The sequence below is a fragment of the Stenella coeruleoalba genome, assembly GCF_951394435.1.
Source record: "Stenella coeruleoalba genome assembly, chromosome: 4".
In the NCBI taxonomy this organism is placed as follows: domain Eukaryota; kingdom Metazoa; phylum Chordata; class Mammalia; order Artiodactyla; family Delphinidae; genus Stenella; species Stenella coeruleoalba.
The window spans coordinates 65,850,527-65,922,615 of NC_137149.1; the positions used below are offsets into that span (position 1 = coordinate 65,850,527).

Sequence of the window (72,089 nt, forward strand, 5' to 3'; positions counted from 1 at the left end):
TGGCTACAAGTTTCTTATCAGATATATAATCTGCAAATATTTTCTCCCATTCTGTGGGTTATCGTTTTGTTCTTCATGTTGTTCTTGGAAGCACAAAAGTTTTTCATTTTGAAGTACAATTTATCTTTTCTTTTTGTTGTCACTTATGCTTTCCGGTGTCATATTGAAAAAAACATGGCTTAACCCAAGAAGATTCACTCCTGTGTTTTCTTCTAAGAGTTTTATAATTTTAGCTCTTCCATTTAGGTCTATGATCTATTTTCAATTATTTTTTGCACATGGTATAAAAGTAGGGGTCCAATTTCATTCTTTTGGATGCGGATATCCTGTTGTCTCAGGATCATTTGTTGAAATGACTATTCTTTCCCCAATGAATTATCTTGGCACCCTTGTTAAAAATCAACTGACTGCAAATGTAAGGATTTTTGTTGGCTATCTGGATTCCTTGCATTTCCATCAGAACTTTAGGATAAGCTTGTCAATTTCTGCAGAGAAGTCACCTGAGATTTGGATAGAAATTGCAATGGACCAGTAGATCAATTTGGGGAGTATTGCCATTTTAACAATATCGATTCTTCCACTCCATTATCGTGGGATGTCTTCCCGCTATTTAGATCTTTTAAAATTTCTTCCAATAATGTGTTGTAGTTTGCAGTGTACAAGTCTGGCATTTGTTTTTTAAAATTTATTCCTAAGTATTTTGTTCTTTCTGATGTTATTGAAAATAAAACTGTTTTCTAAGTTTCATTTTCAGAGTGTTTATTGTTAGTGTATAGAAATACAGTTGATTTTCCTATATCGATCTTGTATCCTGCAACCTTGCTGAATCTGTTCCTAATACTTTTTTGATCTGTAGCTTTTACTCTGTGTGACCTGCTACAAAATATTAAAAAACCAAAGTTACTTAATAATCCTCTTTTAATGCTTTAGAATAATAAAATAATTTAAATTTCATTTTAATTGATATCCCAATTCAAACTCAAATTATTTGGACTAAATTATTATTTTTTCATCCAAAACTACTGTTCAGAACATTGCATCTTGTAGTGCAAAAATAAAACATCTCTTTTCCCTAAGATGAAAAATGTGTTTTGTCTTAGTTTTTACTTATGAATGACACTTAATTCAGTTTCGCTGTTCAGTAATGGTTGATACATCAGATTTATATTTTACGTAATAACTAAAAGTGGGAAGCCACCACTATGCCACCTTATTTAGCCATAGCTACTTTGCTTTTGTAGTCAGGTCACTGTTCAAAAACCATAAACAAGCAGCGTCTGTTTATTGTTAAAGGTCAAGAGTAGCAGCTGTGGGGTTTCCTCCTCTCCCTGATAGAATGGAACTATAGAAGCATGTATGTTTAAAATGTGAATGTACAAAATACTGTACAGAAATCTTGGATTACATGTCCCTGGATCATCGTTGGTTGTCCCATTCATTCACTAGATCAAATGAATTTTTGGGTGAGTTCTGGTCAGTTCCCTGACATAACCATCTTTTCTGTTTAAAAACAAACAAACGAACAAACCAAGCAGAAAAGCGTCTGGTTGAATTGGAGAAAGATGCAAAAAGCAAGTTAAAACACTTAACAGAGACTTGACATTTATTGTGCAATTTCATCTCCAACAGAACATGTGGCATTCTAGAGGTATATGAGGTAATAAAATCAATACTCCAGTTAGAACACCTGAAATAATTGGCTCTAGTAACAAATGTTTCTTATAATTAAAAATATTGAATGTTTAGAAAACTCTTATAACATTTTAAGTTCCTAAAAGGAAAGTGCTAACACTTAAAAAACAACTTACTCTTCTATATAAATTGTTCACAGAAAATCTTGCTATTCTATATTACACTATGCATTTATAGTTTTATTAACATACCTCTGGTGGGTTTTAACTCTACACAGTACAATCAAATAGAAATTATTCATAGAGAATCAACAAGACTTCAACAATAAAAATATTAGGATCAATGGATTTGTCACAGTTTCTCCACAAGTGTTCATCATAGAAAATAGAGTAAAGGCAAGTTGGCCCCAGTGTTAGGCTGCTACATGAAGTTCCAGAGAGGAGAGACACACAAGGGCAATGCTTAAATGGGGCAGGGTCGGACTAGACCAGGGACCTTGAAGGTTTCAGGACCCCTCTCATGGACTGGCATGCCCTATTCCTTAGAAGCCAGGCCCTGGTGGCCACGGCAAGCTCTTGAACTTAAACACAGCCAGAGATGTTAAAGCCACAACTACAGGAAAGAACAGATTGTTGTATTTTCCTACAAAAACTTCACGACAGTTCTCACAGTGACATCATAGATTGAAACCCTCCCTTCCAAACCAGACTCATCAATTCTAAGGCTATGAATACAACAAACGTGAAAAGTGAATGGACATTGGCTCTGATGTCCAGTGCCATTTCTACCATCTAGCCATTCCCAAAGACCATCACGTCACTGAGTTCAAAGTTTTGCTTTTATATCCCTGCGTTTTTGTACTGGGAACCTATGACAGAAATGTGAACAAATTTTAATTTATTCACTACCTCAATTAAACAACAAATCCATTCCAAAGTGTTTAAGGGGTTTGAGAACCTTAACTACTAGGGAAAACTGAACTAGTCATTCTGCTTACTAAACCCAAAGATTTCCTCTTATTAGCTGAGTACCTTGGGCAGTGTCCTTATCAATAAAATGGGGTGGTAACAATAACACCCTAGAGGGTGGTTGTGAGGATTAAAATGAGAGGATGCATTAAAGTGCTTACCAAAGTACCTGGCGCACAAGGGCTCAACGTATATAAGCTATAGCTATTGTTATTGTTGGGGGTTTTGAATGGGCCAATGTGCACAAGACCCATCTGGCTACTTGTAGTGGGGCAATTATTCTGAGAATGAACAGGCTTTTGAATAAGTCATCTTAGCAGATGAATTTTCACTGTAATTTGGGGAATTGTGATTCGGTGAAAACCTAGCCTGTATATTAGCCAGCTATGGATGGTCAGGAGGAAATTTAATCTGGTTATTTTTACCACAAAGATTTGGTAATTTAGTGCTTTCAAGAGCCAAGCTTACCGAGCTGGTCATTAGATGAGTGAAGTCCAGACCTCTCAATGTTTCTTGCAACTGAATACACTGTGGAGGGTAAAAGTGGTCTCTAACGTGTAAACATATCCGTTATAGTTTTGAATGTTAATTAGGAGGCAAGTTTTGGTGAGTTATTATTTTTGCACTCCATGCTGTCTGGTATCAATTCTTCACTCTCCTCTAAATAATAACACAAATAGAAGTGATGCCACTGGCTCATAAAATGTAAGTAACTGCGGAGGGCCATCAACTGGGTGACATTTTTCTACATTATTCAAGTGAAGTGGTTATTTTTATCCAGTACTTACACGACTGAAAGAAGCCATCACTATGTTTACAAAAATATATCATAATGATACATACCGCTGTTTAGACACATTTACACTAGAGTTCTGACTCAAGCATCCTATTTGACATGTTTTGCCAAGCAGTTTTGGCAAGTGTCACCACATTAAACACGCACCAGCAAGGCTTGCACCATATGTGCAAAATCACTTTCTATTACATTTCTAAAAACTGGTATATAAGAGCTGTCAAAAATTACAAACAGCTGTACTGTGAAATGAGAAAAGTTTAAATCTTTTTTAAAACGAAGTTATCCAAGAATGAGACTTTTTAAAATGATAGAAATCGAAGAAAAACTAAGGAGGTAGTCAGTGGGTATCAGGTTTAGGTTCTAGAGTACACACTGAATGACAGAATTCACATGAGGGCAACGTACGTTTGCTTTCCGGAAAACAGTGCATGCTTCATCCTACTTCATGCTCCATCCGTTTTCTGATAGCAACAGGAGGTCAAGCCATTAAAGGTGGCGGGAAAATGTAGACATCACGAACTTGTAGATTCCCAAGTTTGTATTATTGTCTAGATTTTTGGAAAACATCTGATATTACAAGAATATACTGGACTTAACCATTCTTTCGCTATCTGACACACGGAGGAGCTGGATCAAATAAGATATTGAGTAATTTATATCGCCTTATAATCCTGGTGAACAATTCTCTCGGGTCAATGTGTTTATGACTGATGAAGGGCTAAGGAAGATCCAGGATATAAAATGACCCACTTGCCCTACAGCTATGAAGTAGCCACATGTATAACATATCTTCCAATTCCCCTACCAAAGGAGATGATGGCTATTTCCAGCAAATGCTCTAATACTATCCTCTCCGTTCCTAGTGAAGCCTTATGAAACATAAATGGTGACAGTAGCCTCAGTGCTCTGGTGGAAATTCTCAACCAAGAGAGTGGAGCCTGGGTTCAGGGCTGAATATTTTCAATTGACAGTTTTTCTCCAAAGCATTTAATACTGAGGTTAAACCATGAGATTGTGAATGGTGGACCTTCAAAAGAGACCGTGAGAAGTGGGAGCTTAGTAACTGCTCGCAGAATATGACGCAACCCCCCACCCCAACTCCCGGTTCCTGGCCTACATCCCCCAAACAGATCACTGAAGGGTTATGCTGGGCCAAGCGGAACTGCACTTGGCGTTCCATTCACTGGGAAAGCAGGCATGCTCTTTGTGATATGACTTTAATTTGGGAAATCTCAGGACACATCAAGACACTGTCAACTGAGAGTAGGTATGGTTCCCTTGATAGATGGGATTATGAACCATGCCCAGTCACTGACAAAATACCAAATTTGGTCTGTGGTGTCAGGCCAGACCTATGACCTTTTCTCTCACCAATGAGGTGGAGCAAAGCGGCATCCTGAGCTGTTTTAATTCAATCTATGTCATTCCAATGCTAAAATGACTCACGGAAGCTGCTAAAAGCTGACACGAGTATGAATGTCTCCTCAAGAGAGCAATTTGTCCAACTGCCAGACAAAGATGTAGAAGATCAAATCAAGAAAATATACAGGTCTCCAGGTCTCCAAAGAGATCAACGGAAAGGCTGACAGAGCAGTGACAGCATCCAATCTTCTCACTGGTGAGCTTTTAACCTTGCTACAGAGGCTGCGATGGCCTTACCAAAAAAATAAGTGAACGATCCTTGCAAACCCTGATGTGAAAATCAGGTGACCATGCAGGCAACCACCACAAGCCAGGTAATACACCAGCCTTAAAGGGGAAGTGCAAATAGCAGCATGTGACATGGACTAAGGAGAGGACAAAGCAGAACAGCCGAGCAGATACTGTGTCACAGCCCAAGGGCCATTGGTGCCCGGGTCAGGCGGTGGGTTCGGCTAAAGGAATACAGCAACGACATCAACGGTGAAGAGTGGAATGGAACGTCTGACTGGGGACAGGGGATCGTAGGTCCTAGACCCAGGAGAGGCGTTAGAACTGGCCGTGTGATGCTAAGTCAGTCATCTTTCTGGGCCTGGATCGCTCACGTGCGTAAGAGATGACCAGTGTGCAGCTCTGAACATTTTAGAATTTGTGAAGTATTGGAAAACAGCTGATAGAGAGATAATTCACCTGAAAATCGGGGTGGGAGGGAGAGACCAGGTGTACCTTCGAGCAAAGGCTGGTGCGACCACGGGCCTTGAGGGGCAGAGCCTCCTGACCCCAGGAGCCTTCTCAGGGGATGATAACAGGAGTGGAGCAAGCACTTGTCTTAAGGATGCCGACCTGTAAGGCTATGGAGACTGAATGCAGAAATGCTCCGTCACCAGCTTCCGTGAAGATCAGCCCAACACTCGGCTCCATGATGACGCGTAGATGTGAACATGTGTGGAATTTGCAAGCTTTCAGGGAAACGATAAGAATTGGAAGTTCTTTTGTTTTTTTTTAAGGCGGTCAAATATTGCTGCTATAGAACAAAAAAGGACAGTGAACTCAGCAGTAAGGATAACTAAAGTCCAATGCAAAGAAAGGAAAAGTAAGATGGAAAGACGGGTGAGATTATGGTGGTATTTTTCTCCTGGCAAAGATTTCATGTCACCAAAGATTCTTATAAGATATTGACTTCTAGACCTTGAAAACGCCTCAGGGAGTATCTTTCTTCCTCGGATAGCCAAAGATACTAGTCTCATCGTTCCCAGAAGCACCGCATTTGCCCTTATCTTTTCCTTTACCTGCAAATTTTAGCTAAGTTGCTCCAAAACAGGATTGAAATATTAGTTCTCCCCATACCATTTAACAGATCTGACAAATGACCATCTCTATAAACAAACTTTTCAGTGGGCGAAACTAATAATCGTAACAAAAGCTAAACAAGGACCTATTGCTAGGGTCATGCACAGAGTTGATGCTAATTATAGAAGATAAAGGGTAATTTATTATTTTACTTTGTCAAAAGGTGGCAAAAAACCCTCTTTATGCATGGATGCTCATAAACTTGAAATGAATTTCCAACCCATTCTCAAAACCCTTAGTCATGTTTGTAGATGACATTAGCAGCCTTCACTAACAGCTGCCCATTTAGCCCTCGACTCTAGAAAGAATGCAGACATCTGGATTAGGCTGATAAAGGAAGCCTCCCCTCCCACCCAAACCCGAAGCACTCAGAAAGATTCTAGCATCTCTAGAGCATCTGCGGATAAGAAATGGTTCCAAAGACATTACTACTAACTTCGCAGATGATGCTCAACATATTAAACCGGGGAAAGTGGGTGGGAGTGGTCACCGCTAACTCAGCCAGAGCCAGTAGTTCAGGGGGATACTGGCGGGAAGGAGGCACACAGCAGTTGGGATGAAACATTTCCATCGGTGACAACAAGAAACAAGATTTATGCAAATTCTGAAGATCAACTCAGCACAAAAAGACCCTCAAATTTCTGAGAAATTACAGACAAGCCCATTGCATAGTTGTCAGAATGGCCTTGAAGCTGTGTGTATACAATTCCAGAACATCTGGTCAATTCAGTGAATCCCATCAGTCACATCACTTTGTCTGGTCCTCAGTGCACCAAACAACTAGCTGACTGAGATGCTCATTGTTCAACCCAGCGCTTTGGCATCGTGTCAACAAAGCCCGATTTAAGGCTATGGAAACTGCGAACTTACAAAATCGAGCATCTGAAAATGGTTTTGAATCTTTGGATGTTTCCTGACTGATACGGTGAAAACTATTACTGTTTGTTAACTTCAGAGATCATATAGTGCCTTCCTGATCAACACAGGAGAAATTCTTTTGTGTGGTAAACATAACAGCTGACTTCCAATTAATCACTGTCTAGAGGTGGCTTCTGATCTCCGGTTTCTTTTTAGTAACAGGCTCTGTCAATGTTAGACACAGCATGCAATGTCACCTATCCTATGTCTTTGCTGAGAAGTATAAATTCAAGTCTTTGGAAAACATAAAGACAACTTATTTGAATTAAATAAAGAGAATGCTTGTTCCTTGTCCCTTAGGATAACGCCATGTCTCTACCTTCCCCCATGGGCAGGGACACTAACCCAATCTCTGTGGGGACCAGCTCTGCTCAGGAAACAGAGCTCACTTGAAGATTTCGGACAGGTGACCAGGAGCTCACCTCTCTTTTTTCACCCTCACCGTCTAACTAGTCATCATTTAAAATCAATTGTCATTTTTTTCTTTGTATAATGTAATACTGTGAAAATCTCTGTAGGCTCCATAGACTTCCCAAACAACCCTAAAATGGGTTTGTACTAGGAACTGTGGCAGTAGGTCAAGAGTTAAGGTTCAGGATGTGTAAACCTTTAACTCCGTTAGGATGTGACAGAGTGACATGCTCTGGATTCTAAAGTGATGGTAACAGAACATTCACAACTGGAACTCTCGAGAGGACCGGCTGCTAGTGTGGAAACATTCTGTCCACTAATCACCAGACCCGTCCTGGGAATTTTTACTGAAGACTTCATCCTGGGAAGCCTGGTGATCGATCCCTTCATAAAAGGAGCCTCCGTTGTGCAGGAAAGTCCCCACTGCCCGCCCCTGCCGAGCGTGACCCACAGCGTCACTGAACACTTTGTTTATCTGCTCCTCCGAGGGCATCCACCAGTCGGGGTTGGAGGTACAGTGCATCCTAATGAATTCTGTAGGGATACACACAACAGTAAAAAAAAAAAGAGAGAGGAAAAACAGCTGGTTTTTGCAGCGAATGATAGGAAGGCTGCTTAAACTTTAACAGAAGCTCTATAAGAAAAGCTTTATGGGACATCCGATGTAATGCCATGATGATGTCACTTATTAGACCCAACTTACGCCATACATATTTTCTACTCAGGTGCAAAAGTAAAAATTACATAAGTGAGAGTGATCCCTTTAAGGCACAATTGCTATGAAAGGTAAATTTGAGTTGCGAGGCGTGGTATGCACCATGCTTGGTAAAAAAAAAGTTAAGAGTACATTTCAAAACCCTGTTGTTAACATGCTCACATTTTTAGAATGTTAACTATCTCCAGAAGCACAGCAAATATCATCAGATGGTATTCTTTAACCAGCTACTGATTTGTAGATTAAGTGCAAAAAAATAAAATCTCTGAGTAAGAAATTGCCTAAGTTTTGGTTCAGGTTTTCACATTCTTAAAATGTTACTACAGGCTATACTTTATTTCTCTAATTGTGATGTCTATAAGTGTACTGACAAATATTTTTTAGATGACTTTTCCTCTAAATATTTAATATCACCAGAAAGCAATTAGCATGCCTGGAAGAAAGAATATACAAAAAGTAGCTCAGACTCCAATGAAACAAACTTGGCCTCCCTTGGGTTGAGCTCACATTAACCCTTCCTCTATTTTCTCAGGGAGTCAGGGGACATGGATAGTTCCTACACAGCTATTTTAATATGGACATCTGTAAACTGAAATGGAAAAAGTTCGACTGAAATGAGCATTCTGGGAAAAGTTCTAAGTCAAACTGTGCTTTTTTTCACAGCTGACTGAAAGTTCAAGGTGACTGCCATTTACACACCATTTCTTCGCCAGCACTGCTCCCTCTACAAGACAATGGTTCTGGTTCTGGGACTGGATTTGTCTGAAATTTATTTGTGAAATCCCGACCCTATATGCCCATGGAAGCTGATGCTTTTAAGTACCTGGACCCGAAAAATCCCATGAACTGAACTGTGCCCATCTTGGCAGAGACGCAGGGGCATCCCCTTCAGCTCCATGCCTGAGGTGAGAGACTCGTTCACCTCGCCTAAGTCCCAGCCCTAGCGGCCCTCCTGGGGGACACAACTGTGTTTATTCAGCTCCTCGCCCTGCAAAACTGTCAGGAACCAGATGGCCTATGCTGGGCTACAGGCCTAGGAAACACCGAAGGATGCTTTTCAAACCTAGGTCGTGGTCATTATAATGCTGAGCAGAGAGAAAGGAGGTATTCTGGGACCACGAGTGCTCAAATACCTAGTCCTCTCCCTATTATTTTCCTTGCATTCAGGTCTATTCATTATGTCCTCAAATCATCTCCAGCCAGGCTATCAACTCCAGAATTCAGGCATTCTGTTTTCTCTTCCTCTGTCTTCCTCAGGTTCCCTACCTCATGTGTTCAGGAAGTATTCAATAACTGTTTAAGCAGTTTCTCTCTCTCCAGATTCCCCACTCTCATATGAACACAGAGAAATGAAAGATTCCAAGTATCCACGAGAGGAAGTCAAGGCTAACTGCTGAGGATCCTGCAGCCCCGCCCCTCTAAGAACTGCTGCTCTGTGACACCTCCCTCCCCCTCCCCCTCCTCAGTGCCCGCTGCTGCAACAGGACTTCCCCTAACGTTGTGCCAGACTACTACAGGCTAAAAGCAGAGCTCATTCTGTTACCCGGATAGGAAGCGTCCTCACATCCCTGACCCCCCCCCCCTTCCTTCCGGGGTCAAACCACCCTGGGGACAGGCCAGCCTAGAATTTGATTTCATTCCCCGAAGCACCCTGCGTTCCATCCCTCAAGTGTCCAACTGTCTGAGGCTTCCTTGGCCATTCTAATCTTGCGGACCACAAGGGTGTCCACCCTGGGAGTCAGCAAGCATAAACCTGCAGGAGGGGAATCCCATTTAGGTCACAGGAAGGCCCCAGGATTTCAGCCTCTGGGACAGACATAAACGCTCTAACCGGCCGCCCCTGACACAATCAGCAGTTCTTGCCTATGCATTCTCCACCCATGGGCGGGTGGAAGCCTGTGGGTCCTGCCCAGCTCTCCCTGCTGGAGAGTGCATATTCTGGTCAGGCAGCCTGGGCTGCATCTGTGTCACAGTGGGTCCCGCAGCACTGACACTAGTGCTTTGAGACGTATATTAATCCCTCAGTTTCACTGACTTGCTTGTTAAAATATAAATCGTTTAACAAGGATTTCTGGAAAGGGATACCTTAGTGGGGCCCCTTATCCTGATTCCCTTGTAAGCCTCAGGGCAACTTCCAGAGTACTCGCGGAGCGGGCTCTCAGGACAGCCCCCACGCTCACCGCTGCCTCTGCTGCCTCCGTCTGCTCTGACGATGCTGGGGAATAAGGGAAACTATGGCTAGTTTGCTAAGACAGCCCCTGGAAATTTCCATTACCCAGTCACTCTGAGTAAGTAGAATTTTCAGACTGGCCAACAGGGGGTGCTCCAGCATACCTGTGCTGACTTAATGCTGGTGTTTTCATTCTAGGTGGTTTTCTCAAGTCTAGGCCACCAGCCTCAATCACCTGGGGTGGTCGTGAGGTGCAGTAACGCGTGCCTCCCCTGTCTTCACGCCAGACCCGCTGAATCAGAAGTTCAGGGTGGGTCTGGGGATCTCCGCTACTAACAAATACTACACAGGCACCTTAGGCACGCTGACAGTCACTGTGGGCAGGCCCAGAGGGGTGCAGGAGTGAGTGTCCCTTCTGATGACTAAGGCCTTATCAGTGATAAGGTTTTTCAGTGTGATTTCTTCACCAGGAAATATTTTGATCCCTGTCCAGAGTAAATCTTTATTGTCTTTCCAACCAATAAGATCACTCTTGAACTGTATAGGTTAACATTTGAGCTATTTGATATGGGTTTTTCAGGTGTGAATGCGCTTTTGTTGCCACTATAATGTTTCCACTTGTCTGTGTTTATTTATTTGCACCCACTGAATCAACCGTATACACCTCCTTACCCTCTGCCTGGCCTATCCGTAGTGTGGATCAGCTGCAAAGTAATCGGCTGTTAATGCTGAGGAAATGGTATTATCTGAGTAGTATTTTTTAATACAGAAACTTTAAAAAAACCGAACAGAATAAAATCTGAGTGGGCGAGAAATACTTTAGGCCTAAGGAAAACTGATTCTAAATAAATTTAAGGAGTTGGGCCAAGTATTCTTGAGAAGGTAGCTAGATTGGGGGAGGGCGTCATGGGCCGCAAATGAAATTGGGATAATTTTTGAGGTTCCTCGGCTTCCTTTCCTCTGTGCTTTCCCCAGTGCTCCAGCTTTGCTGGAGGTCGCCTTCCCGGGCGGCAAAGAAAATCTGAACTTAAAGCGTGAAATATGAAGTGCTATGCAGTGCTATGTGCCATTAAGTGCTAAAGCAAACGAAGAACTTTTAAAGGACTTCTTGATACCAAGGAGATGGGCCACATGAAGCCTATAACGTCTCAGCGGAAAGAAACCAAAATACAGTAAAGGCTGAACACTTGCACGGGGGAGCCACAGCCAATGCGGTGAAATGAGATCACAGATGGACACTGAGTGGAAGGATGCAGTACCTCGGAGGCATGTTACTTTAACTGGATCCAGAGGGCGTCTTTCAGGACCTGTCTCTCCTGACTGCACTGACCTTTTCCTTTTCCCAAGGCCGCATGAGTACTTAAGCTCATCGGTTGTGAAAACAAATCTGATGAGGTATCGAAGGAGCCGCCTCCCGTCTTTCTTTGAAGAATTTACAGCCTCGTCCCACTGTTTGCTCGTTATGTAGACAGGATAGTTGTTCAACAGCTGCTTGCTTCCCTGGAAAAGCGAAATATTTTCTCATTACCTACCTGGCCGGCCAGCCAGCCAGCAGCCCAGGCGATCTCCATTTCAAAGGCAAACATGCTTTTTAACCAAGTGGCTATACTGACAATGAACCAGGTACTGAAGAGCACAAGTAATTGCTCACACTCAGAACGGGGCACTTTTCAAATTACATTTGCATTTTCTATAACAAGAGCCAATGAGGTATAATGAACACCTTTGAAAGAGGAGCTATTTATAACTTGCATTTTAACAGGTAGGTTAAAATGTGTCAAGATCCAATGACAGGGAACACTGTTTAAATATAACCTGTAACTTTCCTTTTCAATCTATTAAAATATGCAAAAATGACTTTGAAGAGTGTGATCAAACAGGTCTCTTCATCCTTTGGTTGGCGGTTAGGTACTTTTAGAAATGATGCTGGTGGGCTACTTCCATAAGGTATTTTTTTGTGTTTCATGCACCTAATATCTGATAGCCATTGTATTTCAGTGGAAACATTAAACAGTGAATTTTAAAGAGGGGGCATTGTGGAAACAAACAAAAATCACTAATAATAATGCAAAACAAGTTTTCTCAAATTATAGCTTCTGCAAATGCCACTATGTCAACTCAAAATTTTTCTTACTTTGCACCTTCATAATTTATGTCTGCTATAAAATTCCCAGGCTAAATAGTTGCACTGGGACTAATTACAGGAATTTCTGTAACATTTATAAGCCATGTTTAAGTCAATTGCACCTACACGACCATTATTTTAGCTCTGGTTGTCCATAAAATTCTACAGTCCAGGGCAAATTAATTAACCCATGATCTCAGCTTTAATGTACTTCTTCCCCAGTAATTAAGGTGTACAAAATAAAGAAGGGAAACTCACTCAGTTTTACAACTCTGCAAATTTACTACAGGTTATAAATTTGGCACTATTTGGAACTGATAGGTTTTAATTTAAAAAAGTGCTCTGTTCAGTTAAGCTCTGAGAAGGGCAAATGGTTTAGGAGCCAACAGGAAAGAAAGAGGCAGCAGGTATGGCCATGAAACTGTGACTGAATTATACCCGTGGAAACTCATCACCGCAGCATTCATACTCCCTTGAAATAGCAGGAGTGTGACTTTGTGTCCTTTTTAAGGGAAGCAGCTGAGGGAGGTGGTTTGTGGTTTGAATTTAGAGTCAGCCTGGGTTTGAACTAAATCTCGGTTCTGGGTTTTATTTGTTGTTTCTTGAGCAAATTACTTTAACTTGTTGGACCAAAGTTTCCCCATCTATAACACGGGAAGAACTAAATTATCATGGGTTTAAAATACGAGTACTTGGGAGCGTAAACCAACCCTTGGCTCTGTGTACTACGTGTGATCAAAAGATGGGCAGGAGCCCAGAGGTTCCGAAGGGTCCTTCAGCCCAGGCTGCTGTTTCACGGCAGGAGGGGAGAGATGGAGGGACGACTGGAGTGACGGGCCGTGCCGATGGAGAAGTGAGGATGAGAGATGTAAAACCAAGGTGGTCAGGCAACCAATCCACTGAGCCAGGGTACGGGGGACTGAGGAGTGAAGATGATTCCCAGGTGCAACGGGGGTGTCCTCCACAAAGATAAGGAACAGAAGGTTATGGCTGGGGGGAGGAGGAGGCAGATAGCAAGGAAGAACAGTGCCTGACATATACTAGGTGCAATGAACATCCATCGGGTGGGTGACTGATGCAGTAAATACTACCGCGGCTGGCACGGAGCAGACACTCAACACCGGTGGCTACAATGAAGAGCTCTTAATTTTCTTTTTTTGCGGTATGCGGGCCTCCCACTGTTGTGGCCTCTCCCGTTGCGGAGCACAGGCTCCGGACGCGCAGCCTCAGCGGCCATGGCTCACGGGCCCAGTCGCTCTGCGGCATGCGGGATCTCCCCGGACCGGGGCACGAACCCGCGTCCCCTGAATCGGCAGGCGGACTCTCAACCACTGCGTCACCAGGGAAGCCCCGCTGTATGTTTTAAAAACAGCTTTCCCTCGGGTGTGTGAGCTCATCTGGCAAGCCAGAATGCCCGCGGCTGTTTGGCCAAGAAGGTTAAATCCTCTCCCAAAGTCTCACAAGTCAAAAGGCACAGCTGGGAACCCTGTCCCCAAATTCAGAGTTGCCCCTAAAACCAGACCTGAGGCTATTTCAAGATGGGAGGTGCTTGAGATGAGAGAGCTGGCAATCCAGGGAAGGTGCCCTCTCCAAGCTTGAAAGGATCCACTCCTGCAGAAGAGCTCAACAGCCCTTCCAAAATGTAGAAATACCATTTGGAGGCCATTTTCAAGAAATAAAGAAAGGGAAGGAGGCAGAGAGGAAGGAAGGGAGGAAGGAAGAAGGAGAAAGAGAGAAAGTCATTTATAGCCCCAAACAACTCAGACTGCTCTGTGCTGTGGATGAGGTTACCCATGCTGTTTCAGCACAGCTAAGAGAAATCAAATATGATTAAATAATACTACTGAGAAGATGCTCATTTGCCTGAAATGACAATAAAAATAATATAGTAATAACGATGATGATGGGTAATAAAGTTTTAAATAGTCCTATCTGGAGGAAATGTAGATATTTCCCTTATTTTTATATTTTTATAGAATTCTCTTCATATTAGCCACCAAAAGGGTATTGGTGACCTATACCAACTGACCTATTGTCAAGTCACTGTGAACAAACCAATTTAAACAGCACTTATTTAATGTCTTCATAGAGTCATATCCAGATGGAAGACGGAGGTGTATATTAACTTTTAAGTAAGTTCTGATTTAGTCTCATGAACAATGTGCTCTCTGAGCACAGAGGAGTGTGGCAATCAGGAAGAGCTTCTGGAAGAAGTGGGCTTTTCAGATGTGCTTTTTGTACAATAGAAATGTCAAGTTAAAAAATGTGGACCCGGGACTTCCCTGGTGGTGCAGTGGGTAGGACTCCAAGCTCCCAATGCAGGGGGCCTGGGTTTGATCCCTGGTCAGGGAACTAGATCCCACATGCATGCTGCAGCTAAGGAGCCCAAAAGCTACAACTAAGGAGCCCACCTGCTGCAGCTAAGACCCGGCACAACCAAATAAAATAAATAAATTAAAAAAAAAAAAAAAAGGAAAGAAAATGATTGGAAGGACTTTGGGTTTAAAAGAGGGGTCGGTTAAAAAAAAATAAAATGTGGACCCTATTTTAGGGAGCAAAGGATTTTAAGCATGTGACATTTATTTTGGATCTGTATTTTAGAAAAATAACTTTCCAGTGTGGAGCACGGAGAAGAAAGAATCTACTGCGACAGCCCAGGTGACATGTGACTGAGAATGAACTAGAGACAAGAGGCTGTTCAACGTGACCGTCAGGAATGAGGAAGAGGAAGAGTCTGTGATGCCTCGAAAGTTTCTGCCCAGGGTTGGTGCTGCTTTTATTGAAGAGGAAACAGGAGTAACGATGGGTATTCAGAGGAGGCGTCGTGAGTTCCACTGGTCAGGCAGTAGGACACAATGGTCTGGAGTCGAGTCCTGGGGACTGGGGTCTAGATCTAAATTTGGGACTCGTAAGTCCACACACGGTTGATGTTCAGAGAGAGCGTAACTGAGCAGAGAAAGGTAGTGGAGAGATGAAAGGTCAAAGTCCAGAGAACGGTGGTTGGAAAACTCCTTAAAGCTTAATAAGAAACGGACGGGGAACCACAAGAGAGTCCTGACACAAAGGCCCAGAGAAAGGGAGCAGCTGGAGGAGGGGTGAGGCCCTGTGGATGACGAGGGCTGGAAAATGGGCCCCTGGACTGGACAACTGGGAGAGTAGCAGGCTGGGGGGGCTCTCGCAGACCATTCGCTGCGTCGTGGAGGTGGAGCCGGATTACGGAGGCAGGGGAGGGCAAAGGAGAACTGAGAGTGGAGCAATGAATATACACCAGTCTTTCAAGTGTTTAATTACGGAGAAGAATGAGGTCCCCACTCAGCAAATGCCTTCGATGACACGCACTGGGGATGCCAATGGGGACGAGACCTGGGCCCAACCTTCAAGGAGCGGGATGTGTCGTGGTGTAGGATGAAGGTGCCGATAGGATGCTTCGGGTGATGGAAGGAGAAAGAAAAGATAATCACTGAGGGATGGAGGGAGAATCAAAGGAGGGCTGATTTTCAGGGTGGGAAGACTTGGAACAAACACTGGCTCTGCCTGAGGGAACGACAGGTGGGTTCTCTGTGCCAAAAGAATGGGGGGAGACTTGCCCGCAGGATTTAAACTATTTCTTTTTCTCCCCCTCAGAGTACAGAGCTGAATCTTCACGATGCATGATCTTTCTCCACAGGATATATACTCACCCATAAACCTCAGAGTCAAACATGTATTTTGCTAGCCAATCTGTTCTGGTATATATCTACATGGGTAAACCACCAGGATGCTTCATCTTAAGGAAATTCCACATGGAATGAGACCTACCTCGGCCGGCTGGTCGGCTGGCTGTGGGATCACAAGCTGGTTGTAGTGCTGAAGCAACGTCTTCAGGTAGTCTAAAACCGTCTGGCAGGGCACTGGGTAGAAGAGATTGCAACAATTGCACATTAGCTATTTTGTGCTGGGAAAATAAAAAGCTTTAAGGTTTAAAAAGATTTTTGATGCAAACTTCTAAAAAAAAAGACTCATTTTCTAAAGGAAATAGAATCTTCTCTCATTTGACATCTGTAGTTATTTCAGTTTGTAAATATAGAACAGATGCTATGGTTCGGGGAGAATTTTTAGGCTCAGCACAGCTCACTGAAAACTTTTAAGTCAAACCTACTCTAAGATGAATTTGGGTTAATAATAATGATATCACACGGAACAACTCACAGAAGAGACATGTCTTCTTTGACTCAAGTTGGAACATTAGCACCCGACGGTACTTTTTAAAATTAAAGTACTGAAAACTAATGTTTCACTGGTTTTGGATCAATGATATAATGTTCATTTGTAGTGCCATTCGTTCCTAGTTCTTCAGTAAAGCAGTAAGCCATGCACTTTAGACCTGCTTCCTGACACAGACACATGTAGTTTTTCTGGTAAGTGTCTCACTCCTCCCCTCTCCAGAAACTCACCTGATCTGGTCCAATTCAGATTCGGTTATTATGTATTTCATTAACTGTTGCACTATATTTTGTGAGGCACAGTCTTACAGAATCACTGAATAATCACAATAAAACAGAACAGATGTTAACCCAACACAGAGTCTGACATTTTTTTTGTACCATTGCATAAATAATTCTTATATTTTAAGATTTATATTAGAGCCCTTTCCAGAGTATTAACTGATTGCTTTTAAAGGTCTTGGTAACTTAGTAAATAACCTAACGGATACGAATTATTGCCATCATCTGTCTTGGCTGTGTGTTTTCTTAAGATGTTTTTGTCACATTGAAGAAAATAATAAATATTTAACCTAAACCCTAATTTTAAAGTATCACCACTGAGCCTTCTTCACTTCATTTTTCTCAGCACTTTTTTGAGAGCAAACTGAAATTATCTTTATCTCCTGCTAACAGCTCTGGGTTTTTCAGGTGACATCACATTGCAACATAAATCAAAAACTACATCACCATCCTTCTGAAGAATTTGAATGATAAGAAGTAGAAGTAGGTTAGGAAATTTTTCTTCTTGCCAAAAAATATTTTCTTAAATAACATCCTTATAGACTTGTGTCTTACAGACCTGTGTCATAGGTCACTCTTGTATAGTCATTTGAATATATTCTTCAAATTAAAGAAGCAGTTTCAGGACAACCGCAAGATTGTGCCTTCAACAAAAAGAAGGCACGTGTGTATCAGTTTGAAGTAGGACTTTTATTAAACCAAAGTTTAATAAAACCTGTCAAGTACCTCTAATTTCATCATCCTATTAAAAGACTAACCCACTTTAGAGCTCACCCTGATGTAACTAAACCCTTTGTTTTATTTATAATTCGGCCAGACCTTGCCCAAGTTCCTTTTAAGGGGCGCACTTACTGGCCAACAGTTCTATGTTCTGACAGACACTTTCACCCTGGGTATGGCTGAGTAGAGACTCTGAGTCACTGAGAGCTAGAAAATCCACTTTCTAAACCACACCACTTCTGCTAGGGTATGCAGTGTTCACCAAAAAGTCTGAGCAAGTTAACTGAATGACAAACAAGAATTTCCCACATTACTAGAGTTCCACAAACAAACAGTCTAACCCACTTTGCTCTCAGTGAGTGAGAATGTATCTTCTGGCAATGGGCACGGATTACAGGAGAAAAGCAGAAGCCTTGAGAAGCTAACGGAGACAGGAAACAAGTTTGCTGTTGAGTTCTGGCTTTTCATTAGCTGTGTGGCCTTTGGGACTCCATTTAACTTCTGTGCGTGAGTCCCTTCTACACATTGCTGAAAAGAAGGATCTCGGTAGCAGCAATGCAACTGTGTATACGTCACTGCTTTTCCAAGTGACACGTGAGAGGTATTACTCTGACTTTAGTTTGGAAGTTTTAGTAAAATTTGTAAATACTCACTGACTAAGATTTGAACGAAACTTCTTCTGATACTTTATCCATACTTTACATTTGTTTAGGGAAAAAGTGTTTAAGTGAAGCATAAAAACGCTTACAAAACTGAATATTCAGTGTGACCTCAACCATGTTAAAAATAATTATGTGCGCAGAGAAGAGATTGGAAAGAAATAAACCAAAGTGTTAATAATTTAAAATGATTATATTTTGGTAACAGAATTAGGGCAGTTATTATTACCTTTATCCTTTATCATCCTTGTAAAAACCAGTTTAAAAAAAGTTCTACAGTGGGCATGGATTTTAACTACTTAGAAGTTGTTTGAAGAATGTCTACATGACTGTTATCTCCCCTTCCTTTGCTATATATGACCTTCAGTGTTGCCTGTGTAGCCCTGGAAGGGCTTGGAGGACGACTCTCCCATCTCTACACCCCCAGTATTTAGGCAGCAGTGCTAAGCCCTGAGCGAGGCCGGCTGATGCACATGCGCTGGAAGAAAGTGGAATTTCATGTGACTTTACTGGCTGTAAGCCTCTCCTGAAGGCAAGTGGGTCCTGTGGGTGGTATCTGGGCACAAGGCCGAAGGCCAGGAAGACTTAGCTACTCAATTGACTCTGCACAGTTGGCGGCTGTACTGTCTGGGAGACTCTTAAGTAAGGGCCTTCCAAGGAGAACTGCTCTGATTCTGTTTTTACCTCTATTAAGGGTGCTTGGGTCTCGAGCACCTAATTTTCCTGGCAGATCATTGCATTAACATCTTGATCAGTTTCTCTTCTTGTTCCTCAAGCATTATTTAATCTACTTTGTTATATAATTTTTTTTTAAGATGATGTTGGGGGTAGGAGTTTATTAATTAATTTATTTTTGCTGTGTTGGGTCTTCGTTTCTGTGTGAGGGCTTTCTCTAGTTGTGGCAAGCGGGGGCCACTCTTCATCGCGGTGCGCGGGCCTCTCACTATCGCGGCGTCTCTTGTTGCAGAGCACAGGCTCCAGACGTGCAGGCTCAGTAGTTGTGGCTCACGGGCCTAGTTGCTCCGCGGCATGTGGGATCTTCCCAGACCAGGGCTCAAACCCGTGTCCCCTGCATTAGTAGGCAGATTCTCAACCACTGCGCCACCAGGGAAGCCCTATAATTGTTTTTTAAAGACTCAAAACATTTACCTCCAAGTATATCACATACAATTTTATAGGGAGATTGAAATTGTTTACTGTCCTCTGACGACCATGCCATCTGTGTGCTTATTTCAAGTGTCCTATTCATATCGTCCCCGTAAAGTATAAGTTCCGCAATTGTAAATGTCTAGAAATAAACAATGAGCTTTAAGTGTTACTCAGCCTACAGACGCATGGTAATTCTCTTGATTATCACAATGTCCTGTCTCTGTTTAATTTAATTGACATGTGTAGCTGCTACAACAGAACGTGCCTGACACTGGGCTGGGAATCGGGGTTATGAGGATGACTGTGACTTAGTCTCTATCCTCAAGGACCTTACACAGCCTGCCTCTCCTCGTGTCAAGACCCCAGAAGAGACAGACACACAGAGAGTAAAAACTGGCCCTGATACAGACTCCAACAGAAGCAAGCACGATGTACGACAGCAAGTGGTTAATTCTGCCGGGAAACTGGGGGAGGGGCTTGTTATGGACGGGTGTCGCCTGACCTGGGTACTGATGGCTGAGGAGGAGTTTCTCGAGCGGGGGAAAAGGAGGGTATGTTGGAAGGACAGCAGGAGTTAAGGGAAGACCAGAAGCAAGGGCACAGCGGCTCAGGAATCACAAATTGTCCAGAGGGGTTGGAACCCTTGGTGTATGGTGGGAACTGAGGGGCGAGTCTCCAAAAATGAACAGGAAGACTCAGGCAGTGAAGGATGTCACGTGCCACACCGAGGGGGCTGGAATTTACTCCATGGGCCAACAGAGGCTTTTCAGCAGTGGGTGACGTGGGCCTTTTCAGTTGGCAGAGCCTGGCGTCTGGGGGAGTTGAGTGGCTATCGCAAGAGTCCATATGGTGAAACAGGCCTGGATGAAAGCAATGGGGAGAGCGGGGAGGACCCCATACCGGTGGGTGTGTACGAGGTGGAATCCAGAGGAGAGGAGGCTGACATCAAGGAGGGAGAGAGATGGATGGAACTGCGGCTCCCAACCTGGGTAACTAACTGAATGCTGACCTTTTTACAAGGTAAGACTACCATCAACAATCTAAAAAAACCACTTAAGATTTCTGTATGATCAGGCACAGGACCATGTCCCTGTTTCTTTTTTTTTTTTTTTGCGGTACGCGGGCCTCTCACTGTTGTGGCCTCTCCCGTCGCGGAGCGCAGACTCCGGACACGTAGGCTCAGCGGCCATGGCTCACGGGCCCAGCCGCTCTGCGGCATGTGGGATCTTCCCGGACCGGGGCACGAACCCGTGTCCCCTGCATCGGCAGGTGGACTCTCAACCACTGCGCCACCAGGGAAGCCCCCTGCCTCTCTGTTTCTTAAGGTTGCTCTCTGTTGAGTGCTTCCTGGAACACCTAGCAGGCACTCGGTTGCTACTTAATGAACTTAATACTTCCAGCATTCCAGTATTATTAACCTCACCTTACAGAAGGGGGAAACCGAGGCTCAGAATGGTTAAGTAAGTTGCCTAAAACCACAGATAGCAAGTGGCAGGAGCAGAAATCCAAACCCAGGTTTGACTCCAGGGCCATTTTCTTCAGCCCATGCTGTTCTGTGTCCCTCAGTCTCACAGCTACGCCAATAGTCGTGCTGACTTCTACCAAATTCTGAGTAAAAGAACTCAATCCTTTATTGCTCTCTGTTCCTGTCACTCGCTTTAGTTTTTTACTCAGAACATTCATTCTCCTTAGAACGCGCACGTTAAGCATGATCAATGTGTTTCTCGGGACCAGAAGTCGACCTGAGCCTTCTTCCACAGGCACTTCTGGGCACGTGGGCTGGAGGGTGGCACGAGTACGGGAGAGCACTGGCACTGCGACACCACTTACTCCAAGGGCTTTTTGTTCTTACAAAACTAGTTATCCAAAAACAGACACCGATTTATCTTTTTAAAATCTTCGTACGTAGAATATCCTTACCTAGGACCAGCACTTTGTACGTAATCCAAGGTTAATTCTCTAGTTTGCAGCCTCCTGAGTTAGTACAGTTGATCCTCATTATTTGCAGGTTCTGGACCTGCAAATTTGTCTACTCGCTAAAATGTATTTGTAACGGTCAAATCTGTATTTGGGGTGCTCTTGCGGTCACTGCGGACTTTGGCTGGTCACTGAGAATCTGAATTTCTGGAATCACACACCCCTAGCTGAGGTTGAACAAGGTAACACTTGGCTTGCTCGTTTCAGCCCTCATACGATAACAAGGGTTCTTTTCATGTTCTGTTTAGTGCCATGGTTTTTGCATTTTTGTGCCTTTTCTGCTTGGTGATTTCGCTGTTTAAAAGGAGCCCCAAACGGAGAGTTGAAGTGGTGTCTAAGTGTTCCTGAGCGCAAGGCTGTGATGTGCTTCAAGGGGAAAATGCGTGTTAGATAAGCTTTGTTCAGGCTTGAGTCACAGCGTTGCTGGTTGTGAATTCAGTGTTAACCAACTAATACTATATATTAAATAAGGGCTCGTTAAACAAAAACATACTTAAAACGACGTTTTGTGATTAGCTGACGAAAATGTTGCAACCAGAGGCTCTCGGGAACCGAGGTCTGTATTTCCCCTCAGAGTAATGCCTTGCTGATTCAGTGCTCACAGCTTACAGAATAGAACGACTGTGAATAATGAGAATCGACTACATTTTGAGGGTGGAAGAGGGTAATAAACTAGCTCTGGAGTCAAGAGGCTTCGATTCTAATTTGAGGTCTGCCACAGACTTTACCTGTCCAGGTTGCAACCTCTTTGTCTGTAAAATGGGAATATTAATTTTTGTTTGGAGTTATGAAGATAAATTGAGATGATCATAAATGTACTTTTTAGAAAGTAGAAAGTTCTTTACTAATATCAACAATAAGTGTATCTTCTCTATATTTGGCACTTAGAAAATTTCAAGGTTTTTTTTTTTTTTTTTTTGCGATACGCGGGCCTCTCGCTGTTGTGGCCTCTCCCGTTGCGGAGCACAGGCTCCGGATGCGCAGGCTCAGCGGCCGTGGCTCACGGGCCTAGCTGCTCTGTGGCATGTGGGATCTTCCTGGATCGGGGCACGAACCCGTGTCCCCTGCATCAGCAGGCGGACTCTCAACCACTGTGCCACCAGGGAAGCCCAAGGTATTTTTAATGTGTCATAATTATTTTACTTTGGAAGTTATTATTTTTTAAATTTTATTGAAGTATAGTTGATTTACAATGTTGTCTTAGTTTCAGGTGTACAGCACAGTGATTCAGTTTACATATATATATATATATATATATATATATATATACACACATATATATTCTTTTTCAGATTCTTTTCCCTTATAGCTTATTACAAAATACTGAGTACAGTTCCCTGTGCTATACAGTAGGTCCTCGCTGATTATCTATTTTGTATATAGTAGTGTGGAAGTGATTTTTTTTTTTTTTGCGGTACATGGGCCTCTCACTGTTGTGGCCTCTCCCGTTGCGGAGCACAGGCTCCGGACACGCATGCTTAGTGGCCATGGGCTCACAGGCCCAGCCGCTCTGCGGCATGTGCAATCTTCCCGGACCGGGGCACGAACCGATATTCCCTGCATCGAACCGATATTCCCTGCATCGGCAGGCGGACTCTCAACCACTGCGCCACCAGGGGAGCCCTGGAAGTGATTTTTTAATTACCATACAGTATTTTATATTTCTAACACCCACATTTTATCATATTTTTAAATCTCTGAACTTGGTGTTCAAAGATAATTATAATGTGCAATTACGATTTGCAGTGTTTTTTCTTCTTCCTTAGTGGAACATAAAGTATTGGTGTGTCTTACATTCAATGGGGGCTTAAATTAGATGAAATATGGTATTTTATACCCACCCTCCCTTATGAGTTCTCTTCACCCAGTGCTGACTGTAAGCTTTCTGAATAAATGTGACTACTCTAACCTGACATCTTCTCCATAGAGAAGTTTGCCCATCACCATTCTTCTTCTTCTTTTTTTTTTTTTAATGGTATGCAGGCCTCTCACTGTTGTGGCCTCTCCCATTGCGGAGCACAGGCTCCAGACGCGCAGGCTCAGCGGCCATGGCTCACGGGGCCCAGCCGCTCCACGGCATGTGGGATCTTCCCGGACCGGGGCACGAACCCATGTCCCTTGCATCGGCAGGCGGACTCTCAACCACTGCGCCACCAGGGAAGCCCTACCATTCTTCTTTTAATAACCTCTCAGCTCTTTGTATTCCTGATCCAAATGTCTTCCTTTTGTGACTTTTTCTTCTTTTAACCTATTTTCACTTTCTTTTAAAAAATTTAAACTTTTAAACAGACTTTCTATTTTCTAGTGTGATAATCTAATGCAAAAGAAAATGTGCTAATGCTATTTCCTGGGATAAAATATTTAATTGCCTATATCTGCAGATAACTCTGGAAAGTAAGTTAGACAGCACTTTCTAGAAGCCCCTTGTTTGCCTGTAGTTGATAATCAGTAAGACTTTGTTGAATGTTTCACAAATAATACAATAAACAAAGGCCCTCTCGGGTGGTGCCAGAAAGAATACCCCTCCCCGGTCCCTCCTTTCAGTGAGGGCTGTCACCTTCCTTTCCCCCTTTTACAGCTACCCAAGTGAAAGCATTTTTTCCTGTAGACTAATAGGCTCATTTCTTTTGAACTCTCAGTTCAAGAACTGCTCCCAGATATAAATGCTTTATTTAAGGGGGGAAAAAAAAAGAAAGAAACTGGAATCTCAGAGTTGCTCAACAGCCTGACTCTGGAGAGAGAGGGAAGCGCCTGAGGAACACTGCCCCTGAACTGACCCACTGCAGGTGCTCCCATCATCTTGCTCACCTTATTTCCTCCGCTAACTGCTGCGCGCTCCTCTCCCCTTTGTACTCATCCACCCTGCTCGGCTGTAAGAAGAGTGATCGTACAACATACGGGCAGATTCTACAGGAAGAAAGCCCCAGGTCCTTCCAAGGAAATGTACGGCCTCTAGGATAACAGAGGCCTACTGGGATCATTGGGAAGCACGGATACTGCTTAGGGAAAATCGATCCCAAATCTCACAGGAAAGTTACGGCTTGCAAAATAATCCTGTTACGTACAAAACCAGAGTATTATTGCTCTACTTTTCTTCATATGGATAAAAGTAACAGATTCCGCCTCGGCCCTGCCCACACCAAAGGCACAGCTCATAGAATGCCAGAGTGGATTCCTGGGTGATCACCCACAGGCTGGTTTGCTGTTTAGCCAAAGATGGAGGTTGGGAGGTGAGGAGGGCAGGAGGGCAGTTATGTCTCTCTTTGATTCAAGTCTTTCATCTCGAGGGGCACTTTCAACCTGATGCCCAATACTAAGGTATCCCTAGGTAATGAATCCAGGAGTTAAGTAATCACAAATGGCTAATCTTTCCTGCATTTCACACTATTTTTTTCTATTCATAATTGACAAACTGAGTTTCCTCTATATTGTTGAATTTCAGTATGGATTATTTAAAGCAATCATGGCTCTCCACATAGAACTGGTTCAAGTTCATGGAGGGAACTCTTTACAGTAACAGTGGTGGAATGTTTACAGTAACAGTGGTGATCATTAGCCTAATTTCAACAACTGTCATTCAATGTCTGACCATCAAGAGGACTCAAGAAATTGCAGCATTTTCGTCTTTCTGGGAAGCAGAGAAGGACAATGATTAGTGGCAGGCCAGCAATGAGTTATCCCTGACACAGACATTTCATCTGTACGGATTTAGGAAACAAGAGGTGGAGTGAACCCCAAATTTGCTTGGTAAGTTTACCAAGGACAGACGGCTCACCAAATATTTACGGTTGGGAATTAGGCAATAACACTCTGGACATTTGTGTCACCTGTCCTTGCACTCTGAAACTCTTCCCCACAGCTCTGAATGGCTGATGCAAGGACCTGCAGCTGGCTGATCTCCAGGACACTATCTTCTCCCCTAATGAAAGAGGAGTGGGGAGTAAGATGCAACATACCCTTCTGGCGGTAAAACCAATAGTTCACATAATTTATGAAACTGTGCAAGTTGTAAAATCCCAGTGTGTCCGCTGCACCCGTATCTCTTTGACTCGGAGAAACCAGTAGCGCTCTGGTTCCACCGCATTCTTCTGGGTCCTGCCAGTCAGTCTCTCTGCTGCAGTCAGATCCGGCCTGGCAGGGACAACGCCAAGACTCTGCATCTAACCCCAGGGCTCAAATGTAACAACAGAGAATGGATTTCCTTCACCTCTTGCTTCTCTCCCACAACTGCACTCAATCTAATTCCAAAACGTTCTGAGCCAAACCTCAGCTCTATCTGGGCAATTCTCTTAAGTGAAAGGACAGAAGGAAAATAAATTTCTGATTTGGCAATTCTAATAAGCAAATGGGTAACTTTCTTCAACACTTCCTTCTTTTTACCTCAGCCGCCAAACTGGGTGGTGCAAAGACACCGAGTTAGGAAAAGAACGTAATTTCTATTTCTATTTATGGATCAGCCTTAAAACTTTTAAATCTGTTATGTATGCTTTATTTTGAACATATTAGTATGCAAGTATATGTATGTAAATAACCAATGAATGTGTACATTGGTAGATACACGCTCAAAAATTTTTATCAATGGGCTGCATGATTAAAAAGGTCTTAATGTCTTTTATAAGCCACAGACATGCAGGAATGACCTCAAAGATATAGGCAAAATCAGAAGCTCTCCAAATAGGGAAAAAAATGGCTTTGCAACCCAGAGAAGATCTTGCCATAAAGATGACTTTACTACTCTGCAGATCTAGTGTCTCTGCGAGGCGGTACAATGCCTCGCGTTTAGCCAGGAGCACAACTAGTTTGCGACCAGCTTAATAACTGGTCTGTCTTTGAGATATTCCTTTTAGTTTACAGTTGCATATTAACTTTAAGGGGGAGTTTGCACGCTAAAAAGAGACCATGCCTATTGAAACTTAACAAGAAAGGGGAGAAGTTAGTGGAATAGAAGAGACCATTTGTCCTCTGAGCCCTGCCTCTGTAGTTATCATTTCATTTTAATTTCTCCCATGGACTAATAAAACACATATATCAAAGTCTTTAAAAATACAAAAGCCATTTTAAAGGAACAGGGTCACTTTTTGAAGAAAATTCAAGCTCACAGAACCTGGCCTATTTCAATCTCATTGCACTACATCTGGGAATCACTTTTGTATCAGTGGAGACATCTTTTAATTGGACCATAGTCTTCAGGCCTACACCCCAGAAGACTGTGGCTTAAACACAGGACAAGGCTAGCGGCTCATCTTGAAATTTCCACTTGGCACTGGTAGGCTAAAACTGTGCATGCCGGTTTTTCTAACTCTTCTACATCGCCGGCCCAAACAACAACAAAAAGCCACACGTACACGCACACGTGCATACATACATGCGGATGGGACACTGGAAAGGAATGAGCTGCAGGTGGCTTGCAAGGAACAGGGCAGGGTACCTGGGATGCTCTCTAACTTTCTTCTGAGCTCTTCATTTTCTTGTTGCAGTGACACTACCTCCTGCTCCAGCTCTTGGCACCGAGGACAGTAGCCCTCCTCTTCCTCCTCCTCTTCTTCCTCAGGCAGCGTAGAAGAGGATGGGTGACCGTGGGATTCGGATGTCGCTGGGGAGGTCCAGCCACCTAGTGTGTGCACGGGGGATGTTGCTAGAGGATCCACGTCCGCCAGGTGGCCATACTCACTGACTGAGGAGGTGTTTGCAGTCGGAAAGCTCCCGGAGAGCAGGTAATTTTGTAGGGAGTCAGTGAAAACCCTCAAGAAGGCAGAAGTCTGTTGTTTCCTTTGCATATATTGCATCTCTATGTCTACACTGTCTGAGGTCTGACTGTGGACCCCTTTGCCAACAGGGCACTGCTCCTGTCTTTCAGTGTAACTTGAGCCTTCCTGCTTTACGCAAGAAATCAGGGACTGAGAATGGCTGGAGTCCAGAAGCTTTCCTCCACAATTTAAGAGGCTAAGGACTCGGCTGCATTGTTGAGCAAAGGCGTCCAAGATCATACGACTCTCTGAAATACAAGAGAAGACACGTCAGAGACTGCCAGCCAAGACAAGGGACAAGTAAGGTCCTCGACCTAGAGTTTAACATTAAAAAATGTCAAAAACATGGACTTCTACTCCCTGCTACACACACAGGTGACATGGTGCATCCACTCCTAATAGGATGCATGGCTTCCGGCTGCTCTGTGACTGGTGGGGTGCCTGATGAGCCACCCCTAACTTGACTCTGGGAAATGGCTGGACTGCGAGACGGGGGCACCGGATAGACACTCCCTCTGCGTGGTTATTAACCGGCCTGCACAGGTCTGAACTCACACCTTTGGCTTCATTAATATCCTTACTCTAATGAATCGAGCCAGCCCTGCAGACTCAACTCCTCATTGACAGGAGGGCTTACAGCAATCATTACGTCTATTTCTGGAGTGCCCTCATGCCCTTGCTATTAATCAGCTGATACAATCCCTGCTGAGAGTACGTTGCTCCCAGATGCAAAATGGAGAAGAACGATGAGTCTTTCTGAAGAGCTCACTAAACGTCTAAGGTAAAATAAAGAGTGGGCCTACAAGGCAAATAGTGAGGAGCCCCGAAGCAAGCCTGTGTCATCCAACATCTGTGCTCACCATTCTTTTACTTTATCTGCTAACTTAGATTTCTTGTCAAGGCCAGCGTTTAGCTTGATCTATAGCAGCAGCATCTGAAAAGCAATAGTGCCTCTTCTCAGGGCTTCTCCCACCAAATCTCTTAAATGGTATGTGCTGAGGGTGCCAGTTAGTTTCCACAAGTGTATTCTAAAGCATATTAACTGTTAATCAGTGGAAAGCAAAAAGCGAACAGAAAACAATCAGTTCACTTCAAAAAGAAAGAAAGAAAAACCCAATGTCCTGAAAATGTGATTTAATGTTGCCAGTCTAAGGGGCTTGAAAATTCACCCTAAATGTAACCATCACAAGAACACTGTCTTCTTTCTGGACCACCACCCAGAACGCGCTATTTATATCAATAAATACCCACAGAGAGACAGATAACTTTTTTAGGGCTTATATAGAGCTATCAGGGTACCTCTCATTTCCTCTCCCACCCTACGCGGAATAATGGTAACAAACAAAATATTGTACGTTCTAGATGCCGAGATCCGTTGTTTATGATAGAAATGTAACGAGTCACTTGCTGTCTCTGGAAATGTTGACTAGCTGTATTTTTTTCTGAGGGGAAAAAAATAACCTTGAAAAGTGAAAAGTGGTGAGATGCTTGAGGGCTTCTACGGGGACAACAAACTAAATAGCTGTGATTAAGAAATTGATTTCTCTAGAAAACCCAGGACGATGACCAGCAAACCAACCTTCAGAAACCTCCAGGTGGTACTTCAGCCTCTACTTTGTTTTTTCTTACTATTCTTCCTGAAGTAACTAAGATATCAGGGGAAGGGGGTACAAGTCTCCTATTTCACTTATTTAATAAGAATATACATAAAGCCCACAGCATAGAGCAAGCACCTCTCATATCTCCCAAATCCATAAAATGCTCCCATTCCTAAATCTCTCAGGAAAAATGACAAGTCAGAACACAGAGGCCAGTTCTTCTCAGTTCAGGAGAGATTTATAGACTGTATATTCCATGAGTGGACTGGGGTTTGAGGGCCAGCACAGAATCTCTAGAAATATTTACTGAATACATGTGGGGACTCTTATAAATAAATAGAGTATCTTAGTTTACAGCATTTGTACCCTACCCTGAATCTCACATATATTAGGCACAGGCCTATTTTTTACACGATTATTTTGAGTACTAAAGAAAGAACTAGATGCCAGGTATAGTTTTAGGCTAGAGCTGATAGATGGGCTGGGAACTTGGCTGAAGTAGCGGCCAAGATAAAGTCGGCTTGCTGCCTTGGAGAAAAAGGGATGTGGATATGGGAAGGGTATTTCGCACACCGAACACTGGAAGTGATGATGACTCTGCCCCCAGCCAGGTGGAAAGGAATAACTAAGCTCATGATTTGAACCAAAACTTAATGGAGAAAGACTTCAAAGAGCTGGGTGTTATATCTTACAATGACCAAAACCGAATAAACGAGAAAGTAAACAGTTGAACCATACAAGTGGGGAGGTTTAAGATGCTGCATTCTCATTTCTTCACTCCTGGCTTTTTGTTCTTTTATTAGTAAAATCAAAGGACAATATTGATTGGCGACTCTCAATTCTAGCACACCAGCAGTTTTCACTCATTTAATCCTATAATCCCATTCTAGATCTAAAGTTGTATTTACTGTTTGCATTTTAATCAGAATAGTCCCAAGTGATTTACAGCCTATACACCTATAACATAACCTTGATGAAAGGAACAAAATATGAAAGGAAAGGCTAAAACAGAATTGCCTAGAAAGAACTGCTCGAATGTATCTGTCCACTGTCCTAAGGAGCTCAGTTGTTTTAATCATGTTGATAAAACACGTTAGGGTATAGATTTTAAGGGAAAAAAAAAAATCTGATGTAGAGACAAGCATGATTTGTTTTCTTAACTGAAGGATAAACTCGTAATATGCTGAGAAAAAAATCATTATGTAATATACTACATTATGAAGATAATGTATTAAAGTGCACTCAGAATATCAGAGAATAGTTACAATCATAAAACGGTTCTTGCCTGCAGTTTTTTCAAATGCTTCATTCTGAATTTGTTCTCAGAACGAATATATGTAAAAATGCCAACTGTAGCCCTAAAGCTGTATTCTCTTCTTTTCACTACCTTATATTTGAATAGTATTTTATGTCAATACATTGAAGAGTATGATGAAAAATACTACTATTATACTTGGTGGGAAATGGCAAATCTTTACACTTAACACACATTGCAGCCAGCAGTGCTTCAGCTTTCCATACAGAATATAATTAGAACACAAGTACTGTGCGATGCCCATTATTGCTAAGAAATGGAGAAAAGTTCTGTTTTCATATGAACACGATTGAATGGCCACTGATCCACGATTCTTAACTGAGCAAAGTGTGAACATGTATTTTGAAATTTTAAACTCTTTTCCTCCACTAGGCACAGAATGTTCCAGTCAAGTGATGGCAAGGAAGTACAAAGTCAACAGTTTATAGAGAGGCTTTAAAACAACCTAGTTGATCCCTAACTTCTTTAAAATTAAACACCGTAAAATGTTAATAAATCACAATCACAAAGCACTCTAAAATGACCACATCTCTCTCATTTATTTTGCTTTATTGTGCAATGTGTCGGGATCTAATATCATGTTGCAAATTGTGCCCAGTCTGATTCCAGAATCCGAACCCGTGTTATTTTTGTAATTAAAAACTTCATTTCTAGAATTTCTTCAGAATTTAAGTGGTTTAATCCATCCTAAATCTGATAAGTGAAGAAGAGGGATGGGAATTCAGCAATGAAACACAGGCTCCCTACTTTAACATCCTTCTTTGTAAGTAAAGCCTTGAATGGAATTTGCCCATCACAGCAGATCCCCAAGAGTATTCTGTTTCTATGAAGGAGATCACAGTGGTCAAGATTAGTGGTAATTTTTTGATTTTAGCCCACAAAGGGTGAAATATATTAATACTAAAAATGCAGAGGCAGAAAAAAAATTTTTGTGACCTATACGATCCTGTATCCATATATTACATCTATCAAAAGGATTTGCAACTAGTTCAAAATAGATAATTTCCTTAAAACATTAATATAACTTCTTTTTATGAGAGGACTTCGTGGCACAGAAAACAGAAGTTAGAAAATGAAAGCATCTTTGGAAGCATCACCCCTGTCTTAAATCAATGAACTACTGTATGTCTTTCAAAAAAAATGCCATCCAATTTTTTTTCCCTAATGGCAAATATCAACACAGCAAAACAGGATGCAATTTTTCTAAATAAATAAATCAATGATGTGTCAAAAATTAACAGATGAGTTAATATACTCAGTGCTATCAAAACCAGATGGTGCTTCCTAATATCCATCCTGCTCAGTCAATCCCTGAATATTTTCTGGACCATCGGTATATAAAATAGGATGCTGCTATTCGTGATGGCAAACAAAAGCAATCATGCCTGCCAAGCACATACTATAACAGGCAGCATTTCAGCTCTGCTAGACAGAAAGTAATTAGAATGCTTTTAATGTCCAAAAGAATGATGCTGATAGGCTGCCGCAGATGTGTAGATTTATGAATATTTATATGGTGGTTTATAGCTGACACTTTTATCAGTTGAAGAAGATAAAATATCTGCCTGCCTCAAAAGCTTGACAGTCAGGTTAATAAAATCTCATTAAAGAGAATGACCTATGCAATTATATAGGATTTATTGTAATTCATTTTTGATTGTACTCTGCTTAAAGATGCAATTTCCCATTTCCTGATGCCAAATTTAGGCTGCATATCAAGATCTACGTGGGTTTTAACTCTAAGCCTCCCACAGAGGAAAAATAGGCTTTTAGAACCACGGCATATTACCGCTTTTAAGGAAAATTATACTCTTCAGGAGATTTTACAAGAATGTTGAAAAATCTATTTTAATCATGTATTTCTCCTCTCAATGGTTTATGGCCCTTAATGGCAAATAAGGTTCACTTCAACCCTTTCATCTTTTCACTGCATTTTCTCTGGACACTCAGTTAGTTATCTCTCTTCCATCCTTGACTCATTTCATCTCATCGACATTTTGACTATTTTCAGTTTACGAGGTAGCCTGAGACCCTGCAGTACCACTGTTGTGAGGGTGCAACAAGCAAATCACCACCCCTACCCCCACCCCACCCAGTGTGCTAGGATGGCTGTCTGTACACACATGCTTATTGGTTCAAAGTGGAACCACTAGTTCCTCAAAGAGCCAATCAGCTCTTCAGGTGACTGTCCCTCTGATGGCCACTCATATCACTGTGCCTGTTAAGAGATGGCTTTGTCCCCCAATGATTAATAGTATGACCACAATTCATGATGTCTAGTACTATGGTCTTTTTTTTTTTTTTTGCCCCTGACCATTTTCCTCACTGCATGGCAGAAAACTACCATTCAATTCCCATCTTTCCAACAAGTACATGGCATCCTGTCTTGGGGCTATCTAGCCTACCTCTCTATGACCGCTCTTAAAAAAAAAAAAAAAGGCAGCAGCAGCACTGAAAATAAAAGGAAATAAGAAACACAGGGAGTTGGAGGGACATCAAAAAGCCCCTTTCCACTCCTTTAGATTCAGTGATATGATTTCCACCTGCGGACAGAGACAAACTAAACAGGACGTTAGAAGAAACACTGAAAAAGAGGACATTCAGAACAAGGTAAGAAGGAAACAACAACAGCAAAAACTCCTTATGGATAAAAGAGTGGGGCAACTGCCAGAGTAGAAGGCACCATGGAAAGGATAGCAAGTGACTGGCGCAGAAAAAAGAAATATAGGAAAAATAGCAGGGAAAGGCAAGGTTAAAACTTGGATGAAAATGGAAATGAAAAGGGGCAGATTTATACTGTATGAAAAAAAGTAGAAGACAGAAAGAAAGACAGTCCGCAAAGACTGAAAGGAGAAAGCAGGATGAGATTAAAGACTGAACTGGGCAGATAAAGAGGGGGGAAAACCCCAATGAACATGGTGGCACTGAGGTGTGCAAAGGAGTAAGCAAAATATAGAATGTGGAAAAAAGGACCCAAACTTCTGAACAATGTAAAGAGAAAGGAAGATAAAGCAGAGCCGGGAAATAAACAAGGAGTGAACAAGAAGTAGTATATAAGAAAACCAGACCCCAAGCCCAGAGAGCACACAAACCTCACTAAGAAGGGGGGAAAACAGAAGAAAAATGAGGAAAGTGAAAGTAGGCTAGCCTCACAGTGAACATAGAAGCACAGCGGAATTAAAATACAGGGAAAAAAACCACACCTCACAAACAATAAGGACATCCACATAAAAACCTCGCCAACATCTCCCAGCCAGTGAGGGATGTGACAGAGCAAGTCTTCACTATAACCTGTAATTAGGTTTTCTTTCTCAAAACCAATCCTTCCTGTGTCAAAATACTGACAAACAACAGAACATGAGCTTAGGCATCTATAACGCATTTCAAGACAATGCTCCTATTTTCATTAGGAAAAAAGGAAGCCGTGGATTCACTGATATGCAGGATTTGGGGGGCTCCAAAGTGCCGTAAAAGGCCTGAGCAGGAACTTTTCGTTCTGAGCGGCGGGATACACGGGGCTGCGAGTCCAAGGGGAGCAGAGAGCACACTTGGGCGCAGGCCCCAGGCTGTGACCTCTCCACCAGCCCGTCGCCCTCCCCGCCGCTGGGCTGGAGAGCCGGCTTTTCTCAGGAGTCGCGTACCCTGGGGTGGATGCTCCCCGAAAGGCAGTCATTTCTAAGGGGCCTGGGACCCCGCGGTGCAGCAGCGCCCACCCGGCGGGGCCCAGAGCGCCCGGGGTTCCCGGGGCTGGGGGGGAGGGGCGGGAGGTCTCCGTCCCTAAAGTCGCGGCCGCCGGGGCGAGCGCCAGTTCCAACCGCGCGGCTGCTGCAGAGGAGCCTCGCGTCCTGCACACACCGGCGGGGACTCTGGGGTGGCCGGGTAAAGGGGGCCAGGGAGAGGCAGAGACAGCGCGCGCTCGCCAGGAAAAAGCAGGAAAGCAGCCCTAGGGCCAGCCGCGTGACCGCGACAGAGTGAGCGAGAAAAAGAGAACCAGAGGGCAAATGAGAAGGGAAAAAGAGAAGGAAGAACAAATGGAGGAGAGAGGCAGATAAAGGGAAGAAGCAGAAGGAGAAAGTGAAGCAGCGGAGGGGAAAGGGAGGGCGTCCCCGAGAACCGCCAGAGTAACGCCCGCTTCTCCCCGCGCCGCCGCCGCTGTCACCCCACGGTGTCCCGCCCCCACTCCCCGCCTGCGCGCCGCCCCCGCCCCGCCGATCGCCCCTGCCCGGGCGCTGAGCGGGACGCTAGCGGCGGAGCCACCTGTTAAGAGGCGCGCGCGCCATCGGAAGCCCCGGACGCGGCGGCGGTGAACCTCCAGAAGTTGCTGCCGGCGCGTAGAGGCCTTGGGGGTGCGCTCGGACGCCCCGACGCTCCCTCAGCCGGCTCTGGGAGCCTCCCGCTCTCCCCTCCCACCCCCCACCCACCCCGCTGGGCAAGGCGCGCGGGAGGCTGTCCTCGGTCCCCGCTTTCTCTTTCCCGGGTCCTACACCTCCCCCAACCCGTGGCGGGACGGAAAGTTGCTCCCGAGAGTTGGTACCTGCGCTGAGCTCCAGGCTGGCGCCGTTGCCGCCCGCACTGCTGCTGCCCGCGGCGGCTGCCGCCGGGCCCGAGCCGTACCTGACGACGGCGGCGAAAGATGAGGACGACGACGCGGCGGGGGCCGCGGGCGGCGGCGCTGGGGTCCTCAGGTGGCTCTGGGACGTGGCGGGCGTGCAGGACGGAGACGACGACGAGGCGGCGGCGGCGGCCCGGCCGGGCCCGGGTGGGTAAGAGCTCTGCGCCTGGAACTGCTGCGGTGGCGGCGGCGGCTCGCTGCTGCTGATGGAGACCGCGGCTTGCGGCGCGAAGGCCGGCGGGGGCGGCCGCACGTGCGGCAGCTCCACCAGGGTGGGTCGCTCGTACCGCTTGGCCAGCGTCGGTCTCTTGCTGGGGAATGTCTTGAGGACGCTGTAGGGGCTGCGCTGCTTGTAGATTTTGGGGACGCTGGGCCCCTCTTCCGCCGGCTGCATCTCCTCCTCCATTCTGCGCCTCTGGGCAGGTCCCGGGTCGCACGCCCCCTCCGCGCCCGGCGCCTGGCTCCGAGGGTGCCTCTGCCGCCCGCCCAACAGCTCTGCCCGAGTGCGCGCGCGTGGAAGGGTGGCTGTCTGTGCCGTGGCCGCCGTCGTCGCCGCCGCCGCCACCACTGCCGCCTGTCGCGAAGGCTGGCATCGCCGAGCCCCTGCGCGGGGGGCTGCCGCCCGAGCGCTGATTGACAGGCTGCCTCACCAATGCCTGGAGGGAGAAAGGAGGTAAAGAGCAAGTGTTTAGGGTTATATCTGCTAATGATAATGGGGGCGGGGGCGGGGCCTGGCGCCGCCGCTGCCGCCCGCGTGGTCGCCCAGCCGGGAGTGCGCCTCCGACGGGGGAAGGGAAGGAATGAGCCGGGACCAGGAGGGTCCCCTGGTAACAGCGCGAGGTTCCGGCCGGGACGAGACTTCGGAGCCCCAGACTTGCACTTGAGGCTCCTGCTGCTGTGGGCGGGGTTCAGTTTTAGGAAAGAGCTCTTGGCGCCGCCTGCTTGACCCCGAACTCTCGGGGTTGCCCTGAGGGGCTGGTAGTAGTAGGGGTGGGGCGGTAGCTAGAGTGCATGTGCGCCTTGGGAAGATATTACAACCCGTTCTTCTGCTGATGGGGAATTGCTCCCCCAGCCTTCTGAAAGGAACATCTTCAGAAGGTCTTGACCTAGGTCGCTGCGAGTTGTTTGCGCGCCCCGGGGTTTCTGTCTATACCCAGCTCCTGGCCTTCGAGCTTATGTTGTCCTAAGAGCACACAAAGCATCGGGCTTTCACGTTATTTCAGTTAGTTCCCTACAGGGCCCCTGAGAGGGCGTAACAGAATCGGTGTCCCCATTCCACAGATGAGAAAACCGAGGCTCTTGGAGGAAATTACCCAAAGTCAGACACTCAAGAGTGTGTGGCTGAGTTGCACAGATGTACTCAGATATTCAACTTCACATTTCTCGTATTACGTAGACTCTGTGCAATTGAGGGAAAAAAATATGACCTGATACCTCCTTTTGGGACGGTGACTAGATACTCGCAACAATGTCATTTGGTATATATATATTTGTAAGTGCTTGTAGCATCAAGATGGGCCGCAAGCTCTTGCTCCCTGCGTTGCCCAGGCAGCTCCTCACTGCACCTGGGGTCACACGGCCAGGGTTTCTGGAGGACACACAATTTCAGTAGTTGTTTGAATGAGAGAAGATCCTCTGTGGATTGGAGGAGGATCCCATGAGCTAGAGATGTCTTCAGATCTAGAGGACTGTCGTCGCTTCTCCCAGGCACTTTTGGGAGCAAATCACCCCTCCTCTAGGTCAGCTCCAATACCAGCATACTCCCTTCCCTGGTTTGCTTTTCAGCCTTCAATCTTCACTCTCCAGGTTAGAATTCTGGGTACATCTCCTCCTGGATGTGTGACCGTCATCTCTCCACTCTGAAGTTAGGTTCCTTTTCAGAGCTTTCCTTTTAGACTTGGGAAGGTGACCTATTTTCTTCTTCTGAGGGTTCAGGACCTTGGCCTCTCATTTGCCAGACCTCCCTTCCTTTGGAAGCCATCTCTCTCTTTGCAGGCTCAGCTTCTGTGTTTCTCCACCCTAGATAGTCTCCCTCTCTGCAGCCTCCTCAGATCATGCTGTGGTTTCTGCCCCCCCTCCATTTATTAGAGATGAAATAAATAATGCCATAAATAAAAGTATTTGGGAGTCCAGGAACTGTCAGGGCTGATTAGGGCATAGAGGACATTTTCTTTCTCATTATGCAAAAACATTTCATGGGGAAATAAAAGAGGTTTCATTGTAACTCATGCATGTCATATTTCAAGGAATTCAAGATATTAATCATATTTAACATTATTTGCAACGTTTCTCCCTGGCTTCTGAAAACTGCTAAATGAGGACACGTGGATCACTAAGAAAAAGGGAGACAAGCATGAGAGGGACAGTTAAGAAATAATGAAATGCTGGTGAGAGACAGGGAGAAAGAATGAGATGCCAGGGAGATGTTTCTTAGGCACATGAGTGAGAAATGGGGAAGCTTCTTCTGAGACGTGAGACAGCTGAAATTGAATGATATACTGGAGGAAACAAATGATAACAAACCTCCCCAAGCTTTTCTTTCTATAAAGCAGTTCTGAATTTTGCATTGAAATGTTTCCCTCCCACTTTACTCCCAGATAATTTGTCAATAAGTCCTGGCTTTTGAAAAGAAATTGGGTGGTGGCAGTGTGTGTGCGCGTGGTGAGGGGGAAGGGGTTAGAGGGGAGAAATTCTTCAGTCCTTCTACTGAAGAAGTAATTTCCTATACCTAGGAGCTTTCTCTTCTGCTTATGTATTTTTCATTTGTATCATCCTCACCACTTAAGCACCGTAAGAGACTGGGAACAGTACTTCTGTTGTTATATTTTACCAATGAAAAGGACCTGGCCATCCTGTATGCCAAAAATGGATGTTTCTATAAAACAGAATGGTAAAATTAGTGATTTGGCTAAAAAAATAAAAAGAGGTCCTAGAGGAAAAATATTAGAATTTTTAAAATGACCAGCTTTTAGATCCTCACGCTAGCAGTCACCTATGTCTGGGTCCATAGCAAAATGAAGTGCTTAATATTCACTCTTTAGAAAATAAAATGGGCATTTACTCCAAGTGTGGAATTGGACTCAATTTTAAAATTGTAACTGACCACTATACCCTGGCTGGGGTTGTACTTAGTTGAGTATCGTACATGAATGTAATGTATTGAAGTGTTTATAAAATCCTTGGCAGTACTTTGTAAGCATCTTGCTGTAAATAATACTCCAAATTACCAGATGATATTCTCTTTAAGGTCTCATAGGGGCTGACAGGATCGTAATTACACCCGTGCTTTAAATCTTTTTAGGTATTTACTCTTATTTCAAAAAAAAAAGATAAGTGAACTTTTAAAAGCCAAGTGACTATTTATGGATAGGGTGATTTTTTGATTGGCAGCATGTCAATTCCTCGAAGCCATCCAGAATATAGCTTTTAAATAATAAGTCAGCCATGGGAAATGCTTTTTATTGCACCAATTTCAGTGATATTTAATGAGCTTCTGATTGACTGTTTGATCTCCCAATGTTTTGTGCTACTTTTAATTCATTTCGTATAATAGAAAAAAAAAGTAATTGGAATAAAATTTTGTGACAAGATAATGACCTTCCACTTTGAAATTAAATGTCTGATTAGCTTCAACATTTTAATGCTGAGATGATATTGCAGCAGGAACAGGGGTGTGCATACTATCATTCGGTGGAAAATGACTGAGGAATACTCCTTTGCTTTTTCCATTTGCATAGCAGAAAGGGCATGGTGGCCACGGAATCATAAGCTCATAGTCCTAGAAAGGACCAAAATGGTCTTTTATTCTTGTGACTGAGCATACGCCCATGGCTTTTCTATGACCCTGTCAAGCGGTTGTACAAACCATGCTTAAATACCTCCAGTGGTGGGAACTTCACTACTTCTGCGAGCATCATTCACCCAGGGATTTCCTCAACAAATATATATTGAGTGCCTACTATGTCTGCTAGGGACCTTTCTAAGCACTGAGGATACAGCAGAGCCAAATTTCAAGATCCTACTATTATAGAATTGGGGTGGGCAGATAAATAAACTAGTAGCTAACTGAACAGTATTAATATATTTATATAATAAATATATTGGGAGATTGGGATTGACATATACACACTACTATATATAAAATAGGTAACTAATAAGGACCTACTGTATAACACAGGGTATTCTACTCAATACTCTGTAATGGCCTATATGGGAAAAGAATCTAAAAAAAGAGTGGATATATGTCTATGTATAACTGATTCACTTTGCTGTACACCTGAAACTAACACAACATTGTAAATGAACTATACTCCCATGAACATTAAAAATAAAAAAAAAAGGGCTTCCCTGATGGCGCAGTGGTTGAGAGTCCGCCTGCTGATGCAGGGGACACAGGTTCGTGCCCCGGTCTGGGAAGATCCCACATGCTGCAGAGCGGCTGGGCCCGTGAGCCATGGCCGCTGAGCCTGCGCGTCCGTAGTCTGTGCTCTGCAACGGGAGAGGCCACAACAGTGAGAGGCCTGCGTACCGCAAAAAAAAAAAAAAAAAAAATATATATATATATATAATAAATACATTATGCTTATGTAATAATATTTAAAATATGTTAAATAATATATAATGCACAATAACACTGTTATTATTATATCAGATAGAAATAATTATGATGAAAAAACTAGGATGGGTATGTTACTTTTGAGAGAGTGCTTGAGAAGATCTCTCTGAGGGTGGAACAACTGAGCTGACAGTTTACCCTTAAAAAGAGCCATCCATGAGAAGAGCAGTCCAGGCCGAGGGACAACGGGTGTACGAGCCATAAGGTAGGAACAGACTTGATATTCTCAGGGAGCTGAAAGAAGGGCCAGTAGTCGGAGTGTCCTGGCAAGGGGCAGAGTGAGGAGATGAGGCCTGAGAGGCAGGCTGGGTCCTGGCTGGGCAGGGCCTTGTCCATCTGGGGAAATGTTTGGGATTCATTCTAAATGCAGTGGGAAGCTAGGAAGCAGTTAAGCTGGGGAGTGACGTCACCAGATTTATGTTCTTGAGAGAGAGTTTTCAGAAAAGGTAAAGTCACGACTCCCATACATAAAAATGAACAGATGTTAAAGATTTTATTTAACTTGCTCAATGCCCTCATAGTAGTCAAAGGACAATTTGATGTGGAATAAAGGAAGGTTGAATTGAATGTGTAAATGGTTTTTTCGTGTGTAAGCTGGTTTTCCCATGAGGAATATGGGTGAGGGCTGCAAGGGAACCTCTACCAGGCAGGACGGTTTGCACATCTCTCAGTTATCTAACCTTTCAAAGTTGTAAAAATAGTTCAAAGACAATGAAAGAGTAGAATCAGGCAACTGGGGACGGTGTGCTGTATGTAGACAATGCAGTTTTCCGATGAAACACAACTTCTTTACTACAGCGCTTTAAAAAATAAAACCTTTTAATTTTGACATAATTACAGATTCTAAACTTATTATTTTGAAATAATTACAGACTCACAGGAAGTTGCAAAGATAGTGCACAGAGGTGCCAGGTACCCTTCATCCATTTCCCCCAATGGGTACATTTTATGTACCTTTAGTTATGTAAGTGGAATAAGGCAATGCATGATCTTTTGAGAGTTTCCACCTACTTTAGTGCCCTTGAGATCCATCCACATTGTTTTATCAATAGCTTGATCCTTTTCATTGCTGAGTGGTATTCTACAGTGGTTATCCCACACTTTGTTTAACCATTCACCTGTTGTAGGATATTTTCGTTGCTTTCAGTTTGGGACTATTGCAGATAAAGCTGCTCTGAATAATGAGGTACAGGTTTTTGTGTGGATGTAAGTTTTATTTCTCTGGGAGTAAATGTCCAGGAGTGGATTGCTGGTCTTTCTACAGTATTTTAAAAGGTTCATTCTGCTTTGTGGACAATGGACTGTAGAGGATCAGACTGGCAGCTGGGTAACTATTTATTTTCTAAAAAGTAACTGAGTAAACTTTTCAAAATATCATGTTTCTCCACCGCCCTCCATTATCCTCCTCCTCTGTAGAGTAAAATCCAAAGACATGCAATTGCCTACTGAAGGCCCCTCAGGATCTACAACCATCCCTTGCCTCTCAGGCCCCATTCCTTCGGTCGCCTCCCTCCCTCACTCCATTCCAGCCTCGATGGTCTTGAACAGGCTCCAAATGTCTTGTGTCAGGATTCTTACAATTTTTTTTTTTTTTTTTTTGCGGTACACGGGCCTCTCACTGTTGTGGCCTCTCTCGTTGAGGAGCACAGGCTCCGGACGTGCAGGCTCAGCGGCCACGGCTCACGGGCCCAGCCGCTCCGCGGCATGTGGGATCCTCCCGGACCAGGGCATGAACCCGTGTCCCCTGCATCGGCAGGCGGACTCTCAACCACTGCGCCACCAGGGAAGCCCAGGATTCTTACTCTTAATGTTCCTTCTGCTTAAAATGTTCTTTCCCCAGATGTCTGCGTAACTTCCTACCTTATCTCCTTCCAGTCTTTGCTGTAGTGTCTTTCTCAGTGAGCCCTTCACTAATCACTGTATTCACAATTGCACCCCAGCTTCCCCTCCCCCATACTCCCCATCTCCCTATCCAGCACCTATCACCATCTGTCATGCTATACAGACTACATGCTATACAATGTCTTGTACATTGTACAGTCAGCCCTGCATATCCTTGGGTTGTGCATCTGTGGTTTCAACCAACCATGGATTGAATTTCAAAATTCGACCTGCTGATACCTAGGGCTGACTGTACCACTGCCATTTTATGTAGGGGACTTGAGCAGCCATTTTATGTAAGGACTTGAGTAGCCATTTTATGTAGGGTCTTGAGCAGCCATTTTGTGTAGGGACTTGAGCAGCCATTTTGTGTAGGGTCTTGAGCAGCCATTTTGTGTAGGGACTTGAGCAGCCATTTTGTATAGGGCCTTGAGCAGCCATTTTACATAGGGTCATTAACAGCCATTTTATGTGAGGACTTGAGCAGCCATTTTGTGTAGGGACCTGAGCAGCCATTTTATATAGGGACCTGAGCAGCCATTTTATGTAGGGACTTGAGCAACCATTTTGCATAAGGGACTTGAGAGTCCGAGGAGCTTGGTCTCTGCAGGGCGTCCTGGAACCAATGCTGAGAAATGACTCACTTATTTACTGTTTGCTTCTGGGGAGTAGAATGCAAACTCCTTGAGGGCAGGGATTTTTTTGTCTGTTCTGTTCCTTGAGTCTGCAGCTTCTAGAATAGCACCTAGCACAGAGTAGAGTCTCAGGAAACATTTGGTGGATGAATGGGTGACTTTAGGAGGCTCTGGCAGTAGTCCAGATCAGAGCTAAGACTGCTTGGACCAGTGCAGTGGTAGTTCCAATAGAAGGAAGTAGATAAATGCAGACTATATTCAAGAGGCAGTCTGCTCCATTTTATACAGCTTCAAACAGCAGAAAGTGTATCCTTATGTCAAGCCCAAATTTGCTTCTTCCAACTGTTGGCCCTTGGGGCTCTTCAGAAGAAGTGAATCCTCTCCTTAACCTGGCTTTAGAGTGAAATCTACAACATTTTTTCTTTCCTTCCTATGACGGTTTCTAGGACCTTTTTGAAATGGCTCCATCCTTTTAAACAGCAGAATAGGACAGTCATCTTTGCTCTAATTACTGTTTTTCTCACTAATAAGATTCTGTGTTCGTTAGAACTCTTTCAGTAGCGAGTGACAGAAACCCAACACAAATGGATTAAGCATAAAGAGCTTATAGCTGACATATCCCTGAAGACTAGAGGTAGGGCTGGTGTAGAGCAGGCATGGATGCTTATATGGTATTATTAGGAATCTACCTCCCTCCATTTCTCACCTGCAGTTTTCCTTCTGTTGATCCATTTTCTGGCAGGTTCTTCCTTTGTGGTGTTCATCTGGCCACCAGCAGTTGTCACTTGTGTGAAAAGAGGACACCTCTTTCCCATCAGCACCAGGAAAATAACAGAATTAACTATCATTGTTTAATTGTGTCTTGATAATGGATTAGTTTGTTTGTTTGTTGACCCTCCCAATATTGTGATGTTGAGGCTGTTTCTCTTAAGGTGAAGAGAACTAGAGAACAAGGAATTGAAGGAATTTCCCCAAAGTCACAAAGCAAGTCATTGAAGAATTTAACACAAGTCAAGATTCTTCTGTTTAATCAAAGTAGCACATATAACTTGTCAAGCTTAGTAAATTTAATCTTTTATTCTCTGTTCCTCACTTCCCTCCAATTTCTGAAAGAACATTCCTCCCAAAGAGCTAAAATCACCCTGGACAGAAGTATGAACTTGAGAAATATAGGAGAATCAAGCTGGATATTAAAGCTGGGAGGGAAAAAGGAGGAGCAAGTCATTAAGAGAAAGTTGAGGAGATGTAGTAACAGCAAGTTGAACTGTGGGTGATTCATTTTCTAAAAAGAGTTTGCAGTCTCCACCAGCAACATCAATTTCCTTTCTACCCTCTCTTCATTTCTTTATATGAGTATGGTATTGCAACAGGACACGATCAGTTCCTAATGTTAATTAGTATTTAAGCCAGAATTTTACTCCATAGTACCACAGGAGGACCAACTTCCACGGAGAAGGTTCTGAAATGAGCCAGTGAAATACAATCTTAAGCACTGGCAGTTAAATGTTGAGGTTTTGTAACATCACACATGATACGCTTTATTGGAATTTTTACAAATTAATCCATACCATATGTCCCCAACCAAGAGAGCGACTGGATTTGTCTGCTGTCCTGGTTGCTTGGAGTATTTCATGGTTTGCTAACAGAGCTTCTTTATTTATTCTTAAAATTTTATTGACGTACAGCTGATTTACAAAGTTGTGTTCGTTTCTGGTGTACAGCAAAGTGATTCAGTTGTACATATATATAAGAGTTTGCATTTGCTAAGCCCAAACTTCTAATCCATCCCTCCCTCCCCCTCCTCCCCCTTGGCAGCCACAGGTCTGTTCTCTATGTCTGTGAGTCTGTTTCTGTTTTGTAGATAAGTTCATTTGTGTCATATTTTAGATTCCACACATAAGTGATATCATAGGGTATTTGTCTTTCTCTGTCTGACTTACTTCACTTAATATGATAATCTCTAGGTCCATCCATGTTGCTGCAAGTGGCATTATTTCATTCTTTTTTTATGGCTGAGTAGTACTCCATTGTATATATGTACCACATCTTCTTTATCCATTCATGTGTTGATGGACAATTTAGGTTACTTCCATGTCTTGGCTATTGTAAATAGTGCTGCTATGAACATAGGGGTGCATGTATCTTTTTTGAATTAGAGTTTTGTGTGGATATATGCCCAGGAGTGGGACTGCTGGATCATATAGTAATTCTATTTTTAGTTTTCTTTTTTTTTTTTTTTTGCGGTACACGGGCCTCTCACTGTTGTGGCCTCTCCCATTGTGGAGCACAGGCTCCGGACGCGCAGGCTCAGCAGCCATGGCTCACGGTCCCAGCCGCTCCACGGCACGTGGGATCTTCCCGGACCGGGGCACGAACCCATGTACCCTGCATCGGCAGGCGGACTCTCAACCACTGCGCCACCAGGGAAGCCTGGGCTTTTTGTATCTGTTTTCTAGGCTAGGAAACAGGAAAGTTTAATTTTTCCCCCCTCTTCTTTTGTCTTCAAAAAGCAGCTGGTAATAAACATTATGTGTTGTATGAAGATCAACAATAACCCTTTAACTTATTGTTTTCAGGTTAGTCAGACTTCTAGGTCTCCCCTCTCCCCAACAGCTTCAAAGGTGAATGATTACAGAATCATAGACTTTGCTTTTCTGTAAGGGACTATTTTAGTTTCCTAGGGCTGTCGTAACAAAGTAGCACAAATTAAGTGGCTTTAACCACAGAAATTCATTGTCTCACAATTTTGGAGAAGTCTGAGATCAAGCCAGATTGGTTTCCTTCTGAGGGCAGTGAGGAAGAATCTGGTCCATACTCTCACCTAACTTCTGGTGGTTGGCTTGCTGGCAATCTCTGGTGTTCCTTGGCTTGTAGAAACATCACCTCCATCTCTGCCTCCATCTTCCCATGGCATTCTCCCTGTGTGCCTGTCTCTGTGTTCAAATTTCTGTTTGTGGTACTTTCTTACCTCAACCCTAGCAAACTAATACATATACCACATAGGTAGATTATATGATAGTCTCTAGTAACAGAAATGAATTATGGCAGAAAGGTCAAATGTTTGATTTTTTTAAAAACAAGTCTACCAGAACTTGTATGATTTAATATACATTGATAGAAGACTGATTTGCACACAATAGATATGCACACTTGGGCACAAACAGTGGCTTCCCATGAGGTTGCAAATCACAGGGCCAATGTGTAAGTGACGTTCAGAGCAGGGACCTTTGATCATTCCTATCATGCTCTTTGAATTCAATGAATTCAAGCACAACCCCGGAAATGCTGAAGGAGAGTTACACAGGGCTAATGCCTCCATGCCTTCTCCAACCCAACTCCCAAAAGTATGGTCAGAAAACAAGTTTAATTAAACATAAAAACTATTAAAAGCATGTATAAATATATTTTTAGTCAGCCGGTCTTAATGTTGGCTGACTAAACTTTGCTGGGAGAATTTTCAGATATACTGTTGCCCAGATCCTTCCCCAGACCAAATAAAACAGAACCTTGGTGGTTTAAGAATCTCTTTGGATGATTTGAATATACAGCTATACTGAGACCGACTGACTGAAGCAATGGCAGTGTCCCTAGAATAAACACATCATGGTATCAAGGTAGCCATGTGGAAGACCAGTATACATTGGGATGCTTGAGCATTTTGCTGTTAATGAGAAAACAGGGTATCTCCCTCTCTCCCCCAGCATAGATAAGTGGCTACAGTTAGAGAGCAATCCCATTGGCCTGGAGTTCGGGCTAAGCAGGGATTAAAAAAGGGAAGAGGGCTTCCCTGGTGGCTTGGTGGTTGGGAGTCCGCCTGCCAGTGCAGGGGACACGGGTTTGAGCCCTGGTTCGGGAGGATCCCACGTGCCGCGGAGCGGCTGAGCCCGTGCACCACAACTACTGAGCCTGCGCTCTAGAGCCCGCAAGCCACAACTGCCGAGCCCATGTGCCACAGCTGCTGGGGCTTGTGCGCCTGGAGCCCGTGCTCCGCAGCGGGGGAGGCCACAGCGGTGAGAGGCCTGCGCACGGCGGCGAAGGGTGGCCCCCCCTCGCTGCAACTGGAGAGGGCCCGCACAGCGGCGGGGACCCAATGCAGCTAAAAGTAAATAAAATAAATTTTTAAAAAAGGGAAGAAATGGATTGAATGCAGAAGAGGATTGAGATTAGCAAGACAACAGGTTTATTGGGTATGAAAGAAACTCAGCCCTTTGTAAGAGGGGAAAATACATTCAGCTCAGACAGGCACCTTCTGTGAGAGGTCAAGGCGGTGATTTAAACTTTTAGTCTTTTATATTATGACTCTTTTGGTTGCAAGAGACAGAAATCCAACTCAAATCAGATTAAGCACAAAGGGAAGTTTGCTGGCTCATTCAACTCAAAAGCATGCTAAAATATCTTACAGGAAAGGTGAAAAGGACTGCAGGAATTAGAGTCTTTGAGATTAGAAAAAGGGGCTCACTGATTCTCGAATTTTCTCTCTCCATCTGACTCTTATCTCTCCATGTTGCATGATAGGTGGCCTCCAGCAGACACAAAGTGTCGTCATCTTCTCAGCTTAAAATCCACAACAGAAAGACAGCTGGTACATGCCGTCCTTGGACCCGTCTTCATTGTTTGGGAGAGAGGGTTCCAGTATGGGCTAGGCCTGGGTACTGCACGTGGGGAAGTGGTTCCCTGAGGAAGGGATGCAGGTAGACAAAAGCAACTGCTCTCTACTGCATCTTTGAGAGTGAATTAATAGCTCCTCTTTCAACCTTTCATAAAAGCCATTTCTGTGGGATAAGAATGCTCCCTAAATCAAGGAAAGAGCCTTCTTTGGAAATCCAAGGGAAAAATGAAATGACAAGGGAAGAAAATCATGAATGTCAAAAGGGAGAGTCAAATGGTTTTATGCCTAGCTGTCTCTCTTTTCTAGTTCGTGAAATTTAGGAGGATTGATCTGGACTTGTTTGTTCACGGACAGATACACCTGTGCAAACAATGACTTGGCTGGCTGTCGGCACACTCTGCTCTGTAAAGGAGGTAATGCATTTTCTGTAACATGCATGACAACAGCTGTTACTTAGGTTACTTTCTCTTTAAAGAAAGAACCTAGTGGTTTTGTTTTGCTTTTCTCTCTCATTGGGACCCCAGGCTTCCCAAGAAAGGTCATCCATGAATTTGGAAGATAAGAAACAGACCCATGGGTGTGACCCCCATCTCCATCTTGAACCTGGGGAGCATGTGTTTCAGCCTATTGAAACTATCATAGGTGTTTCAGATTTCCAAGAACACCGATATGGTTTCAAGTATATAGATTTGTTTTTCTATGGAATAACATTGAAAGAGATCCTATTTTTTTTCTAGAAACTTGTAAGCTTCTCCATGCCCCAGGTGTCTCATTTTTGCTAGTAGAAGGGTAGCATGAGTGTTGTTCTGAGTAAAAGTTTGGGTGGTACAATGCAGAATTTCAAAGTTGTGGGCTGTGCTAACCATCTATTATCTGTGTGTCTGAGAAGTAGAGAGCATAGAATAGAAGTTAGGGGTATGACGAGCTCTGGAGCCAGTGCCTTGGGTTTTATGTTGGCTCTTCCACTACCAGCTGTGAGTTCTTGCACCAGTTACTTAACCCTCAGTGCCTTGGTTTGTCCATCTATAAAATGGGGATAATAATAGTGCCCGCTTGGCAGCATTGTTCTGAGGATGAAAGGAATGAATATGTGGCACATAAACAGAGCCTGGCACACAGAAAACACTCGGTAAAGATTAGCTCTTACCATTGTCTGTATCATCGCTGGATATAGTCAAGTGAAGTCTTTTGGGTGTATCTTAATCCCAAAGGAACAACTGCCCCGGAGAGGGAGCTGTGAAGCTTACGCTCCTCTGCTGGCCTCTCCCCGAGCCCCGTGAAGAGCACAGACCTTGGAACCAGCAGCCCTGAACTCAAACTTAGGCTCCACCACTTACTGGCTCTGAGACATGGATAAGTTGTGTGACTGTGGGCAGATTTGGCATGTCTGTGGGTCCCATTGTCCTGGGTGGTGAAACCAGGACGGTCACACTACACTCACTGCTCTGCTGGGTGGGCAGGTCAGGGAGATGGTGTTTGCCAGCTGCCCCAGGCCTGAGGTCAGCAGTGGTGAGTGGCCAGCGGCTCAGATGCATCCGTTCTCTCCTCTTCTCCCCACCGGTAATGTTTCAGTAAACGGAAGCCACCTACAATGCACTGTGACTTGTTTTTAACAGTCTCCCGTTTTGTCTCTGTCTTGCTCTCAAGATTTTGCTATTCCGGATTTCAGAAAATAGTTCAGTTGCCAAAATTGGTTGAATGAGCTACTTTTAAAATTAGTCAAGTGATACGAAGTATCGCTTTGCAGAGTGGTTCTAGCAGTTTCCCTTCACAGAACCATCCTATTAGAGAGTGTTTTGACAAAAGGGGAGGCTTTACGAAATTCACTTTATGAGCATGCCTCTGACCGTCCACACCCGGGAAAGTTCGTGTTGTAGAAATCTCTTCCCTTCCCTAACCAGAGCATCACAGGAAATCAAGACATGGGTCATCTTCAAGTAATCTTAGTTAAATTTATTATCATTATTCACTTCAACGGTGAGGTCCTGCTTGGAATACTCGTTTGGTCCTATCTGGACAGCCTCAGGTTTCAACCTCAGCTATTTAATTTCAACTCAGTTCAAGAGCTCATGTTTATGGATAAATGAGCAAAACAGTAAAGATCAAAAGCAAAAAATAAAATTACTGTGGAATTCAATATTTCAGAAGCTAGAGCCGGGTAAATGTTAGTGAAGTGTGGCGTTCAGAACGAGAGGCCTGCACTTAGGATAATATGCCTAACAAGGAAATGAGATTGACACAGCAATTCTCTGTTTTTGTCGTCCCCTGAGGTTAGAGATTATGCAGTGCATGTTTCTGTTTTTAGCTTCTTTGGTAATTCCTATGGTGAGAGGCAACTCTCTGCGTATTTGTCAAGGTTGCACTCCTGCAAGGTGATGGGTCTTTGAGGTAGTGCAGGAAACACTGTTCTTATCTGAGCCTTGAATTCTATCCCTCCCCACCCTGGTTCCCCCGTGATCCAGGGCCCCCTTCCCATGGCTGATTTCTTTATTTATGCTCAGTTGCCAGGGAATTCCACAGAGGAAACATAAGTCTATCTTAACCACATTGTTGCTGTGAGAAATGTTGAAATGGGTGTCCGGAAGACAACATGTTTATGTTCTTTATTTGATATCTCATTGTAATCCTGAGGCCTTTTAATACCAATTGAAGGTAGCCTAAGAACAGGAAGCTATGGAACATCAGCATGGATTTGAATGAAAAATAAACTAGTTAGGTTTCTTTCATGACAAAGAAACGTGGGTTTGGATCCAGTGCCTCTTTTTTTTTTTTTTTTGCTGTATGCGGGCCTCTCACCGCTGTGGCCTCCCCCGCTGCAGAGCACAGGCTCCGGACGCGCAGGCTCAGCGGCCATGGCTCACGGGCCCAGCCGCTCCCGGACCGGGGCACGAACCCGTGTCCCCTGCATCGGCAGGCGGACCCCCAACCACTGCGCCACCAGGGAAGCCCCCAGTGCCTCTTTGATAATAGTTATTGTAGCTGAGTCCTTGGGTTGAAGTGGCATCAATAAATTCAACTCAGGCCAGCTGAAGGAGCGAAGGGCTGTATCAACTGACATAGCTGGTAAGGTTGCGGGGGTAACAGGTTCAATGCAGCAGTCAGGGCTGTAGTCACTGGCACCAAAGTGTCGGTGCTGGCAGAACTCCCTCCTCATCCACTCCTCAGCCCTGCTTGTCTTGGCTTCTTTGTGAGTCGCCCTTACTCTCTCCTACTGAAGATCTATCCTGTCCACATGTCAGAGCACACAGCCACCCTCAGCCTCAGCTTAGTACCCAGGCAAAGGGAGCTCCTTTCATCCAGTGCTTGTACGTAAATCCCAGGCAAGGAAGCAGATTCCCTCTACTTTGGGACATAGGCCCAGCCCTAGACCAGCCAATCTCTGTGGATGGATACTATGATTGGTTGACCTGGGTCTGTTGCTTACTACTGTAGCCAGGGCAGAGGGTGAGTTCCCAGGAGAAGAGGGATGCAGTAGTTGTTGTTGGAGTCCAGGACAGTCCATCCCTTGGCTGTCTGACATGCATTTCTTACAATCACGAGAATGTATTCATTTATCATAACTGTACCCATGTTCAACCAAAGCACACTCACATACTCTCCTGAGAGAAACAACCTCTTGTCACACCCAGTTATTACATCTACCTCCAAGGGTAGCATTTCTGGGCAATGCCTTTTCCTCTAGGTCAAGTTCAAGCGTGGCTCTTTATGGTCTGGCCGCCTGTGACTAACCGTCTCCAAATATCCAGCGGAGGTAAAAGAAGATAAATGCAGTTAAAACTCCTGGTTAGAAAAAAGGGGAAAATGGAGAGCAAAATGCAGCAATCACTGGTCCTTAGCCTTTTCCATATCCTGCTAGGTTGACAAGGATAGCAAGCAGTCCTTTCCCTAGCAGCGAAGCCTCTCCAGAGATCCAGTCACTTGAACTGAAGTGGTTTTACTGGCAAGCTTGTAGTCAAACAATAGGATGGGTATGGTACATTAGCTCAGGGCGATGCCGAAAACATACTCTGATTCCCAACGTCCATGCCATCTTCAAACCGCTCTGTTTATGGGTTGGGTGATGGGCTGGTCGCATATTCCAAAACCCGAACCGAGCTTCCTGGCCTGCAATTCAGGATTTGGATGACAAAACATTAGCTTTTCAGGTACTTTCTTTTTCACGTGAACCATCTGTATTGGAACCTCTCTACAATATAAAACATACTTCTCTGCCTCTTAAAAAAAAATACGAGCAATCTGTATTCATTGTGAAAAAGGAAAAAATACAGATGAACAACAGAAGTATCACCTGTAATCCCACTATCCGGAGAGCGACTGTAAACACTTGACTTACATTCTTCCAGATGGTCTTTGTTAGTACGTGCGTGGTGCTTGTGTGTATGCTTAGCAAAAATGGAAGCATGTCAGACAACTTGGCTAAAAGCCTGCTTTTCTCCTCCTGCTTTGCTAAAAGGTGATAGAATGACTCAGGAGAGAGGGAAGAGAATTGGTTTTTTTAAGTGCCTGGGTATATGCACATTATCTCATTTAATCAGGACTGTGAACCCAGGAACATAGGAATGTACAGTGGTCCCAGCCCAGGACTCAACCACTGTGCCCTGCCTGGACCTCCCTCTGTCCCCTTTTCCTCATCACTCCTGAGGGTTAGTTCTGCTTGGAAGAATCTGTCTTCCTCCAGCCTTCCCTTCTCTTTCTTCTCTCTGTGACAGAGACCCTTGATGCTTTCTGTTTGCAGCTTTGTGGGAAGCTCTTCAGGAACATTTTAATGATTTGTGGAGCCAGTGGGATACAATATGTGGAACCATGACTGTCCTGGAATTTCTAGGACCAAAGGTAACGCTCAAACATCAGAATAAGTGCTTAGGTCCTGGTAGATAGGGCATACTTCAGTCTGGGGCCGTAATCCCTGGTTCTTTCATCAAGACTGAATTTTAGGATTTGGGTCAGGTGCAGTCTTTTTGTTTTTTTTTCCTTTCTTCTCCCCTCAGGTTCCCCTTGGTCACTGTACCCCCAAACACTTGCCTGGACCAAAACTGAGTTCTGAGTATGGGCCAGAGGCTGTAGACTCAGACACATGTAGAACCTGACTTCCTGTGGAGACGCAACTCTATACTCCTTCCCGTACTACCCTGTGCTTCTCTGTAGTATGTTTAAAAAGACAGAATGGCTGTTTTCTGCATCTTTGCAAAATGGCCTCTCAACCCAGTTTCGAACATCTCAGTGGGAATGTTGAAGTTGAATTGGTGGACAGGTCGGACCTCTGGAAGTTTATCTTCATCTTTTTTTGGGAACTTCAGGTCAAATATACCCAGTGCCTGTACTGCTGCCGCCAGAGGGATGTTTTTTAAAGGGAAGTCGGGTCACATCACCGCTCTGCTCAGATCCAGAGCGGTTTCCTCTCTCACTCAGGCCAAAGCCCACACCATGCCTGCCAAGGCCCTTATTATCTACCCGTCTTGTGCCTCTTGTTCCCCTTCTCTGTCCCCACCCTCCTGTGCTCACCGCACTCCATCCACACCAGCCTTGCTGTTTCTGGGGCACTTGAGGAGCTGCCCCAGTCCAGCGCTGGCTGTTCCCTCTGCCAGCATTCTCTTCCCCGCACATCCACACGGCTTGCTTCTTCAGCTTTTTAAAGTCTTTGATCAAATTCTCCATGTGATGCCGCGGAGCGAATGGGCCCGTGAGCCATGGCCGCTGAGCCTGCGCATCCGGAGCCTGTGCTCCGCAACGGGAGAGGCCACAACAGTGAGAGGCCCGCGTACCGCCAAAAAAAAAAAAAAAAAAAAAAAATTCTCCATGTGAGTAAGCGGGCCCCGAGTAAGAGCAAAACCTCACTTCTCACTGAGACCATCCCCACCCTGCCCGCGCACTCGCTGACCTTCTGCCTGCTTCCTCTCCAGACTTTATAACTACTTTTTTCTGTTTGCTACCTTCGTTTGTGGTGTACCTCCCCTCACTAGAAAGGAAGCTCTATGGAGACAGAGAGTGTTGTTCATTGCGGTATCTCCAGCACCTAGAACACTGCCTGGCTCGATAAATATTGGTTTGAATGAACGAATTGAAGGCAGTTTCCTCAGAGCCTAAATGATCATCACCTAGAAACCCTTCCCCCACTTTTAAAACTAAATACAGATGTCCACTCATTAATGGAATAGATATCTTTTTGTAAGTTGGCTATAAAATCAAATCTGCTTGCCTCTTGATTTTCGTTATGAATTTAAAGATGCATTTCTCTGAAAAAAAAAATCTCCCTGGAGATTAAACAAGGATTAGGAAAGCTTCCAAGCCTATGACATTCTGGGCATCATTGTCATGCTGTGTTTACTTGCTGCCTTGGCGTTCACCAATCCGTTCCTTCCACTTGCAGCCCATAGTGGCAATTCTAATTAATGCTGCCTCTCTCTCTCCAAGGAGGGTTTTTTTTTTTTTTTTAATGCTAGGCTCTCCTCACTCCGTGTCAGACAATGTTCTGAGCCTTCCTTTCGTTTCCTTCTCCTAAAGCCTAATGTATAACGGTATTATCCAAGGTTATCAAGCATTCCATCTTACAGTTACAAATGAACAGTAGCACCAGCTTAGATTCCCTGTTCTTACCTTCACTTGCGCTGCAGAGACCACCTCACCTAACCGATATTTCTTGGAGTCCTCAAAGGGGAGCCCCACAACTTGAATGTCAGCTATAGACACCATTTGGTGTCCACCATATTCTTTTTCTCTTGCTTTGGCTCTTCTGAGTTGATATGCAATGCCAAAGACATCTCTTGGAGGACTCTCGGCATTATCATCAGTGCAGGTGGTGTCCACTGGGGGCTGCTGCTTCCTGATGCTCCCAAGGCTGCCAGGCCTCTAGAGTTCTCACCGCTGAGAAGTGGAGGAACGACCTGGTGCCAAAGGTATTGCTGCATTTGGTCCTCTGGGCATTGAAAAGCACTGCTTGGGTTTTTCTTTTTGGTTGCTGTTTGTTTATTGTCTGCTTGAAGCTTTGGAGTGATGGTTGACTTGACTTCTACCATTCCTACAAATGTTTCAGAAATCTTAAGGTCAACTTTTAATCAGAACTCAAGCCCAAGATTCCATGGGCTTCTTGATGCTGTGGGTGCTTGGAAGGATTTGAACTATCCCACTGGGGAGGTTTTGGGAATGAGAGCCTTGAGAAAATGATGCCCATCTTGCTCTAAGGATTGCTACTTTTTTCTTGTGTAGCAGAACATGTTACCCCAATGAAGCTGACTGTTGCAAATATCCATGGTAGTGTCAGCACATAGCTCACATTGTGTTCCATTCATTCCTTTATTCACCAGATCCACTGAGCACTTACTCCATGCTAGATGTTGGGGAGACAACAGTGAGTGATACAAACATGGCTCCTGCCCACCTGGAGCTCACCTGTGGTCCAGTGAGGGAGGCAGATAGATAGTACACGGGTAAGTGCACATTGATTACAGATGAGTTAAGACCATTAAAGGAAAAGCCCAGGTTAACTGAGATTGTATGGGGAGGAGTTAGTGGGACAGCCTCCTGGGTTGTGGGAAAGGGGTTCTGGGACAGCCCCCCGAGGACTGACAGAGAGGGAATCTGAGACCTGAAACATGGGTCAGAGTTACATAGGAGTAAAGAGGAGAACAATTTTCCAGGCTGAGAAAACAAACAAACAAACAAAAAATTTCTTAAGATCAAGTTTTCAGGAATCTATAAAATATGTAAAACATTAAATCATCACTAGCAAAGTGGCTGACTGCAGCATATTAGCTTCAATTTAAACATGGGTTGTAGCAATGTCCAAAATAACCCATCTTATTCCCAGTGACTCGGGACACATTTTCTTTGCACCTGCTTCCTGCTCTGGCAAAACCTGTGTTAAGTAAATATTAATAAGAATTCCAGGACTCTTTGGTTGAGCAATTTTTTGGTCTAGTTTTGTTTATTTAAATCATTTCCGGGGAATTCCCTGGCAGTCCAGTGGTTAGGACTCTCACTGCCGAGGGCCCGAGTTCAATCCCTGGTCGGGGAACTAAAATCCCACAAGCTGTGCTGCACGCATTCCCCAGCCCCCCAGAGAAAATCATTTCCAGAATCTAGTCCTTTGCTTAAGCCATGGAATTCTGTGGTATGTTTCTTAAAGTGGTCATCAGCTTTGTGCTTTGGTTGGCTGGATCAGCCCATGGAAAGTCCCTAAATGTACATATAAGGGAATCTCTGGATCTGACACACAAATGAAGAAAAAAAAGATGTTGCATAAGGAAGGTGCAGCAAGAATTTCAGTATGGACACCTTGGATATCAGACCGCGGTGATGCGACTTGATGATAAGCACATTTAATGCTCTGTACACGGGTATAAACTGTTTCTGGGAACTGACATGGCCTTTTTGGAAGAGGGTGAGGTAGAAGCAAGAAGCCAGGGATCCCCCTTTGTGTGGAGCCTTTGGACCTGGTGGGTTTTTTATGAATCATGGACCACAACCTTGGTGGATGCCAGGAAGAAACATTCAGCAGTAGCCTTTGCTTTTTTAAATTTATTTTGCTTTATTTTTTTTATTTTTGGTTGCACTGGGTCTTCGCTGCTGCACGCAGCTGTCTCTAGTTGTGGCAAGCGGGGGCCACTCTTCGTTGTGGTGCGCGGGCTTCTCATTGTGGTGGCTTCTCTTGTTGCAGAGCACGGGCTCTAGGTACGCAGGCTTCAGTAGTTGTGGCACATGGGCTCTAGAGCGCAGGCTCAGTAGTTGTGGCACACAGGCTTACTTGGTCCGTGGCATGTGGGATCTTCCCAGACCAGGGCTCGAACCCTTGTCCCCTGCATTGGCAGGCGGATTCTTAACCACTGCGTCACCAGGGAAGCCCCAGCCTTTGCTTTTTGATAGTTTCTGAGGCTTGTGAGTAAAAAACAATAATCTGCATTCGTGAGATTCATTTCCACCATTCACAAGCCCATCTCTGTTTCTTCGGAATCTAAGCCTAAGACACAAAATATGGATGTCTAAGCAACTTGTACTCTTGGGTGTTATGTAAGTGATACCTTCAGTGTCGCTTTTTTATGCCAGTTTTGACAAAGTTCCCATATTTGTCTATAGAATAGTATTGACTTACACATCCCAGTTTAAAACTACCTCATGAACCATGCATAGGTGTCTCATTCATTCATTTAATCAGCACATGTTTATTGAGCACCTCCTATGTGTCAGGTGCTGTTTTATATGCTGGTGGTGAACAAAACAAATTTTTTATCCTGATGAGCTCACATTTAATTGAGAGGTGCAGTCATTGAATAAATATATACATAAATAGAGAAATATGTCAATCATATAAGTGCTAAGAAGAAAAAATGATAGGGGATAGAGAGTGACGGGGGCAGAGGTGTACTGCTTGGTACAGGGCAGCCAAGGAGATCTCTCTGAGACGATAACGTTTTAGCAGAGGCCTGAAAGAAATAAGGGAAGAAACCACGTGGTTTTGTGGGGGAAGAGCATTTTGCACAGAGGGAACAGCAAATGCAAAGGAGCTGAGGAACGAGTATGTTTCACCTGTTCAAGGAACAGTAAGCACAGTAGTGGGAGCGGAATGGGACACCAAGGCGGTGGTGGGTGGGAGGGAAGATGTGTTAGGACATAAAAGTCTGAGAGGTAGTCAGAGGCCAGAACAAATTGGGTGAGGTAAGGACTTCAGGTTTTAACCTCTGTGTGATGGGCAGCCGTTGGAGGGTCTTGAGCAAGGTCTGACATGATCCCACTTAGGTTCCATTCAAGGAATCCTGGGGGTGGCAGGCTGTCGGGCTGGGAGTGGTTGTTCCTAGAAGTGCTCCAGGTCACCCACCTCTCTCTAACCAGGGCAACCTCACTTTGATCTATTTCACGTATTTGGCTTCTGGGTAGATTTTTTTTTTTTTTTAAAGAAAGGTTCTCATTGTTTCAAAAACTTCCAAAAATTATTGTTTTATATTGCTGGTGATATTTATAAAAATGGGTGGCAAGTAGAAAAATTAAAGTAGTAGGAAATGAGTATCTCATAAATTTTACTCTATTGAGAAGACAAAGATGGAACCTACTATGAAGACAGGGGTGGTCAATCTGAACCTCAGCTGGACCATCTACATTTAAAGCAGTTGAATTGTTCCTTTGTGTTAACTGCAAAGGAAGAGAGCAAAATTAAAAGTGAGGATTATATAGGGTATTTATAATACTTTTTAGTAGGGTGGGAATAGAAGTCTGTTCAAAACGAGTGGCTTCTTCACATCCATCTTTAAGAACACATGTGTAGTCAAGACAGGTATCCCCTGTGCAGTGCAAAACTGAAGTTTAAAAACACGTGCTGTCGGGCTTCCCTGGTGGCGCAGTGGTTGAGAGTCCGCCTGCCGATGCAGGGGACATGGGTTCGTGCCCCAGTCCGGGAAGATCCCACATGCCGCGGAGCGGCTGGGCCCGTGAGCCATGGCCGCTGACCCTGCGCGTCTGGAGCCTGTGCTCCGCAGCAGGAGAGGCCACAACGGTGAGAGGCCCGCGTACCACAACGAACAAACAAACCAACAACAAAAAACACATGCTGTATATTTACAACATTTTAAATAGAACTTGTCATTTTTGCTTCTTTCCCTTTGTATTACACTGATGAATGGAAAAAATCTAATGTTTGAATTTCTAAGAATTGATATTTTAAATTGATATTTATTTTCATGAATTTTAAAATTCATTATCTCAGAGAGGTGTTATTAAGTTGTTGCCTGACGTTTATTGAGTGACAACAGTATGATAGGGTCCGTGTTTTTAACGCGATTGATTTAAAAAGACATACATTCTTTAAAACTCAAAACCTCAGTAAAAGTACATCATTATTTAAAGGAAGCCTGCTCTCTGCTAGCCTCTGTGTTGAACATTTTGCATGCATTAAATGTTTTAATCCCGATAACCACCCAGAACAGAGCATTATTTCACCCACTCCACAGATAAGGAAACTGAATCACAGAAAGTAAAGCGATTGACCCCGAGTCACTAAGCAAAGGGGTGGTACAGCTGAGCTCGGGAGGTGGATCTGTCAGCCTCACGGCCGGCCCTTCTGCTGCTGCAGGGAACCATTCTCCCAGGAAGGGAAAGGTGGTTTGTCTGGAATACTCTAGATGGGGTCTAGATGTAGGTGGCAGAGAAATTTCACATCCTCCGTGCCTTTGCAAAAACGTACCTTTACTTGAGCCCATGGTCCAGTGACCACATAAATGCTGTTTCTAATGCTCTGGGTTATGGAACCTTAACATATCAGCATTTTGGGGTTCTTTTGGGGATGGAAAATGAAATTTGAAATAGATTTTTTTTAAGTACATAATAAAACCTCAGAACTTCGATATCCATAAAATAATGCTAATGGTTCTTGCCAGCAAAGTGTGTCGCTGGATGTGAATCCCTGATATTGAGATACGTTTGTCAAAATCTTTCTCCTCAAGGAATCAAGACATGTAGGAATATCAGTCCTTAGGATGTTCATTGCTCTAATAAAGTTATTCCATGGTCCTGCAAACATAAATGCCTAGTCTATAGTCTTTGGATTTTAATGTGTAATAAAAATGGAAATAGATTAAAAGTTAGATATTAACACTAAAGGGGAAGGAACAGACATAATTGTATGAATGCACTTAGGTCACAATGTGTTCATTAAATGTTGATGGAAGCTGACCTTCTTCAGATGGAGGAATCAGTCTGAGAAGGGACTAACATAGCCCCAGGGTCAGTTGTCTTCAGTGTCCGCTCTCTGCCTTCTCTGTCTCTGCTGTCTCTCTGTCTCTTTCTCTCTCTCTTTGTGGCTTTCCCTTCATCTTAAAGAAAAAGAGTACTAGGGTAACCAACAAAATTACAAGAAGTAGGATAAAAAGTGGGGACTTAGCCCAGTAATTTGAAAACATATTATAAGGTTACAAATAATAAAACAGTGCTTGGCCAGGAATTAGGCAGCAGATAACACATCAAACTAGAAGGTCAAGAATCAGATTTACTTCCAGGTGGGTAAAGGGAATCAGAATCAATCAGGAAGTGACTGGATGGATTTTTCAAAAAATAATTTTTTCTATCATTTTCTAATTCCTTAGGGAAAAAAAGTGACAAAGTATTTTCTCATTGCTTACATCAAAATAAATTCCATTTGGAGGAGATTTTAATGTAAAAACAAAACTCCATAAAATATTAGAAAGAAAATAAATATCCTAAGCTGGTAAAGGGCTTTTAAAGCATAACTCTGAAGTAGAAACAGGAACAGGTTGATCGATTTTATTAAATTTTAATTAAGAACTTGTATATGATTAAAAATATAATACCCAATTGAAAGACATGTAGACTTGGACCAAAATATGCAATTGTATAAAAGTTAGTATCTTTATTATATAGGGAGGCCTTATAAGTAGAAAAGATCATTACCCCAATATCATAGTTTAACAGAATGATGAACATAATGAACAGAAATTACTCTGAAAAAACAACTGTTTAGTAAGTGCTTAAGAAAATACTTTTAATGTCACAAGTAATCAAATAGATGCATGTTGAAGATTTTTTTTTTTTTTTTTTTTGCTTATCAGACTCTCAGAGATTACAAAGCATAATATTTAGTCTTTTCTGGGGTATAGGAAAATTGACACCATGGATAAGAGCATTATATAATATTTCTGGTGAAAAATTTGGCAGTGTGCATCAAAAACTTTTAAAATGTTTATAGCTTTCAACCCATTAATTTCACTCAAAGTATTTATCCTAAGGAAATAATTAGAAATGTGGACAAAAATTTGTACAAAATATTTATTATGGCATTAAAGATCATAAATATTGAATGCTATAAGAAATTGCTCATGACAAAATTATATGTAAAAAAAGATGATCTCAATTTGATTAATTTTCTCCACAGGGATACTGGAAGAAAATATATCAAATTGTTAATAGTGATTATCTCTGGCATTTTAGGTGACTTTTGTTTCTATCTTTAAAGTTTTGTGAGTTCTCTGACATGTCTACAATACTCATGTATTTTCTCCACACTTAAAGGAGAAAAGATTAAATGTTAAAAAAAAAAAGTTCCTTCTCTTTGGCTTCAGACAGATTTTGAGCACATCCTCCTTGGATGGCTACCAGTTAAATTATCAGTCTTTCGTGTTGCAGTGTGAATTAATTTAGGTATCTTTTCCTTTGTAGCTAAGAGAAGCGTCCTTGACAAAGTAGTCAGAGAGGGGAGGCAGACTTAGGCAGGCTGCTTTATCCCCTAAGTGCTTTTGCTTTTATGGACCACTTCTTCCATAAAAAAAATCAAAAATTGTATTTTAGAATTGGGTTGATACGTAGGGGAATATAATCCAGGGTAGATTATATTCATTTTTTTCTTCTGATTTTAAAAGATATTAAAACAATTTTGTGGGCTCCTGAAAGCATCATGGCCCTAAGTACTGTGCTAACTGGGCTTTAACAGAGGAGTCGGCCCTGGGCCCCGGTGTGAGGCTCAGGGGTGCAGGAGCCGGGGGTGGGGAGGGGCGCACAGAGGATTCTAAAAGGCACATTCTACTCCACTGAGTGGCCTTGAGCATTTCCAATTTACTTGTTGTCTTTGTGAGAAGAATCCAAATTTCAGGCTCCCAGGGAATGCTTTCTAAGCCCTGTAGTGAATTGTGCATGACATTTTCAAGGCCTTTAATGGGAAGGCGTGCTAGACTTCTATGTGAAATTCTGATTGGGGGATGGGAGTGGTTCACAAAAGGCAGGACGACTCCCAGACTTCTGACCAGGACACCTGGCTCCGTGGTGGTGCCACTCTTCAGTGTAGAGGTCATGAAGGAGGAAGATTTCTATTTGGATATGTTGAATTTTAGGTGACTTGGGACACAAGAAAGAGGTGCAAAGTACAGTCGTTGGGATGTCCTAGAACTCAGAGGGGAGAGGTGTGCTGGATTCGTGGGCTTGAGACACCAAGGGACAGGGGGTGGATGATGACACGAGCATGGGTGAGTGACTGGGAGAGCAGTGAGAAGAGAGGTGACATAAGAACAGAGTTCCCAGAATGCTTCCAGAGGATTCGGTGGAGGGCACCTGGGGGCAGGAAAGAGGAAAAGCTCAGGCTAGTGATGCTGACACTGAGAAGGGATACAGTTCCCAAAGGAGGATGTGATTCACAGGTTTAAAAGCCACAAAGAGGTTTAGCAAGATAAGGATTAAAAAGTAAGACATTTAAAGGTTAGGCAGTGGTTGGCGACCTTCGCTCAAAACATTTGGTGCCAGGCCAGATTCAAGTGGGCTTAGGAATATACGGATGGAGAAATAGAAAGATGACTCTCTTGAGAAGCTGGCTGTGAAAGGGAAGAAAGAATTCAGGTCATAGTAGGGTTATTATTGTTCTTAAGCTTTATTTATAAGAAAGGAGATAGTAGAGCATGCTTATACTGAGGGAGTAGGAGAACGTTATGGGTTGAGTTGTTTTGCCTGAAATTCATATGTTGAAGTCCTAACCTCTAGTACGTTAGAATGTGACTTACTTGGGTAAAGCGTCTTTGAAGATGTAATTAGTTCATATGAGGTTATACTGGTGTAGGATGGGCCCCTAATCCAATATGACTGGTGTCCTTATATGAAAGGAAAACTCGGACACAGGTCTGCAAACAGGGAGAACTCCATGTGAACACAAAGGCAGAGATTGGGGTGATGTGTCTACAGGCCTAGGACCACCAATGATTGTCGGCAAACCACCAGAAGTGAGGGGAGGGGCCTGGAACAGGTCTTTCTCTAGCGCTTTCAGTGGGACCATGGCCCTGGCAACAATTTGATTTCCAACTTCTAGCCTCCAAATCTGTGAGACCATAAATTTCTGTTGTTTCAACTAATCTGTTCATGGTACTTTGTTTTGGAAGCCCTGGGAAAGAGAGAGAGAAAAGAGGAGGAGAGGGGAGGGAAGGGGAGAGGAGACCTAAATAAATCCTAACTTGAATGCTCTGGCTAGGTGGTATTGTCAGAGCAGCATTCTGCTTAGGGACCACCATAGGAAATATGTCAAAGAATACGTGGAAATGCCTCCGAACCAACTAAGCGACACGAAGAGGGCTACATCCGGTGTTTTGGTTGTATCTCTTCAGTCAAATGACCTAGAAGTCATTTCTACACACTGTTGCTGGAGACAAAAATCCTTGTGAGTGTTTTTTCTAATTGATCGTTTCTCTATTATATAAGTTCAATAAAATCTAACATCACAAAGCATAATTCATAGTGCTCTTAGAGATAATAGTTACAGGAACTTGGCAGTATAAATCTTGGTAGTATTGACAAAAAGTGTTTATGTAGATATTTCCAAATACCTCAACTTGAGCAGAAAAGTGGGAGTGAATAAGTAACAAATTGCACTCAAATTTTAACAAATTGATTTCCACTAAAATCAAAATGAAAAAAGATTTATATCTTGGCTGAATATTAATTCTTATGCTCTTTATAGAGGGCCAAATTAATCTTTAGGGTAAAATTCATAATTCAACCAAATAAGAATTACATACATCAAGAAAAAGAGCTAGAAATTTATTCAATGAAATGCAGCTGTTTCTCAACTCTAACTTGATCTTCATTTATTTACTTTTGGGGAACAAATGCATTATCAGACATTTGCTACCTTATTTACTTTGTAAATGACTTTTGATAATGTTGTTTGTGCTAAAAGGATATGAATACTATGTTGAGCAGGAGAAAGGCTGTTTCATGTTTATGGATTGCCCAGGAAAAGCTGCGTCTGAGAAGAGGGCATGTTCCATGCTGGAGTATGAGGTGAAGAGGGAGAGAAAGGAGCAGTAAACAGACACGGTACAACTTGCTAAGCTTTGTGGCCTTGGGCAAGTCACTTCACTTCTCTGGGCCTCGGTTTCCTTACCTCTAACACAGAGTTAATCAGACCTACTTCACTATTGTATGGGAAACATCTAGAGTGTCTGAGGCAGAATAAAAGTGCAGTTGATGTTAGTAGCATCTCTTTTATACCAGGATCTGTAATGGGAGACAGTGTGGTATTGTGGGAAACAGGTGAGTTTTGGAATAGGCTGGTCTAGATACAAATTTTAGCTCAGCTTCTTACTAGTGTGTGGTTGACTGTTACCAAGTTACCGAACTTCTCTGAGTCTCTTTTTCTTCATCTTACCACTCTTATTTTGTAAAGTTGTGTATTGATTAAATGAGACAACATAAAAGAAAGCATTTGGCATAGTGACTCTCAGGGTCACTGCTGGCCTGTATGACATCTTTATGTGAACTGCAAAAATCAACCCCTTCCCCAAGTGATTTGACTTCTGCCTATTAGAAAGTCTTCCTAATATACTGATAATTAGAACAAAACACTTTACGGCTTACAGTAATTTTCTAGAGCCGTAGCAGAATACCACAAGCTGGGTGACTTAAACAACAGAGGTTTATTTCTCACAGTTCTGGAGCCTGGAAGGTCACGATCAAGGTGCCGACAGGGTTGGTTTCTCCTGAGACCTCTCTCCTTGGCTTGCAGACTGCTGCCTTCTCACTCTGTCCTCACGTGGCCTCTCTGTGTGCTCACATCATTGCTGTCTCTTCCTCCTCTTATAAAGACACCGGTCCTATTGCATCAGGGTTCCATCCTTATGACTTTATTTTACTTTAATTACCTTGCTAAAGGCCCTATCTCCAAATACAGTTACATCGGGGGGGTTAGGTCTTCAATATATGCATTTGCAGGGGACACAGTTCATGCCATAACACTATGGTCTAGCAGAAAATTGTCAGAATAAATATGCAAATCTATGGTATCTACACTTTGAATGTGGTGCCTTTGTGCAGAGTGCAACTTGGGGAGCGTCCCACAAGGCTGGCACACAGGTGCTGATTTAACGCATATTTCCTCTTCTTCCCTCTGTCTCCTGTCTCGGTCTTCCTTTCTTCCTCCCAGGCATCTGCAGATCTTGCAGCCTTACCTGAGTAGTTGTCATCCTGAATGGGGTTGTACGACCCCCTAACGAGGAGTCTCCGTTGGGAGCAAATGTCACTTGAGTTTTCCTGCCTCCGCACATACCCAGAGTCAGGGTTGATACTTCTACCCTATGTTTCTCTTTATCCCACTGCCTCCTCATCTCCTCAAGCCAATCTGTGAGCGTGAAACTTGAGGAAATCAAAAAGGAGCCCTTTAGCAGGAAAAAGCAGGTGAGCTCTGGGGAGCAGTAGCTAAACAAGGAAGCAATGGGTGAAGAGGAAGTGATGCTGGACAGGTGCTAAAGAGTCTGCCCTTTCAGCTTAGTTCCACCATTCCTACTCACTCCTTGAAGACTTTTGTCCAACGGTCTTTCTAGTCACCCCTATGCTTGTCAGCACTGATGACTTCCACTTCTAAGAGTTGATCCATCCAACACCTGAGCCAGTGACTTTCATCTCCATTCCATTGCAGCTACCAGCCCAGAAACCTGGGAGTCATTCTTGATTTTTCTGTCTCCCTTACCTTCCATATCTAATCCATCACTAAGATTTTGGGCTTTATCTCCAAAGTATCTTTCCAGTTAGTCAACATCTCTCCATTTCTACTACCATCAGCTAAGTGCAACCACTTAGCTGCACCTGGACCACTGCTCTTAACCTATCTTCCCAATTATATTCTTGCAGCTCTCCAAACCACTTCCCACACAGCAGCCACAGTGGATGTTATACAATGTGAATTTCATCCTTCCATTTCTCTGATGAAGACTATTTAGAGACCTTCTGTTGCTTTCGGAATAAAAGCTGAATGCCATTCCATGTCCACACAAGCCTTCCCTGCATGGTTTAGCTCCTGCCATATTTATCACCCTCACTTCATGCCCCCTTTCCCCTCACTCACGTCACCTTTCACTTTTCTTCAACATGCGTCCTTTCTTTCTGAACCAGGAAGCAGGCTCTCACCTGCAGACACTGAATCTGCCAGTGCTTTGATCTTAGACTCCCCAGCCTCCAGCACCGTGAGAGAGAAATTTCTGTTGTTTATAAGCCACTGTGTTTATATGTTTCTGTTGTTTATAAACCATGATGGCATTCTGTTATAGCAACCCAAACAGACTAAGACAGAAATTGGTGCTGAGAGAGAGGTTGCTGTTGTAACAGAGGCCTAAAAGTGTGGAAGAAGCTTTGGAAGTGGGTAATGGAAAGAGGCTGGAAGAGTGTGGAGATGCACGCTAGAAATACATCTGATTCTGATGAGGATTCAGAAAGAAAAGAGGAGAGCTGTAGAGAAAGCATCAGTCCTCCTAGAGAATACCTAAGTAGTCATGAACAGAATGTTGATAGAAATATGGACAATAAAGGCCTTTTTGATGAGGCCTCAGATGGAAATGAGGAACATGTTATTGGAAACTGGAGGAAAGGCAATCCTTGTTGTAAAGTGGCAAAGAACTTGGCAGAATTGTGTTCCTGTTCTAGTGTTTTGTGGAAGGCTGAACTTGAAAGTGATGAAATTGGATATTTAGCTGAAGCAGTTTCTAAGCAATGTGTTGAAGGTGTGGCTCGACCCCTCCTGACTGCTGAGAGTAAATGCCAGAAGAGAGAAATGAGTGGAAGATGGAATTGTTAAGCAAAAATGAACTAGACTTACAGATTTGGAAAATTCTCAGCCTCTCCATATCACGAGAAGTGAGAAAGCGTGTTCAGGAAAGAACACTGTGCGGCCAAGTGACCACCGGATTAGTAAGTGTTGGAACCACGGACCTAATCAGCCTTCCCGATAGAAGCCAGGTGTTATTCTTCAAGACGAGGGGGAAATGACCCCAAAGGCGACTCAGAGATCATTAGGACTGCTTCCTTGGTTTCAAAAGGGGGGACCATCGCCTTGCTTTCAACAGGCCAGGTGACCTCTTCCCAAAGCTATGGGGGCAGGGCCCTCCTGAACCTGGGAGGCCCAACCCCTGCCTGACAAAGTTTCATGGACAGGATCACTACTCCAGTGGGTCCAGGAAGTGGGACTCCTGCCCCAGTGGGTTTGAAAGGCGACACTTCTGTGCCAGTGGGCCTGGAGCACAGAGAACTGAGCTAAAGGGGATTATTCTTGAGCTCTAAGATCTCATGGAGTTTGCCTTGTAGTTTGGACGTATTTGGGACTCATTAACCCTTTCTTCTTTCCTATTTCACCCTTTTGGAATGAAAAGGTCTGTCCTATGCCTGTCCCACCATTATATGGTGGAAGCACACAACTTGCTTGGTTTCACAGGTTGGCACGTGAAGAGTCATCTGCCTCAGAATGAGTCATACCTCCAGTCTCACCCATATCTGACTTAGATGATATTTAGATTGAGACTTTGAACTTTAGACTTTAGAGGTGTTGCTGGAACGAGTTAAGACTTTTGGGGCTGTTGAGATGTAATGCATGTATTTTCATGTGAGAAGAACAAGAATTTTGGGGGGGCCAGAGGTGAACTGCTATAGTCTGAATATTTGTGTCCCTCCAAGTTCATATGTTGAAACTCTAACCCCCCACGGTGATGGTACTAGGAGATGGGGCCTTTGGGAGGTGATGAGGTCATGAGATTAAAACGGACCCTCGAGAGCTCCCTCACCCTTTCTGCCATGCGAGGACACAGGGAGAAGACCGTCATCTGTGAGCCAGGAAGCAGGCTCGCACTAGACACCAAACCTGTCAGTACCTTGCTCCTGGACTTCGGTCTCCAGAACTGTGAGAAATAAACTTCTGTTGTTTATAAGCTACCCAGATATGGTATTCTGTAATAACAGGCGGAATGGACTAAGACGCCTTCCTTGGGGCTTTGATACATCCTGTTCCTCCGTCTGGAATTATCTTCCCTTCAATCTTTGTTAGGCTGATGCCTTCCCAACTTCGAAGTCTCTTCGTACATGTCCACCTGCTGGTGGGCAAGAAGGTCTTCTCCACTCTTTGTCAAGCGTGCCTCCACCTCTCTTACTCTCTCTCACAGCGAGCTCCTCTTTGCCTTCACAGCATTGATCATGATGGTAATTTCATATTTACGTCTTTGTTCTTGTCTATGTCTGGCTATCCCACTAGACTGTCAGCCCTGTGAAGGCAGGAACCGTGTGGGGTCGTCCTCCATAGTGAGCCCAACACTTAGCATAATGCTTAGCACCTAGGAGACACATTTGTTGAAGTTTTGAATGAATCAGCCGTTAGATTTTGGTTAAGTCAGTTATCAGTTCTGAACTTAAGCTTCTTCACCTGCATTCCCTAAAGTATCACCCTAAGATTTATAAAATGATTATGAGAAACTTTATGAGTCATTATGTTTTTAAAACGACATGTTTCCATTTTAATTAGTACCTATTAATTCCCTGCTAGGAAAGGTGAGGAAATTAGCACTCCCACTTCTTTCCACTTTCCTCACCCACCTCCCGTTTTTGTTAGTTATATTATTTTATTATATATTGGCAAAGTTTGTAACATTTGCACCTGCTTTGTATCTCGAATTCCCTCAGTTACTTAATCTTAGCTTTCTATTTAAATGGATTAACTGCTCACCATCTGTATCAATTTACATTCTTGGTTTCAAACAACAAAGACCAACTTTTGTTAATTTAAGCAGAAAAGGAATTGATCAGAAGGACGTTGGGTGACTCACGGGTGGGAAGGCTGGGGAATCCTGCTCAGAGCTGGGCAGGAACTAAGGGAGGCTGAGCAGTGAGCAAACTCGGCTGAGGTCCTGCCATGTGAGCATCGGGTTAGGATGCACCGCAGAACCCCCTCCCTCACTGGACCATCCCTCCCTTCCTTCTTTCTTCCCTCTTCCTTCCTCCTTTTCTCCCTTCGTCCCTCGCATTTCTCCCTCCTCCTTTGCTGTAACGTGCGTCGAAGCTTTCTTGTCATCTCTTTTCATTTTACTTATGATTAATCTGAGAAGCTTTTCCAACCGGTATCTGCTCTCGTGTCATGTGGATGAATTCCCCTGGACCCTTCCCTTCTACTGTGTCTGAAACCTTATCATTTCCCATTCTGTGTTGTTTGAAGGCTGGGTGTTTTTCTTTCTTTCCACCTTTTTTTTTTTTTTTTTTTTAAGCCTTGGGAGTGGACAAAAAAAAAAAGAGGGCAGATGGGGCTGAAGATGTGGGAAATCTCCACCAGAAAACCCATGCTTTGTTTTGTATTCTAATTTTGTGAAGTGTACTTTATGAGAATTCACCCCAACTAGTTGGGGTAGATCACATTCTCATGTGCTGTGGTCCCTGAGCTCCAGATTATTCCACCCGCACAGGTCCTAGATCCACTGAGTGGTCCTAAAGCCTTGATTTCTGGCAGAGAAAATGGCCCCTGGGTGTCTCTTCCTATTTCATTCATCCATCTATTTTCTATTCTCTCCCATTTCTATTGGGAGACATTTCTATTCCCTCCCGATAAGAAGAGGGAAGATATGAAGGTGTACCCTCAATTCACTTCTCTCCTGATTGAGAATAAAGGAGTTGCAGTTTATGATTTTTTTGATTCCCTGTTACTGCATCTGGTGGGCCAGGGGTGGGTGATGGTATGGCTGCAGGGGTTGGGGGCCAAAGGTCATATTTGGGAGCTATGCTAGGTCAGAAACTTCTGCTTCATTCATTAGCTGCCCTCCCCTTGTTTGGTTGATATCGGTGAAATTTCTGCTAATTGTTTGACTTTAAGGATTGAAGGGAGAAAGACTGTCCATCTTCATTGGTTCCAGCACCCTGATAATATACCCCCTATTCGCTTAATCTGATTCCAGTTGGATTTCTGTCACTTGTGAGCCAAATTCTACTAACACATGGAGTGCCGTAGATGCAGGAGGCAGCCTTCTGGTCAACAATGGGAGACCCAACTTGTATCTTATCAACTCTCTACCCTTTTCTGCTCAGAGGTGGGTCATAGGGAGCCTATGACCAGGAGCATCTCTTTCTCCAGGGGCAACATTGGGTTCTTTGCTTAAATACCCAGTTTGCAATCACATAAAACTATAATGTTAAGCATTAACAGACCCAGTTTAGACTGGATCATTTTAAGAGTAGCTTGACTGTTAATTTTATGTGTCAACTTGCTTAGGCCATGATAGCCCAATATTTGGTGAAGTTATCAGTCTTGATGTCTCTTTGAAGGTATTTTAGAAATGTGATTAACATTTAAATCAGTAGGCTTTGGGTAAAGCAAATCCTCCTCCTTGATGTGGGTGGGCCTTATCTAATCAGTTGAAGGCCCTAAGAGAAAAAAGACTGAGGTCCCATGGGAAAGAGGGGACTCTGCCTCCAGACAGTCTTCAGACTCAAGCTTCAACATCAGCCATCCCCTATGTCTCCAGCCTGCTGTCCTGTCCTACAGATTTCACAGTTTTGGGTTTGCCAGTCCCCACTATTGCTTAAGCCAATTTCTTAAAATTCCCCATATATATGTGTACACACACACACACACACACACACACACACACACACACACACACACACCCTAATTCAAGTAGCAATTACTGAACACCTCAGTCACCACAGATTTTCAATGTATCTCCTAAGGGGCAACTAATTTTGCCTGTTGCTGACTCCTGTAGGATTTGCCAAGATGAGTTTGCTGCAAAGGGAACAGGCAGGCTCTGGATTCAGACCACTTCAGGCAGGTTTCAGTCCCCAGACCCATCACTTACCTTGCTGTGTGACTTGACAGCTTCTGCACTCTCCCTGTGCCTCAATTTTCTCATCTGTAAAATGGGACAGATGTTTGGATGTACCTTGCAAGGTTCTATGAGGATTAACTGAGATAATAGATGCAAAGCATTTATAACAGGTTCTGATACATTGCAACTTCTTAATAAGTTTTGGCAATTATTACAGGTCCACTGTAGTCCCATATCTGAAGCCTACAGAATGTATACTGTGTGTTCCATAACACCACCAGCAGGGGCTGGGTGGCCCCTCATAATCAAATTCTCTCATATTTCTGCAGTGAAATCCACTAAGAGGAGTAAATAAAGACCACAACCTATTAGTTCAGGTCAGTTTTTGCCACCGTATGAGTTCAGGAAAAACTTGGTTTTCAGAGCTCTTTAGATTTTGGAATTGTGGCTAAGGAATTGCAGACCCACATCACACGATAATGTTTTCAAGATTCCCCCAAAACAAGTTGGCTGGCTGGGTGAGCTTGTTTAATATTTTCCACTTGAACACTGGAGCATGTCTATCATAAAAATAATTTTTGTTTAGGCATAATTGATAAAGAGCTATTTTTTTGGACTCAGCGCTGATATGAGTTGCTTCTGGAGACTGCTCCTGGTTTGCCAGATGAAAGCTATGCCCTCAGGGTAGAGAGGATGCTTGTCTCCATGCTGTGCTGTTTGTCACAGGGTGGAGGGTGTCCTTCCACTTCACACGGAGTCCTCCCTGTTCCTTACACAAGCCGCTAGACTGAGGGACCAGACCTGCCACGTGCTGGGAGGAAGCCAGGCTCTTGGCGGGATGTGGGAGAATTAGAATCATACTCCTTTATCCATTCAACATATATATTTTTGAGCACTTGCTCTGTGCCAAATATTAGAAGCTGTGTCTATATAGCATTTTATTATTGATCAAGCGCTTTCACATTCATTGCCTCTTTTAGTAATCTGATGAGGAAGATACAGTCAGTGGGGTTATCCTTGTTTTACTGGTGAAGAAGCAGAGTCTTAGAATGTTTGTGTCACTTTAAGGCACAGAGGTAGCTGACCTGAGACATAAAACCCGGTTCTTCACTTTCTTCTTGCACTTTGTGAAAATAGGGGTGAATATCTATTTTTGAACCCATAAAGAGTAAAATGTCTGTCAGCCGTTGGTGCCCACAGTCAAAATAGGATTTGAAGAGCTTTGGCAAAACGTCTCATGGAACGTGTTTCAGCTTAAGGTGGATAATCAGGTATTTCATGTTATATGGGGTTACCTTGTGCTTTGGATGGTGTGCTGCAACACCCAGATCCCCTCTTCAGGACGGAAGGGCTTAGTCCCTTAGCTACTGGGAAGGTTGTTGGCTAATGTCTCTCTCTGGGAATTGCCATCAGGTGGGGAGAGAGCCCCATTCCCGCTTTGGGGGCAGCCTGCATCCCATGATGCTGATATAAAAGCCCCGTCCCCTTCCCCTGACTGGGGACAGCTCTGAAGGGCCATTCCTGCTCTAGATTTCCTGTGGGGTTGGCTGAAACCTTGCTGTGAAAGGTCCTTATTGTATGAGAAAATACCCACTTCTGAGATTTCCTGTCTTTGTTCATTAAAAGCAAAAGCAAAAAAAAATGACCCCTCTTGAAAGTTACCAGGTCTTTTGGTTGAACTAGACACTGCCGTTTGTTGTCTCTTTTTATTTATGAACATTCACTCTAGTTTTAATTTAACTCAAAATACAAATAGCCAAGCCAACTTGAACCAATTTCACCACAGAAATTTTTGCAGAAGAGAGAATTACAAGAGGAACTTAAAGGACAAGGCATTATTTGGAACAGGAAACACAGAACATAATAGCAGACTGGAATACTTTTGGTGATGATGCATGGGGTTGAAATGATGTGAAAGGGAAATCATTTAACCATGGAAATTGAACAAAGGAGAATTCCATGATCATGATTCCAGGCCTCAGTTTTCAGGAAAAGAAAATGGTAGGCATCAGAATAAGGTCACCCTGGCACATGTGGCATTTTGGATCCATTAGTCCATGTGCGTTTGGCAATCTGGTTTATTCTCTGCCAGAGCATGAGTTAGTTTTTATCTCAACAGTCCTTCTGCTCCTTTGAGGATAAAACACAGGCCCATTTTATAATATACTGCAAGATACCTCCGGGTAAGAGCTACCTTAGGGAAGGAGCATTTTCACAGACAAACTGGCGACTCAGTCTGAACTGGAGTTTCCAGGTTAAAACAGTTGCATTCGCTGGAGAAAAGGAAGAGGAGGCAGGGCTGTTCTTGTGATTGTTTTTTCTAATATTTCCTACCAAGCCACTGCTTTGGGATAATAACAAAATGATTTCACTATGGAAAAATGCAGAGAAAAGAAACTGGGGCTGTTTGATTGGCTAATAATGAACCTAAAGGACTTCATGCTTGTTGAATGGCAGATTGAAATCCAGTGTGTATTCATGCAGATCTTATGGGGGTGGTATTGGATTAGACCACAAATTAGTGCTGGCATTAATGAGATGAAAGCTATAAAATACCGAGAGTTCCACTAACCATGATCTCTGATAGGGCCCAAGTGAAAGCACCCAGACCTTTCAGACAAGTCTTGTGTGAAAGCAGAGACACCAACAACAAAGACACCTTCAAAACGGGGGAAAACTGGGGATTATGTAACGGACTGAAGTGGTGTTAGAAATCTTGGTTAAAAGAACAGAGCACAGCTGAATGACAAACATAGCCTTGCCTAGAATAATGATTTTTAGAAACAGACCCTGTTTAGATGCTACTCAAATGATCAGGGAGAAAGATTAAGCCCCTTCCTTGTAGAGAAGTTAGTCTAAACAGGAACCTCTCTGTGATAATACCACTATTGCTACTGCTACTACCTATACACCTTATATGTGATATGTATTGTGATTTAGTGTTTAGTGCACCCTGTGTAATCCTCACGATATTTTCACATTGATAGTTGAATCCATGTCTGTGCACCCAGTTAGCGTTTGAATTCCACGACTGCAGAAACTGGGTCTT

At 43.7% G+C, this 72,089-nt stretch overlaps 1 protein-coding gene across 2 annotated transcripts; it reads right to left on the reverse strand.

The window, feature by feature from the left end:
* Positions 1 to 1,612: 1,612 nt before the first annotated feature.
* On the reverse strand, positions 1,613 to 35,305 carry BEND4 (BEN domain containing 4). Of its 2 annotated transcripts, none has more exons than XM_079920383.1 (5): positions 34,688 to 35,305; positions 26,922 to 27,488; positions 16,303 to 16,394; positions 11,639 to 11,879; positions 1,613 to 8,028 (listed from the first exon to the last, which is right to left on the reverse strand). In XM_079920383.1, exons 1-5 carry the CDS (start codon positions 35,169 to 35,171, stop codon positions 7,811 to 7,813), a joined length of 1,602 nt encoding a protein of 533 aa, XP_079776509.1. In that variant the 5' UTR covers positions 35,172 to 35,305; the 3' UTR covers positions 1,613 to 7,810. The 2 variants fall into 2 exon arrangements, with proteins under 2 accessions (XP_079776509.1, XP_079776508.1); XM_079920382.1 differs by having other exon boundaries at positions 7,893 to 8,028; positions 11,710 to 11,879.
* Between the last annotated feature and the right edge of the window lie 36,784 nt (positions 35,306 to 72,089).

Coding starts and splice junctions, on each gene's coding strand:
- BEND4 (XM_079920383.1), bottom strand. CDS start 35,171: ATGGAGGAGGAGATGCAGCCGGCGGAAGAGGGGCCCAGCGTCCCCAAA. Junction 16,395..26,921: donor AAAGTTAGAGAGCATCCCAG/GTACCCTGCCCT, acceptor TCTTCTACCCAG/TGCCCTGCCAGACGGTTTTA. Junction 11,880..16,302: donor CAGCCGACCAGCCGGCCGAG/GTAGGTCTCATT, acceptor TCGCTTTTCCAG/GGAAGCAAGCAGCTGTTGAA.